The 71,545-nt window shown below is 42.7% G+C and overlaps 2 protein-coding genes across 4 annotated transcripts in view; both read left to right on the forward strand.

Annotated features, from left to right (window-relative positions):
* MYCL (MYCL proto-oncogene, bHLH transcription factor) overlaps window positions 1-1,888 on the forward strand; it is a 5,694-nt gene extending 3,806 nt beyond the window's left edge. For both annotated transcript variants that reach the window (XM_059044314.2, XM_059044323.2), the window contains exon 3: window positions 504-1,888. In XM_059044314.2, the coding sequence (XP_058900297.1) occupies window positions 504-1,102 (599 nt within the window). In that variant the 3' untranslated portion in view covers window positions 1,103-1,888. The remainder of the gene's footprint in view (window positions 1-503) is intronic.
* Window positions 1,889-13,952: 12,064 nt separating this feature from the next.
* TRIT1 (tRNA isopentenyltransferase 1) lies at window positions 13,953-56,826 on the forward strand. Of its 2 annotated transcripts, XM_059044085.2 has the most exons (11): window positions 13,960-14,198; window positions 39,343-39,483; window positions 43,189-43,287; window positions 44,003-44,148; window positions 46,806-46,948; window positions 48,773-48,884; window positions 49,244-49,356; window positions 49,611-49,688; window positions 52,630-52,739; window positions 53,058-53,175; window positions 55,985-56,826. In XM_059044085.2, the coding sequence occupies exons 1-11, from the start codon at window positions 14,025-14,027 to the stop codon at window positions 56,152-56,154; spliced, it is 1,404 nt and encodes a 467-aa protein (XP_058900068.1). In that variant the 5' UTR covers window positions 13,960-14,024; the 3' UTR covers window positions 56,155-56,826. The 2 variants fall into 2 exon arrangements, 1 of the variants encoding a protein (XP_058900068.1); XR_010836022.1 differs by lacking the exon at window positions 52,630-52,739 and having other exon boundaries at window positions 13,953-14,198.
* The last annotated feature ends 14,719 nt before the right edge of the window (window positions 56,827-71,545 follow it).

Consider the following 71,545-nt stretch of genomic DNA (forward strand, 5'->3'; position numbering starts at 1 on the left):
AGAGGTGGGGGAATAATAGGATTTATAACTTGTGAAAAGTAACAATTCCCAAGTGCAGGCTGTGCTGGGCTGAACAAAGGGCAGCTCTGCCCACAGACCCCTCATTTACAATTCTGATGGGGCATGAAAGAGCCCGACTGGGGAAGATCTTTAGAGCTAAACTTTGTCCCAGGCTGATAGCTCTTTTTCTCCATCCCCTCAGTGGGGGAGGGGAGAGCCTGTGCAGACTGGGGGCTGTTGGCTTGGGTCTGCCTTTTGTTCTTATCTAAGCCTTGCTGTGCAAAAAGAAATTGGAGAATATTTTCCTTCTTGCTTATTTCACCTCCTTTCCTTCACACTGCCCTTAACCTCATTACAGATGAATCAGCTGTCTTTCTCCTCCCTTGAATTTGTTTATATCTAAATTGGGAAAATGTCACCTCCTTTCCCAAACTCCAATATAGGGTCTGAGTATGTTTTTCTCATGGGGTGTGTTTCTTCTGTTGATCTCTCTTCTTGGACAGAGGGTGAAGAAATCGACGTTGTGACCGTGGAGAAGAGACAGTCCCTGGGTGTCCGGAAGCCGGTCACCATCACAGTGCGAGCAGACCCTTTGGACCCCTGCATGAAACACTTCCACATCTCCATCCATCAACAACAGCACAACTATGCCGCCCGTTTTCCTCCAGAAAGCTGCTCCCAAGGAGAGGCTCCAGGGCGAGGGCCCCAAGAAGAGGGTCTGGAGAGAGATGTACCAGAGGAAAAGGAAGATGAGGCAGATGAAGAAATTGTGAGCCCCCCACCTGTAGAAAGAGAGCCTCCCCAGTCCTGCCACCCCAAACCTGTCAGTTCTGACACTGAGGACGTGACCAAGAGGAAGAACCACAACTTCCTGGAGCGCAAAAGACGGAATGACCTCCGTTCCAGGTTCTTGGCCCTGAGGGACCAGGTGCCCACCCTGGCCAGCTGCTCCAAGGCCCCCAAAGTAGTGATCCTGAGCAAGGCCTTGGAATACTTGCAAGCCCTAGTGGGGGCTGAGAAGAGGATGGCTACAGAGAAAAGGCAGCTCCGGTGTCGGCAGCAGCAACTGCAGAAAAGAATTGCGTACCTCAGTGGCTACTAACTGACCAAAAAGCCTGACTGCTCTGTCTTAACAAAGACCCGAATTTATTTTTTAACCTCCCCTATCCCCCATAGGAATTTGCACATTTTGGTTCCAGTGGGACAGCCTGGACAGTAGATCCCAGAATGCATTGCAGCCAGAGCACACACAAGAGGGCCTTGCATTCTTGGAAACCTTGCAGCCCAGCTCTCCCTCTGCCCTGACTCATGGGAGCGCTGTGGCTTCTCTGACGCCTTTGGCTTCTCAGGCGGACAGCTGACTGAGGAGCCTTGGGGTCTGCCTAGCTCACTAGCTCCGAAGAAAAGCCCGACAGATGCTATGCAACAGGTGGTGGACGTTGTCGGGGGGCTCCAGCCTGCATGAAATCTCACACTCCGGATGAGCTTTAGGCTGGGAAAGGATGCTCCCACTGGTGTCTCTGGGGTGATGCTGGGACAGCTGGGCCTGGACACTCTCTCTGAGGCTCCTTTTTCCAGGAGACATACAAGCTGTCTTGGGTGAAGACGAGCTCGCAGACTTGATCAGCAGGGACCATTACCTCACTGTCAGACACTTTACTGTAGCTGAGCAGTTGGACACCTTTAATATATATATTCTGATGTTAAATGACACCCCTCCACCCACCACTCTCCAGGCTGCGACCTTGAGAACATTTAAAGAGCTTGGCCTCTAGATTCTTTGTCTAAAAGACCCCTGGGCCCTTTCCTCTGAGGGCAGAGACCATTCAGTTCTCACCAGGGACTTTTTTTTGGTTTCCTTCTGCCTTTGTTATGCAATGGGCTCTAAGGCACCCCCTTTCCCACAGGTCAGAAATATTTCCCCGGGACACAGGGCAAAGTGTCCCAGACTGTGGCCTGGGGAAGGCTTGGAGTCCTGGCTGTAAACCTGTTCCCTGCCCAGGTGTTTTCCATCTTAGAATTTTCTCAAAGCAGATGTCAGGCACCTGAGGAGGGAGAACTGTACCACTTCCTCTTTCCCACCTCCCTCTCGTCTCAATCCCTGACTGATAAGTTTGAAGTTCTACTAGGACCATGCAAACCTGTCCTTCTCATGCAACTCCAAGGAGCTTGCTGGCTCTGTAGCCACCCTTGGCCTTCTGCCAGCTTGACATGAGTCAGATCCTTTTCCCAGAATCTGGGCCTTACTGCAGTTCTTACTGGGAGAGCTGCTGGGACGCATCCAGTACTCTGGAAGGCAGACTAGCTTCCTGGTGGGTTTTTAAGGAGCTTCCAGGAGCTCTGCTTAGTGGACCATGATGGATTTTACCCCAGCTGGACAGAGCCTCTCCAAGTGGATTCCAGGCGCAGCCTCCATTCTGAGAAAGGCACCCAACCCAACAGGTGTCATGTGGGCAACCTCAGCAGCCCCTAAGCCTAGCCTGGAAGAAAGACCAGCCCCTCCAGAACTCTGCCCAGGGCAGCAGGTGCCTACTGGATAGGGGTTTGAAAGTAGGGGAAGGGAGGATGGTAGAGCGCTATATGTGGCTCTGGGAAGCCAGCTGCTACTTCCAAAGCTATTATGCATGAGGGTCTGTTCCTGAGGTTGCTTCCTGGCCTCAGAGAACCCCAGTGGAAGCTTGGAAAAAGCCTCCCCAGCTTCTGGAGCATGGTTTTTGGGAGCCAACTGACTTCTGGAACTGTCTTTGGAGAACAGTTGAGATGTAGGTTACTGATGTCTCACCTGAATAGCTTGTGTTTTATGAGCTGCTGTTGGGTATTATGCCGGGAGCAGTCTTCTTCTTTTTTTTTTAATACTGTATTTTTGTATGCCTTTTGCAAAGTGGTGTTGTTTTTGTACAAGAAAAAAGCTTTGGGGCAATTCTCCTGTTGCAAGAGTCTGATTTATTTTAAAAGGCAGGTTTACCTGAAATTTTGTATTTAGTTGTGATTACTGATTGCCTGATTTTAAAATGTTGCCTTCTGGAACATCTTCTAATAAAAGATTTCTCAAACATGTCAGAGTGGGGGCAGAGCTTATGCCCACCGCATCCCCCGCAACCAAGGAAAATTGTTTCAGGGTAGCCACAAGAGATCTCTAACCATGTTGCTAACCTGGTCACTCCACTTTGGGTTCCTGAAATGCCATTTCAGACATGTCTAAACAATTTAGGTTCAGTACTCGGTAAGCACTCTTGTGAATTGCAGAATGCTGAATTTGTATTTTAGAAGGATTGAAATCCCAGGGTTCCACCATGTACTCGTCCTGTGCTTTTAGCTTTACCTAAAAGCTAAAAGCCCTAGTTTCCTTACTTGTAAAATGGGGATAAATGCTACTTCACAAGGGGTTGGCAGGCATTAAATGAAGGATAAACTTTTTTTTTCTTTCTTCTTGTTTTTGGCCACGCAGCTTGTGGGATCTTAGTTCCCCGACCAGGGATAGAACCCAGGCCCTTAGCAGTGAGTTTGCAGAGTCTTAACCACTGGACCATCAGGGAATTCTCTGTTTTTTTTTTTGTTTTTTTTTGTTTTTTTTTTTTTTTGTGGTATGCGGGCCTCTCACTGTTGTGGCCTCTCCCGTTGGGGAGCACAGGCTCTGGACGCACAGGCTCAGCGGCCATGGCTCACGGGCCCAGCCGCTCCACGGCATGTGGGATCTTCCCAGGCCGAGGCACGAACCTGTGTCCCCTGCATTGGCAGGCGGACTCCCAACCACTGTGCCACCAGGGAAGCCCAGGGAATTCTCAAAGTATAGACTTTAAACCACTTTCTAAACTATAAACCTTAAATCCTTTAGGGTGGTACTGTACCTTAGTGGTATTTGCAGGACGTCTTTTTAATGCCTTTTTTTTCTTTGTTTTCTGGCCATGCCCCACAGCTTGCAGGATCTTAGTTCCCTGACCAGGGATCGAACCTGTGGTCCCTGCAATGGAAGCGCAAAGTCCTAACCACTGGACCGCCAGGGAAGTCGCTTGCAGGATGTCTTTTTAAAAATTCTATGAGAACTGGTGGTGTGATGTGATTTTTTTTCTTTCTCCCTTGATTAATAAAAGAAAACGAAGGCTCCCTTTACCTCCCATAGTTCTCAGAAACTTGCTGTAAATGCAAGAGGGGAGAAGTTATTAATAGCCATTCCTGATGGAACACTGCCTATGTCTAAGCATCCTGCTCCTTCCTACACATTATACCACACCAACCACGTGCTAAGGCCCACAGAAGAGGGAACTGAGGTTCTAAGAGTGAAACATAACTGCCCAGTATTACACAGCTAGTAAGTAAATGAGTTCAAGGGATTTGAAACCAGCTCTGCCTATCTGCAGAGCCAGAGGTGTGAACCACTGCATGATAATGATCAGCTTGTTTTGTTAGCATAGGGTGTGTGAAGGAAGTAGACAGGGAATTTCATCATTTAACTGCTTGCTGGAATTGTCTCTCCTTGGGGCCACTGTGCCTGCTACTTATTGGGATGAAGTGGATCAAATGTTCCATGACCAGCCACTCTGCTGCATTTGTGGGCTGGGTAGATTCGTCTTGCCCCAGAGAGGTGCCTTCTGGGACTGTGAAAGGAAAACAGTTGCTGTTCAGAAAGGCATGAGCATCATGGTGGGAGAAGGCCACTTTGTCTCATGTAATCCTGCTTTACAGCTGAGACCTGGGTCGGTACTGCCCACCTGCACTCCTGCGAAGCCTGAGTTGAGTCCAAAAGCTACTATTGATGTAAATTCCTCACATTTACAAAGTGACCCTCATCACAACCTGGTAAATAAGCAATATCTGCCACTTGATACTGGAGCCCAGACAGGTTTTTTTTTTTTTTTTTTTTTTTTTGGCTGTACTGTGCGGGCTTTCGGGATCTTAGTTGCCCGAGCAAGGATTGAACCCACATCCCCTGCAGTGGAAGCGCAGAGTCCTAACCACTGGACCACCAGGGAATTCCCCCAGACAAGTTTCTTGCTCAAGGTCACAGAACAGTCTCCTGTCAGGTAAACTTCCCACTCCACCCCCACTGCCCCTATGTCCCCAAATCCAGGGCATAAATAGCTGTTTGATAAAAACAGACTTGGATTAATGGGATTCTTTTCTTAAAACTCCATTTCCAGGACTTCCCTGGTAGCGCAGTGGTTAAGAATCTGCCTGCCAATGCAGGAGACATGGGTTCGAGCCCTAGTCCGGGAAGATCCCACATGCTGCGGAGCAACTAAGCCCGTGTGCCACAACTACTGAGCCTGCGCTCTAGAGCCCACGAGCCACAACTACTGAGCCTGAGTGCCACAACTACTGAAGCCCATGCACCTAGAGCCCGTGCTCCGCAACAAGAGAAGCCACCGCAATGAGAAGCCCGCGCACCGCAACGAAGAGTAGCCCCTGCTCTCCACAACTAGAGAAAGCCCGCGTGCAGCAATGAAGACACAGCGCAGCCAAAAATAAATAATAAATAAATTTTAAAAAACAACAACTCCATTTCCCTTTTTTAGTTATAGTCACTCTGTTCCCAGTGCGTTCATCCTTCCACTTGTCAAGAAACTAGTTTGTAGGGCTTCTCTCGCTTTACTAGAACTTGAAAGAATTCATGAGTCCTCGATAAAATCTTAGGGACTCCTAGGTACAGGCCCTAACGCTGATGCTGATGTTGTTTTACATACCTTAATTCCCACAATAACCTGGAGATCAGGGTGGTGTCAGCCCCATTTCACAGGTGAGCAAACTGAAGCTCAGAGACATTTAAGTCATTTGTCTGAGCCTAGGCAGCTAGGCACCAACTGTCTGCCTCTAAGCCTCAGCTCCTTTGAGTCTGACTATTGAGACAGGAGTGGGAATAAAGCCATCTCCTGGGGGGAAGGGAGGGTGTTTCTGGTATGTGAAGTATTTTAAGCTCCTTCCTAGCTCACTTCTGCAGACTCCTACCTCTATCTTTGTCTGAAAATAGCCAGGAGATTATTCCTCGATTTCGGAGAACAATTTCTACAAATTAGGTTTTCCTCTGAATAGTACACCTGAGGGACTAAGTACACAACTCAGGGTTGTGGACGTAGACAATAAAGGACAGCTGAGAAGCCACACGTGGAGTGGAAAAGAAAGGCCATCCTCTCTGTTAGACAATCAAAGGCTAAACCAAGTGCTTAACTCCTGCCCCTATTGGCAGCTATTTTGGGGAACTGAGACAGGTTGAACTATCTCAAAAGTGCTGAATTTGTCTTAAGTGCCCCCTAGGGTCAGGATATTTCAGAATATGCACATTAGAAGGAGAAGGGGTTGATGGGGATGGCTTTGTTGATCTGGAAGGTGATAGGGAGTGTGAAAGAGGATTCTAAGGATAAGATAACCAGTTGGGAGGTGACTGATGACTGGGTGACTGGAGAGGGTAAAGGGGAGGTCTGTAAATGTGTCAGCTAAGGTTCCTTTGGGGTGTGGGCATTTCTACTTTAAGCCCAGTGGACAGCTCTTCTTAATGTCTTTATTTAGAACTGCTGCCAAAGGGATCAACTGTATTAAGATTACCATTCTCTTGGTGAGCAAATCTAAATATGTTCTTAAAGTCTCTAATCAGGTGAGTTATTAAACAATTAGACTCAGTGCCAGGGGCCCAGTCAGTGCCCAGGAAGTAAGTGTTGGATTGCCTCTAAACTTGTGGGAAGCAGTATGGTTAAGTAGCCTCCCACACCCAACAGAGCTCCATTCCAAATCAGGCTCTGTATTTTCCAGCTTTGTGAGCTCGGACAAATTATTAACATCTCCCAGTCCCAGTTTTCACATCTGTAAAACAGGTATAAATCATAGTACCTGCTTCTTTGGGTTGTTGTGAACAATATTAAGTGCTCAGTAAATGATTAGTATTATTTAAACCATCTAGCAAGCCACACAGATCAGTCATATTTGGAAGGTGATAGAAGGGATTGATAAAATAAGAAATCTTCCCAGAAGGAGTACTTAAAGTAATCTGAAACGGACATATTAATGTCTCAAGAGGCAATAAATCACCAGGGAAGGAGTAGACAGGATTTTGGGAGACTGAGATGAGCAGAGGAGTAAAGGAGGGCAAAGACCTGAGCCTCTGACTTGTCCACAGCATCTCATGACCCATGGCAGGCAGGAGCTGTGAGTCTGTGATGCTGTTACACATAAGGGCCCGCCATTTGTCCTCACTGGGCACTGCAGTGTCTTCAAACTGAGCTGGAGTCAATGACTCCATTCAGTCATTAAATCCTCTAATGCCTATTTTTGTTCAGGCAATGATCCTCAAACCTGAGTGGACCTTAAGAATCTATGCATCCCCGAGACCCTGATGTAGTAGGTCAGGACCAGGAATCTACATTGCTGACAAGCAAGCAGGGAGGTGGATTTCCTGAGGTCACACTTAGGAAAACATTGGAACAAGGGGATGGAGCTATGTCCTGTGGAGATACAAAAATATTCACAGAAGGTGGTATAGATGGCATAGTAAAATGGTTAGGAACAGGGACTTGGGGTTACCACCTATGTGATGTTTGGGCATATCACTCAACCCCCTTGAGTCCTAGAAGTTTCATTCTTCTCTAAAATGGCTATAATATTGGGCTTCCCCGGTGGTGCAGTGGTTGAGAGTCTGCCTGCCGATGCAGCGGCCATGGGCTCGTGCCCCAGTCCGGGAAGATCCCACATGCTGCGGAGCAGCTAGGCCCGTGAGCCATGGCCGCTGAGCCTGCGCATCCAGAGCCTGTGCTCCGCAATGGGAGAGGCCACGACAGTGAGAGGCCCACGTACTGCAAAAAATAAAAAATAAAATAAAATGGATATAATATTAACATCTACCTCATAGGACTGTTGCAAAGATTAAATATGTTACTATATTTAAAGTGCTTAGGACTTCCCTGGTGGCGCAGTAGTTAAGAATCCACCTGCCAATACAGGGGACATAGGTTTGATCCCTGGTCTGGGAAGATCCCACATGCTGTGGAGCAACAAAGCCCATGCACCACAACTACTGAGCCTGCGCTCTAGAGCTCTCAAGCCACAATTACTGAAGCCTGTGCGCCTAGAGCCCGTGCTCCACAACAAGAGAAGCCACCACAATGAGAAGCCTGCGCACTGTAACGAAGAGTAGCCCCTGCTCGCTGCAACTAGAGAAAGCCTGCGCGCAGCAACAAAGACCCAACGCAGCCAAATATAGATAAATTAATTAATTAAAATAAAATAAAGTGCTTAGAATAGTGCCCACATAGTAAGAGCAATGATATATGAAGTGATGGTTCCTTATGGAAGTTTATGAGTGTGCAAACGTGATCACAAAGTAAAGCAATATGTGTCTCAGACAAGGGCTGCAAGCCTCAGAAGGGGAAGAGAACACTTGGGAGTCGTCAAGAAAGTTTTTGTTGGAGATACTGTGACTTTAACTGGAAATATGAGTTCCAGGTGTATTTGGCTAGGTGAAGAGGAAGAAGGTGTTCTAAGCTAAGGGAATAGCTATGCTGTGCGGAAGAGAGGATTGGGAAGGTTGTGTGGAATCTGGGGAAGGGGGAGGAATCTGGTCTGATTTGCAGGCCAGGTGGTCTCATTTTTACAAAACAAGAGGGGTTGCACTGGATTTCTAAGAGGATCTTTTTGCCACAAACATCCTCTGTGATTCTTTGAAATAGGGAAGTCAGGAAAAGAAACTGATTGTGGTTTGGGACACAATGAGATTGAGGTAATGGGGTCATTCAAAATAGAGCACCCAACAGGAAGTTGGAAATGTGACATTACAGCTTTAGAAAGGGGGTTGAAATGAAGATACAGATTTGAGACTCATCAATATGTGAAGATGATGAAGGCCTACAGTGCCAAGCCACAAGAAAGAGAAAGGGCCAGAGAAGTAGAGGAGAGGGATTGAAGGAGCCATGAGATTAGAACCGGAAAGGACCTCTGATTGCTCTGCATCTTTTCCCCTTTTGCACCTCCCCACTCTGATTTTGCAGCCTTCGGGGATCCCTGTGTGTGTGTAGGCTCTCTTGGAGATCTGAGAAGGCAGGAAGTGAGCTCTCTTTGAGAACATTCTGGTGTGCTCTGGAGCAAACTCTATAACTCAACTTTAGGAGTTACAGAAACCATGGTAACTCCATGGTTTACGGTGAGCTCTACTCTCTTCTTCCCCTCACTTGTTTTGAGCCATTCCGATGCTCCTAGATTTGAACTGGCCAATCACCAATGGCAACAGTAATGGAAAACCAATTGGTTTTCTATTGGTTCACCAAACCAATAGAAGGTGTTGTGATTACTCACAGGCACTGTACTGGGTTGTATATTGTCCCCCACTAAATTCATGACTATCCAGAACCTGTGAATGTGACTTCATTTGGAAGTATGGTCTTTGCAGATATAATCAAGTTAAGATGAGGTCATACTGGATTAGGGTGGGCTCTAATCCAGTGACTGGTGTTCTCAAGAGTGGGAAATTCTCAGGCTTCCCTGGTGGTGCAGTAGTTAAGAATCTGCCTGCCAATGCAAGGAACACGGGTTTGAGCCCTGGCTTGGGAAGATCCCACATGCCGCAGAGCAACTAAGCCTGTGCACCACAACTACTGAGCCCACGTGCCACAACTACTGAAGCCTGCGCGCCTAGAGCCCATGCTTCACAAGAGAAGCCACCGCAATGAGAAGCCTGCACACTGCAACGAAGAGTAGCCCCCGCTCGCCGCAACTAAAGAAAGCCCACATGCAGCAACGAAGACCCAACACAGCCAAAACTTAAAGAAACAAACAAATAAGTAAATTTTTTTTTTTTTTTTTTTTTTTTTTTGCGTTATGCAGGCCTCTCACTGTTGTGGCCTCTCCCGTTGCGGAGCACAGGCTCCGGACGCACAGGCTCAGTGGCCATGGCTCACGGGCCTAGCCGCTCTGCGGCATGTGGGATCTTCCCGGACCAGGGCATGAACCTGTGTCCCCTGCATCGGCAGGCGGACCCTCAACCACTGCGCCACCAGGGAAGCCCCAGTAAATAAATTTATTTTTTTTAAAAAAAGAGAGAGGGAAATTCTTGGACAGAGACACACGTATAACAGAGAAGATGGCCATGCGAGATAGGCAGGATTGGAGTCATCCTGCCACAAACCAAGGAATGTCAAGGATTCCCAGCAACCCCCAGAAACAAGAAGAGGCAGGAAAGGATTCTTCCCTAGAGGGGGAGCATGGGAGTGTGGCCCTACCAATGTACTGATTTTGGGCTTCTAGACTCCAGAACTGTGAGAGAATACATTTCTGTTTTTTTAAGCCACTCAGTTTGTGGTAATTTGTTATGGTAGTGCTAGGAAACAACTACAGGCACCATGTTCACCATGAAATATTCCTGCATGAAACATTTTTTATTTGGGGTGCCTAATTAGGATGGGGGTCAGGCTGCAATGACACTTTGCTTTTTTGTTTTAATTTTTGATTTGAAAAATTTATTTTTGGCTGTGCGGCTTGCAGGATCTTAGTTCCCTGACCAGGGATTGAACCCGGGCCCCCAGCGGTGGAAGCACAGAGTCCCAACCACTGGACTGCCAGGGAATTCCCGGCACTTTGGATTGTACCAAAAAGCTAGTGTTTATCTTTGACCCAACTTTCTTCTCTTACCTTGGGAACAGATGCTTCAGGCCTTCCACGGCATATACCTCCTCCTTTCCATGTCACAGCATCCTGTAGATTTCCAAAAAGTTCAAACTTCCTGGATGCTCCATTTTGAATGACCCTTCCACTCTTAATGGTTTCACCTTTACCTCCTTCTCCCTATGTTTCTTTCTTTTTGTAAAAAAAAGTTTTAATTGGGTCATCACCTAGATTTCCCCTCTACCTTTCTGCACTTCTCCCTTTCTCCTTTCCTGCCATGTTCCCATGCCCATTCCACCTCATGTACTACTCTCAATTTCCTAAAGAATGTGAGGCAACCTAGAGGTTGCCCGTCCTGACTACCCATCTGCCCTAGGGTACAGCACACCCACACTGGCAGTAACAATTAGGTGGCTGACTGTGGACTTTCAGAAGGGCAGGCAAGAATTGTTACCCTCCAAGTAATTTGAGTCTCCCTAGTACCTCATTCCTGCATTTTAGACATGCTCTTCCAGACTGAATGTATCCCAGCATTTTTGTCTTGTAAACTAATTTTTTTTTAACCCCAAACAAGCTGTAAGCAGTGAAGTGTGTTGAGCTTCTGCTTCCTCACCTCTAGATACACACATACACTTTGAGTGAGAGACTCCCTTTCCTGTTGAGCTATCTTTCAGAATAAGCTATTTCCCATCTGGCCTCATACAAGGCAGAGAGGGGTCAGGGCTAATACCTGGGCATGACCACAAATAGCTTTTCTGACTCCCCTTTGCTGCCTTTTGTCTCCTTATTACCCTGCAAAGCTGCCCATTAGAGGGTTTTATGTTGTTTTTTATAAATACTTATTAACTCTTGATCATAGACTTCAATTTCCCAATTTTCCCTTGAACTTAATCTCTCTAATTAGGATTTCAAGTTACAGATTATCTTTCAGGAACTCTTCTTAGTATAATTTAGAGTTCAGATGATCATTAGGGAGACAGAGGTACAAATAAAATAGCTTAAAGGTATTAAAAAAATATGTTCCCATTCTCTTTTGGTGGGGCTGGCAGAAGTAAAATGAATGGAAATGATATGATGTTTTTTTCTCACTTCTCCTCATTTGTTTTGGACTACAGGTTCCATTCTGATTTAGGAGTCTTTCCTGCTCAGTATTTCAGTGATAATTCTCCCCATGGTCTACAGGATCCCTGTTCTCTTTGTTTCTATAGCAACAGTCCTGTGTTGCTTGGCTAGAAGCAATTTTCTGCTGCTGTGGTGAAGCCCCATTTTTTCATTCCTTGCTCCCCAGTTGCCTTGGTAACCAGCCTCTCCCTCTTCTGGTCTCTCAGTGGTAAATTCCACCACCACCACCCCCCTTCTCTCTCTCTTTCTCTCTCATAACAGTCACCTGGTCATGACTTGGACAGTACTTTCCCATCTGTGAGTGAGCCTCCTCTTTCATGGTCAGATTATCATCATGAAATTAGCCTCCCTTTTGCTTTATTTGCATCATTTCTCCGGCCTGCCTTCTTTCTGCTTGTTGTCAAGGTAACCGTACCCTCGGAAAATCTGCAGGCAAAGGCCCTACAGTTAACAACCATCATGTGAGAGTGTCTGCCAATATGTGGCCACACATCTTGATTTTAAAACCAGCCCCAGGCGGGTACCACAAATTGGAGAGAACAAGGCTTTTGATCAAAGCAGGCTGGATTGAGAAAAGGAGGTACAAGGACCCTGGGATATATGTGACTACAAGGTTTAGGCTGGCTCTGCAAGAATGGCCATTATGCCAGGGGTGATCCGAGTGATTGAGAAATGTATTTATTGGCAGTCATTCAGGGCAGGCCTATCATATTCTCTAACCGTCCAGGGATGATTCCTCTGACCCAAGGGTGATATGACCTGTGAGCTAGGCAGAGCCAGGTAGTAATCTCAGGCAGAAAGCAATTAAGACTCTTAAACTGGCTAACAAAGGGTTAGTAGAATAGGTATTTAGGCACTTTCACACATTACTGAAAATTCCTCTGCCCTTAGGCTGCTGCTCTAACCTCTTTAGTAAGGCAGATGGGGTGTTACTATTATAATACAAAATGTTTAACAAATGGTGGTGATTATGTGCCAGTGTGTTGTAGCAGGCACTTTTCAGGCATTACTTCATTTTCTCCTTATGGCAGGCAGTCCTGAGAGGTACTTAAGGATGAGAAAACTGAGGCTAAGCGAATTGTGTGAAGTCACTCAGCTGATAAGTGGCAGAGTTGGGATTTGAACTCATGTTCATCGGGTTCCAAAGTTCTTTTTTTTCTTTTTTTTGGCCACATGCCACATGCAGGATCTTAGTTACCCAATCAGGGATCCAACCCGTGCCCCCTGCAGTAGAAGTGCGGAGGGCAGTCTTAACCACTGGACGGCCAGGGAAATCCCCCATAGCCCTTTCTTTTTTTTTTTTTTTTTTTTTTTGCGGTACGCGGGCCTCTCACTGCCGTGGCCTCTCCCGTTGCGGAGCACAGGCTCCGGACGCGCAGGCTCAGCGGCCATGGCCCACGGGCCCAGCCGCTCCGCGGCACGTGGGATCCTCCCGGACCGGGGCACGAACCCGCGTCTCCTGCATCGGCAGGCGGACTCTCAACCACTGCGCCACCAGGGAAGCCCCCCCATAGCCCTTTCTTAAAGGTTGTGTAGTCCCCATAATTTTGGTCCTCTCTGGATCTAGTTTTTCCCACACCCACTTTAATCTGAGGGTTGCTACTATTTTATCCTTTCTGCCTTCCTTATTTTTTCCCTTTGTATGTTGTGGGTTGTTTACTTGCTTGTTTTTTTATCTGTTCTCACCCCATCTCTTGCATCCTTTAGCCAAATAGATGAAAAATCTTGCTCTGCCTTATGATTGTGTCTCAGTTTGAGTTGTTGGATGAAAACATTAGAGCAGCCGCTCTTGCCTGAGAACTGGGTAGATCTGATCCTGGAGAACGCCACACCTCTGAGCTCACTGGCTGTAGCACTAGATATGCAAGTCATTCTCCCCTCTATTAACCATTATTGGGTGTCTGTTCCGTAGCAAGTACTGTACTGGAGATACAGTAGTGATCTAGGCAGAATCTGTTCCTTGCCTTTATAGAACTAACAGTCTGGAGAGAAAGTCAGACAATGGACAAGAGGTCAATATATAATTTCATATTGTAATTAGTGCTATGAAGAAAAAGAACTGGGTGCCGTGAAAGAATAAGACGGATAGATCTATTTTAGATACGACTGCCATGCCCCACTTAAGAGAGGAGGTAGTTGAGGTCCTTACATCAGCAGCTAGGTGATGGCAGTCACAGCGGAAGCTTCTGTTCTGAGCGTGGGGACCTGGGTCCCTCACCTCCTTCCTCCCTCCGCACCCTCCCTTCAGAGCCCGAGGTCCGCGCAGGCGCACTGACGGTTGCCATGGGGACAGCTGCTCCTGCGCAAGCGTAGACTTCTTTAAGATGGCGGCGGTGGCGGCAGCACGAGCTGTGTCTGCGGGCCCTGGGCTCCGGAGTCTAAAACGGACACTGCCTCTTGTAGTAATTCTCGGGGCCACGGGTACCGGCAAATCCACGCTGGCGTTACAGCTAGGCCAGCGGCTCGGTGGCGAGATCGTCAGCGCTGACTCCATGCAGGTATGACAGTGCGGCTGTCCCCAGCCTGGTAAACCGGAGGCCGTGCGTGGGCCTCTGGCTGAGTGGATACCCTGTCGCTTGGTGGTAGTGGGTGAACCCCGATGCTTGTGGGGCGGAGGGGGCCGGGGAAGGGCACCGATAATTCCTAGGAGCCCACCATATGCCGGACATCGTGCCAGGTGTTTCACTGCCATCATCTCATTTACTTCTCAGGATATTACTGTTTGGTGTAGGTACTGTTATTATCTCCATTTACCGATGAGGGAATTCACTTAGGGAGGTGAAACGACTGTCTCTGTGTCACTAAGCGAATACTTGGAGATGGTATTTGAACCTTTAAGGTTGACCTATAGGTGTCCATTATATACCTTCTGAAAGAAAATTATTCCAGAGCTTTTGCTATTTAGAGTTCCCAGCAACATCAGGATAAATCATTTACCATCTACGAGTGTCTGCTGAGGGAATGAAGCAGGGTGGATAGTGAGGAGACCTGGATTCTTCTCCCTCATCTGCCATCGGCCACGTGACCTAAACAGTGTCGGTTTGGGGGGACGTTATTTGTGAAGTGGAGAAAATGCCACTTACTTCACAGGGCTCTGGTGCTTAATAAGTGAGAACATGAGTGTTAGAAAGAAGAGCAGGGTGGCCTGTCTTGAAAAAGCCCAGGCACTTGGCAAATGCTTTATGATGCTGAGATTTTTAACGTACCGGCTGATGGGAATCAGGAGGCTTTGCCCTCTTCCTTGAGCCACAGGGAGGCCCAGAAGGAGTTGTGTATACATCACACCTGGGAGCATTTGTGCTCCGATTGAGGATGGGTGACATTTGGGGTAAATCTCCGATGGAGGAATTACAAGTTAAGAGTTTTCACAGTGTAAATTAGATGCTCGGTGAAATGCCCTGTGCTGAACCTAGCACCTGATGGGTATTCAGCAAGGAGGGGCAGTCCTTCTCCCCACTGTACCCCGTAAACTCTGGGCATGGTTTCCACCCTCATTAATTCATGTGGGATGACACGACCATCAACACACATCAGATGATTAGGATAATTCAACAAATCTTTGTCCACAACCTCTACTTTGTGCTGGCTTTGAGAGGCAGACTTTAGCTCAAATCCCAGCCTTGCCTTTTCTAAGGTATGCATCCTCAACCTGACCTCTTCATGTCTTTGTATCTTCTGTAAAATAGGAAGAATAATATCAATAACACGATATTATTGTGATGGTTAAGCGAGATTAAATATGTAAAGCACTTAATACAATATCAGGCACATAGTAAGTGCTAAAAATATGATTAGGTGCTATTTTCTGCAAGGCCGTTTTGGAGAGACAAAACTGCAATCCCTGTCTTCAAGGAGTTTTAGTCCAGATAAACATGAAACAAAGCAAGTTAATACGTGTTTGAAGTGAGTTATTAATGGTGTTTTGCAAGGGGTGGGGATGGGAGGTGGGGAGGAGAGAGACTACTGTGTTAGATCTTACGATAAACCATAGAATTTCTGAAAAGAGAGAAATCAGTGAAAGCTGATATAGTCATGGAGAGCTCTGTGAAAAGGGACTTGAAGGATAGGTGAGTTTTAGACAGATAAAGAAGAAAAGGCATCGAAGGAATGTGAATGAAGATTTAGAAGGTGAAATGAGCTTCGTGTGCATGTAGGACAGTGAAAGGAGACTATTTAACAGGTATTGTAGATATTGTGGAACGGGGGATGAGTAACATGATGAAGACAGTGTGTAAGAAGCATTCATTTGTGAGCAGTATGCTGATGAATTGAATTTGGGGGTGGGTGGGAGGGGCACACCAAAAAAAAAAATCCAAGAATGTAATAATAATAGATCTTTGGCTTGATACTTCCGAGACTTGGGTAATATGGGCTTCAGTAAGATGGCGTTTCACTGACAATATCTAAGGTCCATTGCAGTCTTGATGTTCTGTAATTTGGGGCTGGTATGTTAGTGGGAATGAATGGAAGAGAAAGATGTAACATTTTGAAGGTAGTATCATGTTACAGTATAAGTTGGTCACTGATTGTGGAAAGAAGAGAGCAGTGCACACAGTGTGTTTCAGGTTGGTGTGCCTGGGAGAGTGTGGTGAGCCTGGAAGTCAGGAAGATCTGGCGGGGCACAATGGAGGTGGCAGCAGGACATCCACGGGGAAAGTCTAGTGGGTGTGTGAAGAATGCAGCAGGTATGATCCCATGTTAGGACTCTTACACTCAGAGGTTCCCTCTGCTTGGTGGAATGTCTTCCCCTACATAAGCATGTGGCTTGCTTCCTCTGTTTGTTCAGGTCTTTACTTAGGTGTCATCTTATTGAGGCCTCTGACAACATTTATTTAAAATGTTGGGCTTCCCTGGTGGCGCAGTGGTCAAGAAGCCCGCCTGCCGATGCAGGGGACGCGGGTTCGTGCCCCGGTCCGGGAAGATCCCACATGCCGCAGAGCGGCTGGGCCCGTGAGCCGTGGCCGCTGAGCCTGCGCGTCCGGAGCCTGTGCTCCGCAACGGGAGAGGCCACGGCAGTGAGAGGCCCGCGTACCGCAAAAAAAAAAAAAAAAAATGTTAACATTTATTTATTTAAAACAACACAACACTGTTGCTCCCTGTTTCCACCTCTTCCTCATGTACCACACATAGTCCCTGTCAGGAAAGCGTTCTCAATAAAACATCTTAATTTTACAAATGTTTTTAAGTAAATTAGCGGGTTCTGGCAATAAGGATTGGTTATAGCTCTGGAATTGCTGTTACACATCATTCAGAAATGTTTCTTTACTCATAGCTGTGTACCATAAGGTTGAGCTTGCTAGAAGTCTTGCTCGATGTGAAATAGGCCTCATCAGTTAGACACTTTGTGCCTTATATAGTGCTGATGGTATGGTAGATCCTTAACAATTGATGAAACATTTGTTGACCTGTCTTATCAAAATGGCACATCACGATCCATTTAGGTTCTTCCTGTTGTTATAAATACCTAGAATATGAAAATTAAATTTCTTTCATCCTTGGGATGCCGTGAGGATTAATTAATGTGTGAAAAACACTTTGAAGATAATTGAGCTTTCTGGACTGGCAATAAGTTGTGTTTAATATTCATAACATGGATATATTCCTCTCAGACCCGTTGGAAAACTTTGACCTTTAATTTTTACTTTTCAGTTCTAATAATGAAATAAAGTATCTCTGCCCCGTTCACTGTGGGTATACGCAGCTCTTCATTTCTTCCTTTGCTCACCATGCCCCTGGTAGGGTAGTGCTACTCTGCTTGTTTTTTAGCCAACGAAAGGAGATAATGCTTTTCAGTGACTTGAGGTTGACTCAGAAAATTTTTGTAAGCGTGTGAACAAATGACGTGGGGTTTTTTTGTTATTTTTTTGCGGTACGTGGGCCTCTCACTGTTGTGGCCTCCCACGTTGCGGACACAGGCTCCAGATGCGCAGGCTCAGTGGCCATGGCTCACGGGCCTAGCCACTCCGCGGCATCTGGGATCTTCCCGGACCGGGACACGAACCCGTGTCCCCTGCATCAGCAGGCGGACTCCCAACCACTGCGCCACCAGGGAAGCCCACAAATGACATTCTTAATGTTGGAGTTAACCAGCTTCTTTTTTTAAAAAAAAATAAATTTATTTATTTATTTATTTTTGGCTGTGTTGGGTCTTTGTTGTTGCACACAGGCTTTCTCTAGTTGCAGAGAGCAGGGGCTACTCTTTGTTGCGGAGCACAGGCTCTAGGCATACGGGCTTCAGTAGTTGTGGCGCTTGGGCTTAGTTGCTCCACGGCTTGTGGGATCTTCCCGGACCAGGGTTCAAACCATGTCCCATGCATTGGCAGACAGATTCTTAACCACTGCACCACCAGGGAAGTCCCTAACCAGCTTCTTCTTCTTTTTTTTTTTTTTTAAGCAGATCTTTTTTAAAAAAAAAAAAAAATTATTTATTTATTTTTGGCTATGTTGGGTCTTCGTTTCTGTGCGAGGGCTTTCTCTAGTTGTGGCGAGCGGTGGCCACTCTTTTTTTTTTTTTTTTTTTGCGTTACACGGGCCTCTCACTGCTGTGGCCTCTCTCGTTGCGGAGCACAGGCGCCGGACGCACAGGCTCAGTGGCCATGGCTCACGGGCCCAGCCGCTCCGCGGCATGTGGGATCTTCCCAGAACGGGGCACGAACCCGTGTCCCCTGCATCGGCAGGCGGACTCTCAACCACTGCGCCACCAGGGAAGCCCGCGGTGGCCACTCTTCATCGCAGTGCTCAGGCCTTCTCACTGTCGCGGCCTCTCTTGTTGCGGAACACAGGCTCCAGACGTGCAGGCTCAGTAGTTGTGGCTTACGGGCCTAGTTGCTCCATGGCATGTGGGATCTTCCCAGATCAGGGCTCAAACCCGTGTCCCCTGCATTGGCAGGCAGATTCTCAACCACTGTGCCACCAGGGAAGCCCTAACCAGCTTCTTAAAAGAACTTTTTCAGCTTTAGTTAAATCCACAGGCAGAATAATAACTTAAATTTGAATAGCACTGTTTATAAAATGCTTACATTTGCTTTTTTATGCTCACAATAACCTTGTAAGGTAGACATTAGTATCACTTCACAGTTAAGGAAACAGGTACAAGGTCTTACAGTAAGTAGCAGACCTGGAGTTGGACATAGATCTCTACTTTCTATGCTCAGTGCCTGCCTTATCTATACACAAAGTTATCCCTTTAGATGAGGCAGGAGCTGTGGGATTCAATTATTAGAGTATTTCTTGTATGACACTCATCCTTCACAGGAGTGTGCTACATTTTGATCAGGGTATAAAATGTATTTTAGGATTCATATTGTAGATCTTAGTGTGAATTCATAATGATCTCTCTCAAATTGAGTGTTGAGCTGAGTGTTGGCCATGTGATGCATTGCTAGGGGGCTGAAATTTGCTGCAGCTGAGATATAATTTAATGTCAATAATTCGAAGATACCAAAGGCAGTGTTTAGTGGAACAAAGGGAAACTAGGTCTTGTGGAGAGCCTAGACCGAGGAGTAAACTTCCTTGTTGTGACAGCCACACAGACTAAAGGGGGACCAAATGGAAAGTGGATAATTAGAAAGATTTTTCAAGTTTCCAAATTGATCTTTCTAAAAAGCAGTATTTGAATTTTAATAATCTCTTGCTGCCCAGAATTTTGTATTTCAGAATTGTACCAGTAACTCAGAAAGGATTGTAAAACACTGCCTTAAATCTTAAGTTCTCTTGCACCTCATACTTCTTTTGTCATCCCTTTGTCCTACCTTAACTGTAGGGTCATCCCAAGGCAATCCCAGCAGGGCACTTCCCATCCAGGGAAGGTGCTTGTTTTTTGTAAACATTGAAGAAGTAAGTGCTCTAAGTATTGAGGTAGCCTCTTTGAGATAAAACCACAATGGGTGTTAAGGGTAGTGTGTCTAGGGTGATAATATTGTCAGGGAACATAATAGACAATGACTTGCTCTTTTAGCCATGTAGCACCTGAGGTCCTGCCTGGCCTCTCACTTCTCATTCTTGTGTCAGTGGTCTGTTGAGTGGGAAGTCAGAGCTAACTTTCTAAGGGATTACTTGCTTAGGGACTTCTGCTGGGCTCAACTGTGGATTTTTCATGGTAAGTCTGACAAAAGTGAGAAACATTTGTGCTTAATTTTCTGAGTTTTCCAAACCCCAGTTTCACAAGTTGTAGAAGCATAAATATTCTCAGCTAGCAGTAAGAGTCTAAATTCAAGGAGGCACAGGTAATACAATCCCTGTTTTCCAGGATGGAAAAACTGAGGTGCAGAAAGATTAAAGAGCAGACTAGAGATCACACTGCAAGACACTTGCACACCTGGGAATTGGATCTGGGTCTTCTAACTCATGTGTAGTGTCTGATATATTGCAGGAAGATGATACTGAAGGTCTTCTTTTCAGTCTGAGTCTTTTTCTTGGCATGTAAATTTAAGGTACAATGCATCGCCTTCAGTGACTGGATGAAACATTGTACTGAGAAATTTGAAGGCACTTGCCAAAAGATGTACAATCGCTGCCTGGAAATACAGACTACCAACTATATGCCAAGAGAAAATAAACAAAGTGTTCTATTTGGGTTTATAGAGAGGAAGTATCTCTAATGCCTTAGTTCTTCAAGTCCTGTGGAGAAGCAGTAGTCATACATAGGAGCACAGTTCCCTTGTGTTTGCCTAAACCTACAAGAGGGGAAGCAAATTATTTTTGGCAGTCTGACTAGTAAGCAGGCTGTGTGTCACCTAATAAATGTGGAGTTCTGCATTCTTTGTCTGCTTTGGAACATAATTCAGGAGCAGTGTTTTTTTACCAAAGGACTGTTTGTCTGATAGTGCTCAAGGGAGATCTGGGTTGCATGGGGGAGAGATATGAAAGGAGAGATGGGATAGTGGATCACAGTGGCTTACTAGGACATGAAAATGAAAGCTAGAAAAATCTGTTAACTAGGAGAAATGAGGGTTATCCAGAGGCTACTTGCCACAACTTACAGAGGCAGTATTTTAAAGGACTGAGCTTGAGAGTAGGCCAGAGGAAATATCGACATTTTTGACTCATCTAAAAAAATATTTATTAATTTCTAGGTCCCTGGGTTCAGATCCGTTGTGAGTGAATTTGGTTTTCCTTTGGCTACAGTATTAAGCTTGGGTGGGTTGTACATATATATTCATTTTTTTTTGCAGCTGTGGGGAGAACTTTAGAGTCAAACCTCCCATGTTATGTAAGGAAAGAGAAGTGACTACTGGCTAAATGGGAAACCATAGGAGAGCACAGATGGGACTTTCAGTTTCAGATCTGTGAGGATGAGGTGCTGCCCTGATGTTTCAGTGCCTGGGGCAGGGTGTTCAAACAGCTCCACTTCAAGAAGGAATATATGTTTGAGGGGTGTAAGTTATTTGGGTATATAGGAATTCACCTGTGTGCTCTGCATATACTCTAGTATGGCTTAACTGAACTGGTTTTGGTTTCCTGTATAGTTTGTTGGATTCTTTAGATAAGTTTGAATCAGACCAGGGTCCTGTTTGTCTCTTTGCTTACCTTTGGGGCCCTACTTCTGAGCTGGAACTTCACCGCTGCTCCTTCCTCATTGTGGCAGCCAGAGTTCAAGCTCTTACCACTGTACCATGAATAATAATAATACTGAAAATAATAACAATAATAAAATATATGTCAGGCAGTATTCTAGAAGTTTGACATATATTATCTCATTTAATATCCTCAGCACAACCTTTAGGTAGGCCCTATTATTATCTCACCCCTACCAAAAATTACTTTCTTGAACCCTCATCTCGGTCTCTATCTGGGGTAGTTTTGCCCCCCCGGGGGACACTTGGCAATCTCTAGAGACGTTTTTGGTTGTAACAAATGGAAAGGTGGGTTCCTGGCATCTAGTGGGTAGAGGCCAGGAATGCTGCAGAACATCCTACTATGCATAAAACAGCTCCTCCCAACAGAGAATTATGTGGCCCAAAATATCTATATATTGTACTGAGGTTGAGAAACCCTGTTTTACATTACTGTTAGTTTTTAAATTTTGAAGTAATTACAAGATTTACACAAGAGTTTCAAAGATAGTACAGAGAGTTCTTGTATATTCTTCACCCAGCTTCTTCTAAAATTAACATATCATCATGGCACATTTATCAAAACTAAGAGATTGACATAGGCACAATACTGTTAACTAAACTGTAGACTTTATTTGGATTTTACCAGTTTTTCTACTAATGTCCCTTTTCTGTTTCAGGATCCAATATAGGATACCATATTACATTTAGTTCTCATGTCTGCTTGTCTCCAGTCTGTGACAGATTTCTTGGTCTTTCCTTGTCTTTCATGACTTTGCTACTTTTTGAAGTGTACTGGTCAGCTGTTTTGTAGATAGTCTCTCAGTTTGGGTTTGTCTGATGGCTTCACATGATTATGAATTTTGAGAAGGCGTACCACATAGGTGAAGTACCTTTCTCATTGCATCATATCAGGGTATAATGCCAGCATTATTTAACATCAACTGGTGATGTTAACCTTGATCATTTGGTTTAGGTTGTGTCTGCCAGCTTTCTCTACTGTAAAGTTAAATCTTTTTCTTTTCATTTTTAAAAATTTATTTATTTATTTTTGGCTGTATCGTGTGACATGTGGGATCTTAGTTCCCTGACCGGGGATTGAACCTGCGCCCCCTGCAGTGGAAGCTCGGAGTCTTAACCACTGGACCGCTGGGGAAGTCCCTATTTTTCCTTTCTATACTCTCTTTGTTGGAAATGAGTTGCTAAGTCCATCCCACATTGAAGGGGAGGGGATTTAAGCTCCACATTCTGAAGGGAGGAGTATCAAAGAATTTGTGGGCATATGTTAAAAGCACCACAGTAATTAATATTTTAGGGGAGATGCTTGAAGCAATGCAGATATCATGTTTTTCCTTAAAGTTTCACCTCCTAATTTTAACATTTATCAATGAATCTTTCCTGCTATAATTATTGTGGTAATTTCCTTCATTCTTCCTACTTCTATTTTATTTTATTTTATTTTTAATTATGTGTATGTTTGGAGTCTTTATTTTATTTATTTATTTATTTGGCTGTATTGGGTCCTTTTTTAAAAATAAATTTATTATCTTTTTATTTTTGTCTGTGTTGGGTCTTCATTGCTGCACACGGGCTTTCTTTAGTTGTGATGAGCGGGAGCTACTCTTTGTTGTGGTGCATGGGCTTCTTATTGAGGTGGCTTCTTTTGTTGCGGAGCATGGGCCCGCTCTAGGCAAGCGGGCTTCAGTAGTTGTAGCACGCGGGCTCAGTAGTTGTGGCTTGCAGGCTCTAGAATGCAGGCTCAGTAGTTGTGGCACACACGCTTAGTTGCTCCACAGCATGTGGGATCTTCCCAGACCAGGGCTCGAACCTGTATCCCCTGCATTGGCAGGCAGATTCTTAACCACTGTGCCCTCCAGTGAGGTTATGTCATACATTTGTAATATAATTAGATTCATTTATTGCAGTCTGCGTTCTGTCCTGGTTCTTCAGGCATTCTGGTTATTATTTTTTTTAAATTTGCATACAGTAGAGTGCATTCATTGTTGTGCACGGTTCTGTGGGTTTTTACAAATGGAGAGAGTCAGGTATCCACCATCACAGTACCATACTGAGCACTTCCATCACTGTAAAAATTGCCTTACGTGGCCTCTTTGTAGTCAACTCCTCTACCTACACCAATTTTTGGCAACCACTGATCTGTTTTCTGTCCCTGTAGTTTTGCCTTTTCCAGAAGGTGACATACATGGAGTCATACAACATGCAGCTTTTGAGGTCTGACTTTTTTCACTTAGCAAAATACATTTAAATTCTTCAGTGTTGTTGCATGAGTCCATTTCTCTTTGTTGTCGAGTATTATTCCATTGTACGTAATATGTTCATTGACCTATGAAAGGCCATCTGAGTGTCAAGTTTTTAGTAGTTGTAAAGAAAGCTATTATAAACATAGCTAGTGGTTTAACTTTACAGGACTGGTTTAACTTTATAGGAAACTACTAAACTATTTTCCAAAATGACTGTACCATTTTGCATTCCTACCAGCCGTGAATGAGAATTTCTGTTTCTTTGTATTCTTTCCAGCATTTGGTATTGTTGTTTTTAATTTTAGCAATTCTAATAGGTGTGTACTGGTATCTATGGCTGTTAATTTGCATTCCCCTAAAGGTTAATGTTGTTGAGCATCTTTTCACATGCTTATTTACTATCTGTATATCTTTGGTGAAGTGTCTGTCACATCTTTTTTTGGGGGGGCTGTCTTATTGTGAATTTTAAGAGTTTTTTTCATATATTCTGTATACAAATCCTTTATATAGACATGTTATTTGCAAATATTTTCTTCTAATCTGTATCTTATTTTTTCATTCTCTTCACAGTGTCTTTCACAAAAGAAAATTTTACATTTTCATTAAGTCCAGTTTATCTATTTTTTTCTTTTATGAATTGTGGTTTTGGTGACATATCTTAAAAACTCATTGCCAGGGAATTCCCTAGCAGACCAGTGGTTAGGACTCAGTTCTTTCACTGCCGTGGCTCCGTGTTCAATCCCTGGTCTGGGGACTAAGATCCCGCAAGCAGTGTGCCGCGGCCAAAAAAAAGCAAAAAAACCCAACTCATTGCCAAACCCAAGGTCATGCTGATTTTTCTCCTATTTTTAAAAAAGAAGTTTTATATATATATATTTATATATATTATATATATTTTTATATATATTTAAATATATATATGAGTTTTATAGCTTTTCATTTTACATTTAGGCCTGTGATCTGTTTTGAGTGAACTTTTATATAAGGTGTAAGATATGTATGAATGTCCAGTTGTACCAGCTCTGATTTTGAAAGACTCCTTTCTGCATTGAATTGCCTTTGCACCTTTGTCAAAGACCAGTTGACTATATTTGTGTGGATCTACTTCTGGGGCCTCTAATCTGTTGCATTGATCTGTGTGTCTGTTCTTTTGCCAGTATTGCATTGTCTTTAGTTACTGTAGCTTTATAATAAGTCTTGAAATTTGATAGTGTAAGCTTTCCAACTTTCTACATTATTGTTTTTAATCTCTGTGTAATATTCCATTTTATAGGTGTATCATAATTTACTTAAACAGGTTTCTGCTGAAGGACATGTAGTAGGTTTAGTTTAGTTTTTTTTTTTTTTTTTTGCTTTAATAAATGAGATGAACATCTTTGCACAAACATCTCTGCATTTGTGTGATTCTCTCTTCAGGGTAAATTTCTGGAATCGGATTGCGGGATGAGAGTTACTTTATTCTTCCAGTTTTCTAAGAGCTTTATTAGAGTATATACTTTTTTTTTTAAAGATTTTTTTGTTTGTTTGATGTGGACTATTTTTAAAGTCTTTATTGAATTTGTTACAATCTAGCTTCTGTTTTATGTTTTGGTTTTCTGGCCTTGAGGCATGTGGGGGATCGAACCCGCTTAGCTCCTGACCAGGGATCGAACCCGCACCCCCTGCACTGGAAGGCAAAGTCTTAACTACTGGACTGCCAGGGAAGTCCCAAGAGTATATGCTTACTTTATATTATTTTTCTTATTGAGGTTAAATTCACATAACATTAACCATTTTAAAATGAAGAATTCAGGGACTTCCATGGACAGGGGGCACAGGTTCGATCCCTGGTCGGGGAACTAATATCCCAAATGCTGTGCGGTGTAGCCAAAAAAAAAAAAGAACGATTCATTGGCACTTAGTACATTCACAGTGTTGTATAACAACTACTACCTCTATCTAGTTCCAAAACATTTCCATCACCACAAAAGAAAACCCCGTACTCATTAAGCCACTATTTTGAGTTTCCCCTCCCCCCCAGCCCCTGACAGCCACAAGTCTGCTTTTAGTTTCTATAGATTTTACCTGTTCTAGATATTTCATAGAAATGGGATCATACAATATGTGACCTTTTATGTCTGTCTTCTTTCACTTACATTGGTTGTAGCTTGTATTGGTGCTTCATTCCATGCTTGAATAATATTCCATTGTATGTATTGGTCACAGTTTGTCCATCTGTTGATGGACATTAGCACCTTTAGGCTGTTGTGAATAGTGCTGCTATGAACATATGTGTAATGTATTTGAGTATGTGTTTTAAATTATTTGGGGTATATACCTAGGAGTAGAATTGCTGGGTCATATGGTAATTCTGTGTTTAACTTTTTGAGAAATTGCCAAACTGTTTTACACAGTGGCTACATAATTTTACATTCCCACCATCAATGTATGAGGACACCAGTTTCTCCACATCTTCTCCAACACTTATTTACCTTAAAAAAAAAAAGTTATAGCAATCCTAGTTGGTGTGAAAGTGGTATCTCATTGTGGTTTGGATTTACATTTCCCTAGTGACTAATTGGGCATCTTTTCATGTGTTTGTTGGCCATTTATGTATCTTCTTTGGAGAAATGTCTATTCAGGTCCTTTGCTTATTTTTAATTTGGGTCCCTTGTGTTTTTGTTTGAGCTGCACACATTACATTTTGATACATATTGCCAGACTGCTTTCAAAAAAGTTTGTACCGGTAGTATGTCTATTTCCCTGTACCCTTGCAATTCTGTGTGTTATCCATCTTTTCATTGTTGTCAGTCTGGTAGACAAGTAATGGATTTAATTTAAATTTCATTTCTGAGGTAGATTGTCTCTTTAAGGGTGCATTGGCCATTTCTGTTTTTCTTTTTTGAATTTCCTGTTCAATACCTATTATGCCTATTTCTGTATAATGTTTTTCATTTTTGTGTTTATCAATTTGTAAGAGCATTTTGTGTATTATGAGTTTTAACCCTTTGTCCAGTCTCATGAGTTGGAAGTATATTTTCAGTTGGTCATTTGTCATTTATGAATTTTTTTTGCCATATTAAGGTTTTTTTATTTTTTAACATCTTTATTGGAGTATAATTGCTTTACAGTGGTGTGTTACTTTCTGCTGTATAACAAAGTGAATCAGCTATACATATACATATAGGCCCATATCTCCTCCCTCTTGCATCTCCCACCCACCCTCCCTATCCCACCCCTCTAGGTGGACACAAAGCACCGAGCTGATCTCCCTGTGCTATGTGGCTGCTTCCCACTAGCTATCTGTTTTACATTTGGTAGTGTATATATGTCCATGCCACACTCTCACTTTGTCTCAGCTTACCCTTCCCCCTCCCCATGTCCTCAAGTCCTTTCTCTACATATGCATTTTTATTCCTGTCCTGCCCCTAGGTTCTTACAAAAAAAAAAAAAAAAAAAAAAGGTTTTAAATTTGTATATTCTTATACGCTTTTTAGGAGTACAAGTTAGTTTTAGTATTCTTTTAGAAAGAGTTGACATCTGTAGTTTATAATCCATTGAACTGTTGGAATTTACAGATGTGAATAAAAGGTGTTGGTGATTCTCTAGTGTGAATGAAGATATATCCAGGGCCTCCTTGCCTTCACTATGCATGTTGCTCTCCCCTTGGAGTCTCCTACACATTTGTGCAGGTAGATGCAGATTAAGCATGGGATCCTGCATTGTCCAGGCTTACTTAGGTCTGGATACCTTTCGTTAGCTACCCAGTTTCCTTGCTCTCTCTCTCTCTCTCTCTCTTTTTTTTTAACGTCTTGCTGCCTAGCACAATACTTGTAACAACGGTTTTTACCTTCAGCTGCACATTGGAATCACCTAGAGAGCATTAAAAAAATACTGATGCCTAGGCTTATAGTATTCAATAAATACCTGTTGATTCGGATTAGATGATTTGCCTAATAACTCTTCAGGTGCCAGTATTCTCTCCTAATTTATGGTTAGTCTTTAAGGTTTTCATTTAGCCCACTTATTTAGCCTGGTAGGCAGTTTTGTTTACTGGGAAAACTGGGTTTTAGTCCCAGCTTTGCTACTAATTCACTGTATATATAACTTAGGAAAGTTACTGCCCCTCTCTGGGCTTTAAAAAAAAAAATTATTTTATTTATTTATTTATTTATTTTTGGCTGTGTTGGGTGTTCGTTGCTGTGTGTGGGCTTTCTCTAGTTGTGGAGAGTGGGGGCTACTCTTTGTTGCAGTGCGCGGGCTTCTCATTGCAGTGGCTTCTCTCGTTGTGGAGCATGGGCTGTAGGTGCGTGGGCTTCCATAGTTGCGGGACATGGGCTCAGTAGTTGTGGCTCACGGGCTCTAGAGCACAGGCTCAGTAGCTGTGGTGCACTGGCTTAGTTGCTCCATGGCATGTGGGATCTTCCCAGACCAGGGCTCGAACCCGTGTCCCCTGCATTGGCAAGTGGATTCTCAACCACTGCACCACCAGGGAAGCCCCCCCTCTCTGGGCTTTAATTTCCTCTTTGGATATGTTAGGGAGGGGAAACTGACTGGATTAGGTCAGGGATCAGCAGACTTATTAAAGTCCAGATAGTGAATATTTTAGGCTTTGTGGGCCATACAGTGTCTGTTTGTCTCAGTGTCTAAAGCTCCTTTCAGCTCTGGTATTTTTTGTTTCTCTCCTTTCGAACCCTAGTCAGGGAACTTATCTCAAAGAGCCAAGGAAAATTTTATTTAACCACCAGCAATTAAATATAGGTAATATCAAGCATTTGTGTACTGCTTACCATCTGCCTGGCACAGTTCCAAACATTTTACGTATATTAACTCTAATCCTCAGAATGACCCAGTGAGGAGTATAGATGCTGTTATTATCCCCATTTTACAGAGGCAAACTTGAGGCAAAGGAAAATTAGATTATTAAATAACCTGCCAGATGAAGGCTAACTGGGCTGTAGAGCCAGATTTGAACCTGGATTTTCTGGTTCTATTATGCTATACTCCTCTCCCTAACTTAAACATATACCTCCAAATAATGGAGCATCTCAGCTATTATACTCCATCATAACTATCCTAAGAGAAAATATCACTGAAACCAAACCATCAAAAGTGGGCCAATCTTGAGGCTGTAAAGATGGCCACAAAATAGAAACTGTATCATTAACTTTGTTTTTTTCTCTTAAAGTAGCCCTTTTGTTTCTGTCTCAGCATTATAGTCACATGGCACTGTCTGTGTGCATATTTCTAGCTTTCTGTCACAGTTACACTGAACCCCTTCAAGGTTCTCAGGAGTATGGTAGCTGTATTCTCCTCAGCTTCTTGAATTTAATTCCACCTCAGTAGGAATTCATTACTTCAAGCAAGCAAACAGACCAGAGTCAAATGAGGATAAAACTTCTACTGATAAGAGGCAGCAGAAACAGCTTGGGTTATAGGCAGAGCATCTAGGCTTTAGTCCTGCTTCTGCTACCATCAACTATATGGCCAGGGGAGCTCTCTGAGCCTCAGTATTCACAACATAAAATTTAGGTGATAAGACTGGTTACGTTATCTCTGAATTTCCTTATATCTATGCTTCATCAGTGTTTGCAGGTGGACTTTTTTTTTTTAACGTTTTGCTTTTTTAAAAAAAATTTATATTTATTTTATTTATTTCTTTTTGGCTGTGTCAGGTCTTAGTTGTGGCACGAGGGATCTTTTCGTTGCAGCACGCGGTCTCTTCGTTGGCAGCTCTTGGGCTTCTCTCTAGTAGTGGCTTGTGGGTTTTCTCTCTCTAGTTGTGGCACACAGGCTCCAGGGCGCATGGGCCCTGTAGATGTGGTGCGTGGGCTTAGTTTGCCCGCAGTATGTGGGATGTTAGTTCCCTAACCAAGGAGTGAACCTGTGTCCCCTGCATTGGAAGGCGGATTCTTTACCTCTGGACCACCAGAGAAGTCCCCTGCAGGTGGACTTCTAAGCAGCCACAGCATAGGCTCTGCATTGCAAAGTTTCTCATTTCAACTTACAAGTATGTGCTCATTTTGCATCCTCTGTTCTTATCTGTCTGTATTTATTCAGACGTACAAGTGTTTCAAATTCTTGTTGCCACCAAGTAATTGATGCTCCGGAAGAATACATCACATACATATTATGTATGCAGGTTTTTATTTGGCTGTGCTGCGAGGCTTGTGGGATCTGAGTTCCTTGAGCAGGAATTGAACCCTGGTCACAGCAGTGAAAGCCCAGAATCCTAACCACTAGGCGACCAGGGAACTCGCTGTGTGCACTTCTTTTTTCTTATTTATTTATTTATTTTATTTAAATTTATTTTATTTTTGGCTGCGTTGGCTCTTTGTTGCCATGCGTGGGCTTTCTCTAGTTGCGGCGAGCCGGGGCTACTCTTCATTGTGGTGGGCAGGCTTCTCATTGCGGTGGCTTCTCTTGTTGCGGAGCACAGGCTCTAGGCGCGCGGGCTTCAGTAGTTGTGGCATGTGGGCTCAGTAGTTGTGGCTCACAGGCTCTAGAGCACAGGCTCAGTAGTTGTGGCGCATGGGCTTAGTTGCTCTGCGGCATGTGGGATCTTCATGGACCAGGGATCGAACCTGTGTCCCCTGCATTGGCAGGCGGACCACTGTGCCACCAGGGAAGCCCTATGTGCATTTCTTAATTTGATAAGCATAGCTTTATGTGATTCTAATCCCTTTTCCTTTGAAGAGAGATAGTGTAAGAAAATAAAAGTCATGATTGGCACTATAAATTCCAAACCACTCCCTTTACCAGACTGACTGAACAGGTCAAGGTACTGGTTCTCCTGCTTTCTGGGCATCTTAATCTGGCTGTTTATTCAACGTGTCTGCAGTTGGATCTCTGCTAAACAAAGCTAAAAGGAGTAGTTGCCTGCTATGATGTCCCTGCAGCTAATTCATTATTTCCAATGTAGTGAAGTGTAAATTTTTTAAAAAGGTATTCTTTTATTAAAGAAAAGTTAGCCAAGAGACTGACTTTTTCTCTGCTCTTCAACAGCTCTTCAGGTGAATAACCAAATTCAAATTCCTTTAATCAAAAAGGAAAATCAACTTTCTGGCGAGTGTCAACATCTTTAAAAAAAAAAAAATTTTCCTTTTATCCTCCTATGCCAGAACTCTTCCTGAAGCTTGGACTATTAGAACTAGAAGCGATGTTAGATATGAGGAACTTGAGGTTCCAGAAATGAAAACTGACTTTCCAAAGTCACAAAGCTGATTTGTACAGAGCAGAGATTAGCAACATTGTGGGAAAAGAACACTGATTGTGAAGTCAGAAGACATGGATTCAAAGTTTGTCTCTGCCACTAACTAGCTGTGTGACTTCAGGCAGGTTACCTAATGTGTCTACATTACTATTTCCTCACTGGTGAAATGAGGCAACATAATTTCATAGGGTGTGAAACTCTTAGCATAAGATCCATCACTCTGTACCTCTGGCACAGAGTACTAATTGAGTATATTCTATGTATTAGACACTGTACCAGGTGCTGAGACTAGAGATAAAATACAGTCTTCCCTCAGAACTTGTAGTCTAGTGGGGGAGATCAAAATACTTCACATGTGCAAGAAGTTCTGTGATAGAGGTAAATACAGGGTAATGTGGAAGCATGGAGGACGAGCATGGATGGGGGAGGATGGGGAGAGATCTCAAGGCAGGCTTTCATTAGAGGTGGTGCTAAAGAGTTTGGGGCTGCATGAAGCCATTTTCATTTTAGAAAGATCACCGGCTGCAGTGTGGACTAAATTGGAACGGTTATACGCTAAAGGAAGGAAGATCAATGAGGAAGTTGATGGAACAGTTCAGCTGTGAAATCATGAAGCCTTCAATTGATGTAATGACAGTGGGAAATGTAATGGTGATAAGCTTTGAGTTAATTTTAAGAACTTGTGTGAATAGAAGTTGAGACAGATTGGAAATGTGAGGGGAGAGAGACAGAGATACTAGGATCACTTAAAGATTTTTGGTTTGATTATCGGTTCACTCAAGTATGGGTTAGAAGATAAGGAGGTCAGTTTGGACATAGCAGGTTTCAGGTGCCTGTTTGGGGTGATGATGATGATGATGATGATGATAGCTACCTAACATTTATTGCTGCTTCCTAAAGGGCAGGCCTATTCCATATGCTTTGCTGTATCATTTATTTAATTTTTATAATAATCCTTTGAGGTAAATTTAAGATTATCCTTATTTTATAAATAAGGATTATGAGGCACAGAGAGGTTACTGTCTTGCCCAAAGTTACATAGCTAGTAAGTTGTGAAGCCAGGATTTAAATCGTGGCAATCAGACTCTAGAGTCCTTACTGTTAACTGCTTCATCACTATATTCTATACCTCTCATAGATGATGGGAATGTCCACTAGGCAGTTAAATGTACAGTTCTAGCATCATGAGAGAGAACTAGATTGCAGATAGGATTTCGGGAGTTATCAGCACAAAAAATGGTTGTAGAAGCCATGGGGGTCACCCAGAGAAAGTTTATAGTACAGAAATGGCAGGTAGATGACATAAAGACTGCCATTTCTCCATATTGTTCCCGTGACAGACATTGCTAATAGATCAGTGGCTGGCCTCAGTAAAGTAAACTGAGGAAGGTCCAGTGAGATAGGAAGAAAACCTGGAGAAGATGGTGCATTTGAAGTCCCAAAGGAGAATGATTTATTTATTTATTTTAAATTTTATTTTATTTATTTATGTGGCTGCGTTGGGTCTTAGTTGCAGCACGCGGGATCTTCATTGCGGCATGCAGGATCTTTCATTGCGACTCATGGGCTTCTCTCTAGTTGTGGCTCTGGCTCAGTAGTTGCAGCGCATGGGCTTAGTTGCCTCGTGGCATGTGGGGATCTTAGTTCCCTGACCAGGAATCGAACCCACATCCCCTGCATTGGAATGCGGATTCTTAACCACTGGACTACCAGAGAAATCCCCAAAGGAGAATGATTTATGAAGGAGAGCTCAGGAGTATCAGATTGTTGTATTTCAATTACATGTTTTGAGAGCTTAGCAGAAAAATGTTATATTTGGCAGTCAGGGTTCGTTAGTGATCTCAGTGAGGGAGACATCCATGGAGCAGTGGTGGGCAGCCAGCAGAGAAGGTGGATGGATAGTTATATTGATGCATAATCCAAGACTGTGGTTTTCAAGGCAGGTGTAATCCCTAGAGGCAAGAAAGAGATTGAAGGGCTTCAGCATCTAATTTGGATTAGGAAGTAAATGAAGTCAAAAGGGGGAAGATAACTTGAGCGGATGGAACCAAACTAGTGGGGGGTAGCTTTTCCTTTTGCTTGTAGACAGCTGTGTTGGTGCATCATAGCCAGCCAGCACTTGGACAGAGCTCCAGGATCTGCCCAGTGTCTCTGCTGGTTAGCACACTCATTAGGGCCATCCTACAGCATGCCATCCCCAAAGGGTTGGAGCTGCAAGGAGTGGGACCTTTGACTGTACAGATTTTTGGGGAGTTTCTCCGAGGTGAAATTTCTTTGGATCAAGGTTTCTCAACTTTGTGACTCTCGACATTTGGGGCTGGATAATTCTTTGTTATGGGGGCAGGGGATTGTCTTGTGTATCGTAGGATGTTTAGCAGCATCCCTGGCCTCTACCTACTAGATGCCAGTACCATCCCCACCCCCAAACTGTGACAACAAAAATGTTTCTAGACGTTGCCAAGCATCCCCTGATGGACTAATTCACTTCCGGCTTACAAACAACCACAGCTCTAGATTCTGGTTTTCCTCTAGGTCTCTGTTGTAGATTTCCCTCACCTTCATTAGCTCCTCTGGGCACTTGAGCTCTGTTGGTTTGGAGAGTTTGGGTTATTTCGGCCTTCTAGCCTTTTTTCACAATTTTTTCACTCTGAAAATAAACTCTCAATAGAGGTGAGACAAAGAGATGTTATTTCCCTATAGTACTCAGTTAAATACCTAGAACATTAAATGTTTAATGATCATGATATTTAGAGAAGATTGTAAGTCAATCTTTAATCTCTCTCTTATAAACTTTATATCACTTATCTCCTTATAGTATATTTGTGTCTCTAGCTAGCTGGACTCCTTGAGGACAAGGACCCTTTCTAAGTCTTTGCACTCCTAATGTCTTGCAGAGTACCTGGCACACAGTAGACTCTCAGTAAATGTTTGCTGAGATAAGCCAGTTTTGTTGATAATTGGCTAAGTAGGTTAAACCTGCAATTTCTCAGAGTATTTCAGTTATCAAGTCTTACAAAGAGGCCAGAGTTCCCTTCATATTGTCGAAATCTGATTTGTGCAGAGAAGCATTTTATCTAGTCATTTCTATGTATACAGATCACAGGTGTCCTCTGGGAGAATGGGAAGTGGAACAGAGTGATGTGCTGCCTTTAAAAGATAATACAGATCCTTTTAGTTCTTCTAGCACCTAGAGCTGACTACGCTATAGGTAGAGTCACACTGAAACTATAATTAAAGATGGAAAATAGGCAAAATGTCAGGCAGTCAGCTACTACAAACCTGTTCTCGTGGAATGTTTTCTAGACAGGTAATAAAATTATAAACCCAATTGTGGCATTTACAATAAGAATATGGACCAAATGTGACATTTATAAAGCTGATTGGTTTCTAGGTTTGTTTAGATATTTATCCTTAATGCAAATGTATAAAATGTTGCTCTGTTTTTGCTTTTTGGCCTAGCAGTATGATTTTTTTAGCAGTATGATTTTAATTGATAAATAATGTGCACCATAAAACACATAATTCATAACTGCACAGTTCAATAAATTATCAAAAAGTGAAAATACCTGTGTAACCACAACTCAGTTCAAGAAATAGAGCACTACCAGCCCTCTCAATAATTTTGAAAAATACTGTATGTATGATTCAGCAATTCTACTTCTGGGTATATATTCAAAAGAATTGAAAAATTCAACAAATTTTTGACATTTTAATTTTATTTTGCTAATTTTCACTAGTTTCTCATTGTATCTAAAATCTATCATCAAGTCTTTTTAAAGTTGTGGAAAAATATACATAATATATAAAACTTATCATTTTACCAACCATTTCAGTGGCATTAAGCACATTCAGATTGTTCTGCAACCATCATCATTCTCCATCTCCAGAACTTTTTTCCTCTTCCCAGACTGAAATTCTATACTCATTATACACTAAGTTACCATTCCTCTCTGCCCCAGCCCCTGGCAGCGACCACTCTACTTTCTGTTTCAAAATTTGACTATTCTCTGTATGTCATATAAGTGGAATCATAATATTTGTCCTTTTGTGACTGGCTTACTTTACTTAGCATAATGTCTTTGGGGTTCATCCATGTCATAGCAAGTTCATCCATGTCAGAATTTCCTTTCTTTTTAAGGCTGAATAATCTTCCATTGTAAGTATAGAACACATTTGTTTATCCGTTTATCTCTGATGGACACTTGGGTTGCTTCTACCTTTTGGCTGTTGTGAAAAATGCTGCTATAAACATGAGTGTATATATATATATATATATCTTTTCAACTCCCTGCTTTCAGTTCTCTTGAGTACATACCGAGAAGCAGAATTGCTGAATCATACGGTAATTCTACTTTTCATTTTTTGAGGACACTTGTCCAGTCTTGTTCCAATTATAATCTGTCCTTCCTCCCCCACTATTGGAACACAGACCCCAGTCATCATAAACTCAAAGCTAATTAATTTTTAAATTGAAGCATAGTTGATTTATAATATATAAACTTTCATTTTTTTCTGTTAAAGCAAAATAAAGCATAAAACAATGTTATTAATATAAGTAGTGTATTGTGAATTTTTACTTGCATCATAGCTGTGTATTTGATTGAGTGATCCATACCTCTTGTGTCGTTATTAACAAATATTTTCTCAGCATCACTCTTCCTCTTGTACAGGTTTAGATATACTTTCCATATGCCTTTCATCTACCCTTGCCTTCTTGCTTGTTAACAATTTATGAGTAAAATTTTAAAATACACAGTTACTATGATCACAAGCTGCCTCGTCATTTGTAAACACAACTATAACAGCATATCAGTACCTGTCAAAAGAAGTCATGTTAGATTGGAAAAGAGTGAAGCAACATCATTGAGACATAGCCTTGAATTACCTCTAATATTTCTTTAATTGAGGTATAAGTATTGATATACAACATTATATTAGTTTCAGGTGTACAACAAAATGATTTGACATCTGTATATATTGTGAAATGATCACCATGATAAGTATAGTTAACATCCATCACCATTCATAGTTACAGAATTATTTTTTCCTTGGGATGAAATTTTCAAATTTACTCTTAGCAACTTTGAAATATGCAATAGCGGTATTATTAACCATGCTGTACATTATAGCCTTGTGACTTATTTATTTTATAACTGGAAGTTTGTGCTTTCTGACTGCCTTCATCTGTTTTGCCCACCCCGTGCCCCCACCTCTGGCAACCACTAATCCTTTACCTATGCAGCTCCTATTTCTTTTTTAAAATTTATTATTATTATTATTTTTTTTGCAGTATGCGGGCCTCTCACTGTTGTGGCCTCTCCCGTTGCGGAGCACAGGCTCCGGACGCGCAGGCTCAGCGGCCATGGCTCATGGGCCCAGCCGCTCTGCGGCATGTTGGGATCTTCCCGGACCGGGGCACGAACCCGTGTCCCCTGCATCGGCAGGCGGACTCTCAACCACTGCACCACCAGGGAAGCCCTAAAATTTATTTTTTTAAAGATTTTTTTGACGTGGACCATTTTTAAAGTCTTTATTGAATTTGTTACAATATAGCTTCTGTTTTACGTTTTGGATTTGTGGCCTTGAGGCATGTGGGATCTTAGCTCCCCGACCAGGGATCAAACCTGCTCCCCCTGCATTGGAAGGCAAAGTCTTAACCACTGGACTAACAGGAAGTCCCCTGATTTCTTTTTTTTAAAAAGTCATCATATACTTTTATTTGTATGTACTTCAAAATACTGTACACCTCAAAGTTAAGGACTCTTTTTTTAACATAACCATAAAAGCATGTTATACCTAAAAGTTAACAATAATTCTTTTATCATCAGATACCTAGTTTGTATCACCTATATCTTTATGCTCAGTTTCCTTTAATCTGATGGTACAGGAAACAAAGGGTTAACAAGTCACTCAGAGATGACAGTTTACATTGTTAATCAAGCTTCAGTTACAATTTTTAGTTTGTTAACTCTACCAGCAAGAACTCTGTTTTGTTTTTAAACCATTAATGCTCTTCTTCCTGGTATTCATTGACATTTGTATATATACCATAAACAGTACATTAGGCTGCTTCCTTCAGCAAATAAGGTGAGCTTAGTTCTAGGGTTACCTTCTGTTTGATTTATTATTATTCTTTTAATAAATTTATTTATTTACTTACTTTTGGCTGTGTTGGGTCTTCGTTGCTGCTCGAGTTGCTGCGAGCAGGAGGCTACTCTTTGTTGTGGTGCTCGGGCTTCTCATTGTGGTGGCTTCTCTTCGTTGCAGAGCATGGGCTCTAGGTGTGCGGGCTTCAGTTGTTGTGGCATGTGGGCTCAGTAGTTGTGGCTCATGGGCTCTAGAGTGCAGGCTCCGTAGTTGTGGTGCACAGGCTTAGTTGCTCCACGGCGTGTGGGATCTTCCCGGACCAGGGCTCGAACCCACGTCCCCTGCATTGGCAGGCAGATTCTTAACCACTGTGCCACCAGGGAAGTCCCCTTCTGTTTGATTTATGTTTATGTGTTTATCTGTTAAAACTGGCCATTTTAAGGGGCTGTAGAAAATACACCTAAAGGCAGACACAGGATGAAAATATATCTTCACATTTATCTACATATCTGATAGGATGTGCTGGTAGAGATGTTTACATTTTGGCTTTTTGGAGGTGGGGGCTGGTAATTATACATTTGCAACTATACATTTTCTTAACGTTAATCTCAGTGTTAAAAATGAGAATCTATTTACAGAGATCAGAAGTCCTCTTTTGGCAAAATCAAGTTGTTGCTTGATTCTTTAACATTGGGTCATTTGGAATCTAAGCTTCAGTAGAGCCAACTGAAGCCTGTGGGAAAAGGAGAGGCACACACAATTATTAATTCCTTTTCCCTCCTTTAGTTTTCTTAATTTGCACAGAAGACCACAGTATACAGTATACCCTACTGTATACTGTGGTCTAATGTTTGAAGGAAGTCTTTTTCAAGATACAGGGAAAAGAACACCCTATGATTTAAGATTCCATCAGTATTCAGGTGTAAGAATGCAATTCTCTTGTCAGGCACAGATAAATGAGTTAGTTAAAGGCAAAGCTAGTTCTTTCTCTATGGCTCTATTTATATATTTTCTGTGTGTTGTTTTCTTTTGTGCTTTTTTTTAAGAGGGCCTGTTTTGTTGTTTTATTTATTTCAAAGAAAGTTGTACTATAAGGGTTTTTTTGTTTCGTTTTTAAAAATTTTTATTGCAGTATAGATTTACAATGTTGTGTTTCAGGTGTACAGCAAACTGAATCAGTTATACATATACATATATCCACTCTTTTTTTAGATTCTTGTGTGCTGTCTTACTAATTAACAATTTTCTTTTTGCTTGAAGATACCTTACATCCTTGTTGAGTAAATAACCTCAGTAGCTAGGAGCACAGAGGCTTCAGAGTGATAGTGACACTAAAATTATTTCCCATTCTTCTTGTGTTGTTGTGATAATATTGATGGTAGTAATATGGGTAATAATATAGTGACCCTTATATAGTATTTACCATGTGCCAGGCGAAAACTAAGTTCTTTACATGTATTAACTCACTTAATTTACACAACAACCATATGAGATAAATATTATTATCCTCAATTAACTGATGAGGTATTAAGGCACTCAGAGGTTAGTAACTGACTACTCCAAGTACAAATAACTAGTAAGTGGTAGAGCTAGGAATTGATCTGAGGCAGCCTGGCACCAGGGTCCTTCCTCCTAACCATTATACTGTACTGTACTTATTTGACACCCATATAAGTAAAGGGAAATGTGAGATTAAAAATGTGCTTAACATCTTTGTGGGCTCTATGGAACGTATTATTTGTTCATTCAGTGCTCCCTGTAGAATCAGTGATTACAGAGAGAACATTTAATCTCAAAGCATTCATCCCTATTTTCAAACTAGTATTTTCAGATCTGTTCTCCATCTGAGACCTTGCATTTAGAAAAAGTACACTTGAACTTTTTAGTTGAATGGCAGATCAGGAGCTTACAGACAGGATATTGCCTTTGAGTATTTAGACTGTATTTGCTGACCTCCTGAAGCAGTAATTTGGCATACTGTTTCTACTACAGTTCAGCAGTATTAGGGGTTCTGACTTCAAAGTGTATATGTGTGTGTTTTATATATATCTTTGTAGATAGGCCACTTCTCCACAAATGGAGCCAATCTTTTACAAATTCTAAAAACCTTTCAGAGCATTTAAATCCAAAAAATATCTAAGCATTTGAAGTAGAACTATGAGCAATGCAAAATGTTACCTTTCTGGAGACTTGTGATAAGTAGTAACAACCTGCCCACTTCTAAATGCTTGAAGTTCAGGCCAAAGAACCTCCAGTTAATCTTGCAGAGTTAGTTCTTATTTGGGCACCGATTTACATATACTTTTTATCTTTCAGTCTGAGTTAATAGCCACTATTTGATAAGAAAGCCAATGTTCTGTTTTCTTCTGTTTCCTTTGTCTTGGATCATGTGGATCTGGCTGTGCTCTGGTTAGAACACGTTTCCTCTGGTGCTTTGGGTCAGTCAAGTGTTTGACTGCAGGGAGGAATAGATCACCATTTCTGCCCCCATCAAGTGTGCATCTTATGGAGACAGATGACTTTCTCATGCTAATTTTCTTTCCCCTAGGTTTATGAAGGCCTAGACATCATCACCAACAAGGTTTCTGCCCAAGAGCAGAGAATGTGCCAGCACCACATGATCAGCTTTGTGGATCCTCTTGTGACAAATTACACAGTGGTGGACTTCAGGAACAAAGCAACTGCTCTGATATCCTTAGGAAAGACAGCAACTAGGCTTGGTGGCTACAAGGCAGCCCAAGCCAAGAAAGTTTTCTTTCTAGTGACAATTTCTCCTAAGCCGAGGTACCCAAGATCAATAGTAGCATCCCCATGAGAACTATTCGGATTGAAAAGATACAGTGTTCTTGCTACTCTGAGTCTTGTCCTCAGACTGCAGCATCAGCATCACTTGGGAGCTTGTGGAAGTGCTGACTTTGGGCCTCATTCTAGACCTACCGAATCAGAATCTGCACTTAACTAGAGTCACAGGTGGTTCACATGCATATTAAAATTTGAGAGGTGCTGTTTTAGTGGAGAGAACACTGATTTAGGAGCCAGAAAATCCATGTCCTAGTTTTAGAACTGCCTCATCTGACCACAAAAATTTAATTGGGTAAAGCATTTACCCCACTGAGCTTCACTTTCCCACCCTTTAAATGGGGATAAGAAATTAATTTATAAATATAATGGAATTATAGTTAGAATTCCAAAGGGATTAGGAAAAATAGTTCTGGGTAGCACCAGGACATTTTGGAAAAAGAATAACATAAGGGGGGGCTGCCCTTATATTTTAATGTCCAGACTGCCTTTAATATCTGGACTGCTACATATTAAAACATATTGAAATTCATAATAATTATAATAGCATGGAACTTACATAATACTAGACAAATTTATGGCACAGATTAGAAAAGTCAGATACAAATTCAAATGGATGTATATATTTAGCTTATGATCAAGGTGGCGTTTCAAAACAGTGGGGAAAGAATGTAGTAGTTAATAATTATTCCTGGGACAGTTAATTATTTTTGGGAAAAAAAAATCAGGTCCTTATTATATGGACATAAATTCCAGATGGATTTCAGAGTTAAGTAAACATGTATTGTTTTTAAACGAAACTTTGAAACAAATGGGATAACATATAATTGAGTAGTTATGTGATTTTAGAGTAGGGAAGGACTTTGTAGATATAGTTGTTTTTTTTTTAAGGATTTTTAAATTCAATTTTTCCTTTTTATTGTGTTAAAATTTATGCATAAAACTTACCATCTTAACCATTTATAAGTGTACAGTTCAGTAGTCTTAAATATATTCACATTGTTGTGCAGCCACTCATGTATCACTACCATCTATGCCCATAATAGTTTTTTTGTTTTTTGAGGAAAATAGCTAGATTTGGATATGTTAGAATTAAGTATTCATACTGGCAAGAAAGTATTTCAACCATTTCAATTCCTAGGTATCTACCCTAGAGAAGCCTTGCCACAAGTATACCAGAAGACGGGTGGTAGATCTAATTTTAACAACATTATTGCTCTTAACAGCAAAAACATATAGATACCCAAATTCTTACTTACAGAAGAATGTATAAAATGTGCTTTGTTCATATAAGTACTTTTTCAGCAGTGAAAATGAATAAGTTGCAGTTACATGCGTCAGTCAATGTGGAAGAATCTCAGAAACAACATAAAATGCGGGAGATTATAGAAGGATACATAGATGGTCATACCATTTATTATAAAAGTTAAAAAGCAAGCAGAGTTAACCAATATGTTGTTTAGGGTTTTATATACATCAGTAATAATGTAAAGAAAAGCAAGGGAATGATGAAAAACAAACAATACAGAAAACAGTTCAAGACAGTGGTTCCCTCAGAGAGGGGCAGTAAGGGGTTGTGATGGGAATTACTACATAGGAAGCTTCAAAAGCATTGATAATATTCACTTTCTTACATTGGGTTCATGAGTATTAGTTTTATTTTTAGGCTTTATTATTTACATATGCTGCATATGTTCTTTTGTATGTACTGAATATTTTATAATTAAAAATAAAAACCCAGCTCACTAGAAACAAAATAAAAAAACAGACTAGATAAGGCCAAAAAATAAAAAAAATTTGAAAACAACAACAAAAAGAGACTATAAACCAGGGGAAAAATGTCTAACATTAGTATACTTACTATATGAAGAACTCAAAAAATACTTATAGACCATGAGTCGTAATTCACAAAGGAAGAAATATAAATGGTGATACACATGAAAAAGAGTTTACCATTGCCGTTAACTGAGGCCATGCAAATCAAAATAATGAGATAATATTTTTTTGCCTATCAAGTGGGCAGAGATTAAAATGCAGATAATCATTCTTGCTCTACCTGTTTTATAAGGCACTTATATCAGATGAAGTAATGTATATGAAAGCCCTTTGCACATTAAAACATATCACCAAATGAACATTGTTGCTGTAAGACAGTTCAGTTGTTCAGAAAGAACTGATGGAAAGTGGAGAGCTAATTAAAAGAGTTAAAGGGCAACAACAACAGGAGATGACTTAATCAGATCACTTAGAGGATTGGAGATTTGTGAATTTAAGTAAGAACCTAGAATCAGAGTGTCAGAACTGAAAGTACCTTAAGTATTCGATCAACCTTCTTAATTTGACAGGTGAGGGTAGTAGATACTGAGGCCCAGAGAGAAAGGTTTTTGCTTAGGATCACAGTTGTTTCATGGCTTGGGCAAACATGTTAAACCTTTTACCACCGAATAACTCCTATCCCATCTCCCTCCCTCTTTTCCATCTCTCCCTTCTGGTATCTCACCATTTCCCCTTCCCCTTTTATTTTCCTTGCTTCCTTTCCCTTTGTTAGTCAGATTATATATTTGAAGTTTTATTACAATTACTGTGTAATTGTATGTTTCTTATACTTAATTTATGGGGGGGATATAGAATTTGTTTCTCTTTTTAAAAAACGAATAGACACGTTTCTTCCTTATGCTCCTTGATTAGTAACATCTTTCTCCCCACCCTACCCCAACCTCTTATAGAGGGGTTCTGGTAGAAAAGAAGTCATTTATCTCTATGCCCACAGACTGGCTGGCAAGGGGAAGAAGTGTGTAAATGAGTCTTTATCTGGGTTGAAAGTCTCTTTATCAGTTATTCTCAGAAGGAAAGCTCTTCTTAAAGCAGATAATTATCTGTTCAACAGAGATTCTAAAGAGAAAAATTCCAAGTAGCAGTGGTGTAAAAACAATAATGACTAAAGTAAATTGAGTGCTTACTCAGTTGAAAAAAAAATTTCAGGCATTGTCTTAGGGATTTTATTTGCACTGTCACGTGTAATGCTCATAAGAACTCATGAGGATTTTACAGGTGAGAAAACTGAAGCTCAGACAGGTTGAATGACTTGCTGAGTGTTGGAGCTGGTAATTGAAATCTGTTTGTCTTCACAGCCTGTGCTTCCCTGTTCATCTGGTAGAGTTTCAAGTGGCTGAAATGTGCGCTACTACCACAAAATTGTGAAGACTGAGTCTAAGAACTACGGCTTAGAGAAACCAGCTTGTAATTTGCCTTAGAAGGCAAAGTCACACAGTAGACATCATCTTGGTGGCTTTCTGAGCAGTTGACACTTAATTCTGTGAGAGTCCTTAGGCTTGTGCTTGTTAAGCTAATTTTGAATACTAAGCAAGCTTTGAGTTTTAGCAGCAAGGCCTAGAAAGTTCTCGAATTGGAAGGAATTACCATCATGCATCTGCCTCTGGTTTATGCAAGTCCCTCCAGAACTGATAGGAAATGATTCTGAGAACTCATGAGAAACAGTGAAGACTAGTATCAAAAATATGACGAATGTGGTTTCTTACTATGAGTCAGATTTTCTTCTTGATATTAATATTGTGATGTCTTTCTTAACATTCACATTGAAGATATATTTGCCCGAGATAAAATTCCTATTGTCGTGGGAGGAACCAATTATTATATTGAGTCTCTGCTCTGGAAAGTTCTTGTCAATGCTAAGGTATGTTTAGTTCACTCGTAATTCAATGAGGAAATGGGTTCTTCTTTCTTGCCAGCTAATTTTAATGGGAGGAAAGTTGACTTTAGTGTATTTCTTATACTCAGCAACTGTACTAACTTTCCTACTTAATATTCTGAAGCAAATGCCACCTCCATATGTGAAGTGTGCTTCTCCAGGCTGGCCTAAGGACAGGGGCTGTGTGTGGGAAAAATGCTCCTCTGTGGATTAATTAGCATCTCCATGTAAGTTAACAGTACATTAGTCTGATTCAGCATTTCCTGGCTGAAACAGTCTATATGTCAGGGAGATATCCTTCACTAACCATTCTTACAGAGATGCTATTGCTTAGGGTGGGACTTTGCAAACTATAATGGGCTGGAAATTCTGGTCCACTCTTTGGTTACACTTGTTGAGAAGACTAGACTCCTCCTGGATGTGTTAATATAGATGTGTTAGCCTGGGTAGCTTGTACTCCCTGAATACTTTCCTAGACAGCTAGTGCTCTTTCCTCTTTGTTTGCTGTGGCCTCACAGCACTACCATGGTGTATTGGAATTTTCTGTTTATGATCTGTCTTTCTCTCACTATATGGCAAGATCTTCTGATGCATCTCTATTCTGTGTTCCTAAACACTTAGTAAAGTGCCTGGAACATACAATGTTTCAGTGTTTGTTGAATTTTTGAATTAAATTTACTACTAAACCTTCATTTAATAGCCCTGGGAGATGGGCACTGAGAAAGTGATTGACCAGAAAGTTGAGCTTGAAAAGGAGGATGGCCATGCACTCCACAAACGCCTAAGCCAGGTGGATCCAGAAATGGCTGCCAAGCTGCACCCACATGACAAGCGCAAAGTGGCCAGGTAAGAAAGCTGGGAGCCAACTGACGCCAAGCCCCTTTAGAGTTAGGGGGCAGTCAGTTGTTAAGTGTGCCTGGGTGAGACAGGTTTGGTAATAGCAGTTAGTGGAGATTGATGTGTTTTAGCTCAGCAGGTTAGGAGGTTAAGGAGGGCCAGAGTTATTGCCTCAGTCCAACTCCCTCAATAAATAGTTGCACCCTACTTTGTTGTTGTTACATTTAAAGTGCATAATACAATACAGTTTTTCCCTAGGGCCTATGTGATCTTGCTTCATTTTCTATTTGATCTTTGCTTTTATAACAGTTTTCATATACATTTTTTCTGGCATGAGGTCAGCTGACGTTGTGATTCAGGTTTCATAATTGATTGTGCAATGCTGAGTTCTGCCCCAGCAGCTTGCCCAGTGGGAGGCAGGTTTTATAAACTGTCTTATAGATCAGTTCACCTTTACACATGGAGACTTTCTTGAAGGGAAGAGAGAGATGACCTTATTAGTTCATTAACCGTGTTTTGTTAGGTTGCTTTGAAATTGCAGCCTTGTGTGTGAGGTATACTTTTCTTTCTTCCATCCTTCCTTCCTCCCTCCTTCCCTCCCTCCCTCCCTTCCCTCCCTCCCTTCCTTCCCTCCCTCCCTCTCTTCCTTCCTAAGATTAGATGGTTTATTTTTTCCTCCATAAATATGCATCTTCATTGGCCCCGTATTCTGTTCACTTCTGACAGCATCTTCATTTTATCAGTCATTTTATCTATTTGTTTCCTTCCAGTTTTATTGAGATATAATTGACATACAGCACTGTGTAAGTTTAAGGTGTACAGCATAATGATTTTCCTTATGTATATCATTAAATTATTACCACAATAAGTTTAGTGTACTTACATAGACACAAAATAAAAGAAAAAGATTTTTTCTTGTTAAGAGAACTCTCAGGCCTCACTCTTAACTTTCATGTATAGTATACAGCAGTGTTACATACCTAGTACTTATTTATCTTGTAACTGGAAGTTTGTGCCTTTTGACTGCCTTCATCCAGTTCCCCCTTCCCCCACCCCCAGCCTCTAGTAACCACACATCTGATTTCTTTTCCTGTGAGTTTGTTTGTTTTGCAGTATAATTGATCTAGAACACTATGTTGATTCCTAGTGCACAAAATAGTGATTTGATATTTCTGTACATTACAAAGTGATCACCACTTAGGTGTACTTTTCTGTAGTGCCAAAAGTGATACCTTATCTGGCAGAGTAGAGGACCTACTATATGGATGGTTATACACATTAGATATTTATAGCAACATTTGGTATTGACAGGGGTTATGAAGTATTCTACTCAAGTGAGTGTTCTAGATCAGTTTCTTAATCCTTTTCTATTATCCCCCCTGCCCCTGAAGCCTTTTTAGAAATTTTTTTCCTAATTGTGCTTCCCTCCCTCCCCTCCATGAAATTTTAGTACTGAAGAATAAGATTTTGGGAGAGGGCCACACATCATTGTAATATCTAAGGTTTTTTTGCTCCCTTGAGGGCAATATCACCCTGTTGATATTGCATATTGTAGACAAATGAAGTTTATGCTTTCCAGTATCCAAACATTTTATTTTTAAACATTTAAATAGAAATCTTCCCAAAACTTTTTGGAAAACTCAGAGACACTCTGATGAACATTCATTTTTGTATCATTTTATGGTATGAGTCTAGAGCTTGGTTGTTACTATCTGCTCCTTTTATTAATCAGTTCTTATCATTTCTCCTTATTTTGCGACTTCTAAACTAGTAATGAGTTGAGAATGTGTTTTCGTAAGAACAGTAGGTTCTAAGCAAGAGCTCTAGAGTCTCTAAAAGAAGATTGGAGGACTTCTTTCATCTTTCTTTTAGTTTGAGGCTGTATTCTAGCCTCCAGATAAGTAAGATATCTATTACATTTTTCCCTCTTAGGTCCTCTCTGAGTGACCAGTGATAGGGAAAGATGAAGGGTCTCTACTCTTGTGTTAGGGTTTCAGGAAGTAGAATTGGATCAGGAAGGGAAAGATCACTTTCAAGCTGATAAGTTGCAATCACCCAGAGTGGTAGAGTATAGATTTGAGAGTTAAATTACTAGTGCTGCATAACATAATAGATGCTGACAGAGTGGATAGTGGCTTAAGAATAAGTGTGTAGTTCTTTCTTCAGTCATCTTTGTGCTAGTAGAGTACTGAATTAGTCAGAAGCATTTTTCTTAATTTTAGACATATTTAAAAAGAAAGTTGATGAGCTGGATATACAGCATACTTTTGTACTGTGGGAAAGGCATTCTAGCGAGACTAGACTTGTTGGCTTATAGCAAAGTGTCCCAGACAAGCTTATACTGCTTACCTGAAAGTGAATACGTCCTGTTCTCTTTGTGTAGTAGAAACCTGTTGTTTCTGAACCTGTTTAACTGATTTCAGAAAATTTTATGTATGTTTAGAATAGTTTTATTTCTTTCTTTACCTAAAGTTTTCTTTAGAACCCTTTTCTGAGTAGCTATAGGATTGCAGTAACCCCAGACCTTCATGTGTTCAGGGGCTTATGCAGTGAAAATGACAGTGAGGTATTCTATAATAAATAGCCTCTCCCCTGTTTCACTTGAGAATTGATATTTCCTAATGGTTGTTATGGGTGTGCCCACCCTCCCCTTTCAAATGACTTAGGAGCTTGCAAGTGTTTGAAGAAACAGGAATCTCTCATAGTGAATTTCTTCATCGTCAACATGCAGAGGAAGGTGGTGGTCCCCTTGGAGGCCCTCTGAAGTTCCCTAACCCATGCATCCTCTGGCTTCATGCTGAACAGACAGGTAAAAGTCCTTTGGTGTCCTAGAGTTGATCCGAGACAGAGCTTATAGTAATACGTTACTGTATATAAAATCTTTAGAGTAAATCAACTATACTTCAATAAAAAGTTGTTTCGAAAAAAATGCTTTAGAACTATGAGTGGCTCATAATAAGCACTAAACAAGTGTTAGCTATTCATTTTATTATCATGATCATTATTCATTGACTTAGTAAGACACAGTGCCATTTCCCTAGGTATCTTTCTGGAAAGCACGTAAAGGTAGCCCTGGCATTAGTATAACATGAGATGAGTATAAGATTAGTATAAGATGAGGATGAGATAAGATGGGATGGGAAAGAGACTGCCATCCAGAGAAAATCCAAAGGAGAAAGAGAAGGAAGGCTCCTGTGGAAGGAGGTCCGACTCTGGATTGGCTAAAGCCTGGATCACTGATTATTTTGGAATCAGTAGGCCTGAGAAGTGGGAATGATGGTGAGCTAGCTAACTGATAGTATTTCTTTTTGGGTTTTTGCTAATGCCCTGTGATAATAGTAACTTCTTTATCCAACAAACGTAACAGCAAGCATTCAATGAAGTGCCAAGTGTTCTACATAGTACTTGGATTTCAGAGATGAATGTGAGACTACCTGCCCTTAAGGAGCTTCCGGTCTAGTGGGGCAACAAATAATGAGGTAGATACTATGTTGTGATAAACGCTGGGCTAGAAGGTGCTGTGGGGCCACAGAGAAGGGATGATGAGCATTTTCTGGGGGGAGTCGGGGACCAATTTGTAAAGGTAACTTACGAGCTAGGTCTAGAAAAATGAGATTGATATGGGAACAGGTGGTATAGTTTAGTGATTAAGAACATGTCTCTGAGCCAGGCTGTCTGGATTCAAATTCCTGCTCCATTGTCTCTGGCTATGTGAGTTTTAAGGCAAGTTGGTTTACCTTTCTGTGTCCCAATTTTCTCTTCTATAAAATGGGGATGATAATAATAATACATATCTCATAGCTTCGTTGAGGATTAGATGAATTAATAATACATGCAAAGTGCTCAGAATGTGCCTGGCACATGGTGAGTCCTCAATTAATGCAAACTTTTTAGGAAGATAGAAAAAAAGGTTATTATCATTGTAAACCAAGAAGTAGCAATAGCAGAGATGTAGAAGAACATAATTGAAATGGTGGAAATTTGTTAAATTAATCTCAAATTATATTATCTCAAACTTACAGGTTATAGAAAAAGGTAATGTTTTAATAATGAACATTTTGTAAATAAAAACATGTGTTACAGTGCAGCATCAAACAGTGGTATCTGATTCATAATAAAGCTGTGTTTGACCACCACATTGGAATGATTATCACCTCTCACTCTTTGCTCCTTTGTCTGGCTCAGTAGTTCAAGATATACTTAGGATGGCTTTGGTTTAAAGTTTCTCATTCCTATTTAAGGTGTCATCTGAGAGTTCTTAAATATGAAATAGTGTAAAGTTAGAGTAACAAATATAATGGAAAAAAGTAAGAGTAAAACGGGGCTCTCAGCTGCCTCTAAAATAAACAATGGATATACACTCCAGACAAGAATAAAATATTTGTTCTTCCTAGTAGCTGTAATTGTGTGCTCTTTACATAAGGAGAAGACATGCCTCATTCTGGCTGTTTTTATTGAAATTGCAGACTTTTAAGTGTGACTAAATATAATTATGAATTATTGTATACTCTTTGGACTCTGAACCTTTTCTTCCATTTGAACAAATTCTCTTCTTTGTGGCAGCCTATGCATTCATCATGTATAGTACACATCTTCGGCAGGCTTGCTGGTTGATGGGTTAATTTGATTCAAGTTCTAGATGAGCGCTTGGATAAGAGGGTGGATAACATGCTCGCCGCTGGGCTCTTGGATGAACTAAGAGATTTTCACAAACGCTATAATGAGAAGAAAGTTGTGGAAAACAGGTGAGAATTTGGCTATTACTTTCACCTACTCTCCATCCCTTGCTTACGGTCAAAAGACCGTAAACATATAATACTGGCTTTGGATCTACTTGTTTGCTACCCTTCATCATTGGAAGGAGGTTTGGTGTACTTGCTACAGTTGCAATTTTCTAATCTCAGACATTGCCAGAAGTTAATTTTCAAGGGAAGTAACCTGGGAGCTGGTGGGGGAAGGTGGAGGAAGGATTTCAGAGAGGTAGTAACTGCTAAGGATCTCAATTTCCTCATCTATGAGATGAAATGGCTCAGCTAGATCATCTCCAAGGCCCTGCTAGCTTTCAGATTCAATGGCTCATCTGCTGATGCTCTCCTGTTCCCAGCCAGGACTATCAACATGGTATCTTCCAATCAATTGGCTTCAAGGAATTTCACGAGTACCTGATCACTGAGGGAAAATGCACACCAGAGACTAGAAACCAGCTCCTAAAGAAAGGTGTGAATTCTCCATCTAACCTAGCCTTGGACATCCTTGGGTGACAGACTGTCCTGCTGCTATGGCCTGAGAAGGAGCTGAGGCTAAAAGAGACCCAAATGGCCTTCAGCTCAGAATTGAGATTTTCACCTACCAAGCATCCACCAGTGTGCTGACGTGGCTAGTTTTGTCTAATGCTGGGCTGGATGGGCCTTCCTTCCAGCAGAGTGAGAAGTGGTAAGATAGAGGTTCTTATGTCTACCTTTTTTTTTCAGGTATTGAGGCTCTGAAACAAGTGACTAAGAGATATTCCCGGAAGCAAAACCGATGGATTAAAAACCGTTTTTTGAGCAGTAAGTGTCCTTGTTTTTCCTTATGCCTTGGGTCTGCTTTCAGTGGAACATATGTGTTCTCAGCTCACCCAGAAAGTGAACTTTAGTTTCTGGATCTGTTCTAAGATTTGGGACCTGACCTGGGGGGTTTTGCATCAGTGATTGTCCAGGGGTATTTTCCTGGGATGCCTCAGAAAACAGTTCTTCCCAAAGAAGAATCTGCCTTATGCCTTGAACACATGAGTGCTGGCTGCAGACAGGGAAGAACAAAATAGCAATACCTTCTGAGCGGAGTTGGTGCTCAGGGTTGATTTTAGCTTCAGATTTTGTACCTGAAGAACAGTCAGATTTCCGTAGGGAGGCTTCCCTAATTAAAATGGTTTGGGGGCCAGATAAGTAGTATAAAAAGACAAAACTTTTACCAATTCTCCCAGCATCGCTTCTGGGTTCAGATATGTAGTGCTTCAGGCTGCTGCAACTCTTAACTTCAGTTGAACAGCACTTTTAGGGAAAAGGGGACGAAATTCTCATTCATTGGACCCTGTACTGCATCCTTAGCACTAAATTTGGTGCCATACATATGTTACTGAGCCTTCAAGGTGGGTGGTATTCTTTTCTTTTTGCAGATAAGTAAATAGAGGCTTAGAGAAGTTAAATAACTTGCCAAAAATCCCCTAGCTAATACACAGTAGAGTACTGAATGCAGGCCAGACTCTGAAGTCCACACTCAGCTTTACACCATGCTTCTTATTTCCTTTAGTTATAACTTTAGCTGGACAGCATTAGTATTGGGCCTCGGGTAAGAAATTGTGTGGTTACGAGCTAAAAGGAGATTAATTTAAAGGAGATTAAGCATTAAGTGAAACCCTAGTTTTATCTTTTGGGCCCTTTTTTAATATGCTTTGAATCATCCCTGTTTACCTTTTGCCATTGGATTTCTGCTTTCAGTTACAGATACGTACAGCTGAGGTCTCCCCCTCCTCCTCAGTGCCTCTGAATAGAAACACCTTGGGCCATGTTGCTGACCCTTGGATCTCTCTCTCAGTTCTCACTCTCTGCTAGAGTTCTCCAGTGTAGTTCTCGCACCAAGGGGCTTTTTACACTTTCTTCTACTTACCTTGCTTTCTCTGCATGTCCTTTTAGATAGAAGTCTTTGTGTCAGCTGAAACAAAGTTCCCTACTACAAATTTCTAATGCAGCTTCTCCTCTCCGCAGGGCTAACAGTTAGTCTGTAACAAAAGATGGGTTTTTTGGGGTAATGATTTGGAGCTTCTTCCTGTGGTAAAGTCACAATAACTCCCCCATCTCTGAGTCATGAGGGCTTGATGGCACAGTGCATCATATGCCCGTTCCTCATTCATGTGTATGCCGGCGCAGTCCTGATGCTAGAGTGAAAGGCACAGCTGCCCTGTAAATCAGGAGCCGTGTGTGATTGGCCAAGGGCTGGTCTGCTGGGATAAGGTTCTGGCAAGAAGCCAGAGGGACTTCCCCACCCCAGCTTGGCCTTGGACCCAAGCCAGAAATAGCAGCTGGGAGCCGAGAACTTGTTGAAAGGTACTTAGACAGGGCACAGAAGCCCAACAAAGGACTTAGAGGGGAAAGGAAAATATAGAGTGGCCTGGAAACAGGTGCAGAGCTTAGCCAAGGCCAGGTGTGCTGTGGATGCTGCCTGCACCCTCCCAGTCTCACCTTTCCGTGTGGTGGCAGGTGCAGCCCAGTCCAGTTTATGAGGAATCTTATTTGTGGTTGGCACTATCAAAAGGCCAGCACCTGCCAGCCGTTGGCATTCTGAGGACTTTGATGTTTTTGTCCATGGGGCAGTGCTCTTTGCCTTTAGGCAACTGACTTAACCTAGATGTGGAAGGCAATTTAATGTATCCACAGACTGGGGAAACTACCAGCAGAGACTAAACATAGTTGGCTCAGATGGATGAAATGCTTATAGGTGTACTTTCGGCTACCTCCAGTCTTATCTCCCTTCAGAAGTATTTACCGGAGGGTCTTTCTTTTTTTTTCTTTTTCTTTTAAATAAATTTATTTATTTTTGGCTGCATTGGGTCCTCGTTGCTGCGCGTGGGCTCTCTCCAGTCGCGGTCTTCGATGCGGTATATGGGCTTCTCATTGCGGCGGCTTCTCCCGTCTCGAAGCACGGCCTCTAGGCGTGCTGGCCTCAGTAGTTGTGGCGCGCAGGCCCCAGAGAGCAGGCTCAGCAGTTGCGGCGCACGGGCCTAGCTGCCCCATGGCACGTGGGGTCCTCCCCAACCAGGGCTCAAACCCACGTCCCCTGCGTTGGCAGGCGGACTCCTAAGCACTGCGCCACCAAGGAAGCCCTACCAGAGGGTATTTCTTGAATACTCCTCTAGATCTGTTTCTCAGAAACAGGGCTCAACGAGTTCAATTCCAAGGCTTTTTTCTAATTTTCAGATTCAGCAGCTCACTGGTTGATACTCTGCTGTTGCCAGCCCATGATTGTCAGTATGGTATTAATGAGTTTCGTGAATGCTAGACTGCTGAAGGGATGTATACAAACCCGAGACTAAAGAAAGCTGTGAACTCTCTTGCCACAGAGTGACATCACTGTAAGATGATACAGACCTTAGAACAGGCACTCACTTCAAGCTGCTAATTGCCTCCTGTCACGTGCTACCTTTATATTGTAGCCCATACAGTGGTCACTAGAGCTGTTACTCTATATTGTTTTCCTGACTGATCTGGAAGATCCTACACCTGAGACTCTGGATTATACAGCTAGACTTATTGGCTGCAGACCAGTCAACCTTCTGGGTCTTTCTTGGATTGTGTGTAGCTGTTTGGTTCATGTTTCTGGTTAGATTGAATGGCATGGTCAGAATGTTTATTTCTTTGACCCCATATGTTTCCCTTGAGGATTTTGGAGTCCTAGGAGCAGAATAGATTGGGTCTTGGAGGCTGACCTCTCACAACTTTTCTTTGTCATCATTAGGACCTGGTCCCAGTGTTCCCCCAGTATATGGCTTAGAAGTATCTGATGTCTCGAAGTGGGAGGAATCTGTTCTTGAACCTGCTCTTGAAATTGTGCGAAGTTTCATCCAGGTGATTATTAATCATGGTACTGTCTATTGTCTGGTTTTCACAAAGCTTTCCTTTGCTGACACTTTTGTTGCTATTCTGGGAACTGAGCATTCTTTTCCATGGAGTAGAGCAGAAGGCTGCTTTTAGATCCCTGGAGGCTGCATTTCTACTTTCACTTTCAGAAAGGTTGTTGTTAAAATCTCTTCACAGCCCACCTGCTCTCTGGGGTGAGAAAAAGGAATCTTGGGAAAATCTCACTCCTCTTAATATCAGAGTATGATATCCAAATCTCTTTGAATCAAATGCTTCTCCCCCATCCCTGCCTTTTTTTTTTTTCAGGGCCACAAGCCTGCAGCCACTCCAGTAAAGATGCCAAGCAGTGAAACTGAGAACAAGAGAAGTTATCACATGTGTGACCTCTGTGATCGAATCATCATTGGGGACCGTGAATGGGCAGGTAGAGTCTAGGATAGAGAAATCTGTCAGGGTGGGTCACACTGACTTCATGAAAAATTTAAGGTCTTTGGTAGGTTGAATGCTGGAGTCTGCTTGTTTGTAAAAAAAAAAAAAAAAAAAAGGCCAGATTCCTCTAACAGCCTTTGTTCAAATTTCATGGAGAGGCCTTCTCAAACGGGAGAGTTATCTCTGTATTCTCAATTTCAAAGGAAGATCATATGCCCTCTAGCTTCAGCTAGAGTAGATATTTTACTGAGAGGTCTGCAGTTAACTTGCCAGAGCTCCTTTGACTTTCATGATCCTGCCTGAGTAGTTTCTTGGTCTCATGTTTAGACCTCAGTGGGGGTGAGGTAGGATTGTAAGGGAAGCCAGGCAACTCACCCAAGAGGCCAAATGAGCAGAAACAGCTGGGAGGAAACAGGAAGTGCAGTTACTCCTCTTGGGTACATTCTTCAGAAGTGGTGTCTCTCCAGTAACTTTTAAGGTAATACGTTGAAATGGTGTTGGTTGCAAAAACTGTGATTAAAAGTGTTACGGGGGGCTTCCCTGGTGGCGCAGTGGTTGAGAGTCCGCCTGCCGATGCAGGGGACACGGGTTCGTGCCCCGGTCCAGGAAGATCCCACATGCTGCGGAGCGGCTGGGCCCATGAGCCGTGGCCGTTGAGCCTGCGCGTCCGGAGCCTGTGCTCCGCAACGGGAGAGGCCACAACAGTGAGAGTCCCACGTAATGCAAAAAATGAAAAAAAAAAAAAGTGTTACGGGAAACTGTGTGAAAGCAAGATGGTTAGACACGCAGAAAGACGGTGGTCAAAGGGTACTGTCTTCTTCATAAGGCGCTCCTGACCAACCCAGGAACAGCCCTGTACTGAGGTTCTAGTTCCCGGTTTCCGAGCCTGGATCTGTCTTTGCCATAGAGTCACATTGCACTCCCCTGTCGGATTTCTACAGTAATCCAGCAAAGCTCAAAAGGGCCTTAGCCTCTATGCCTTGAATTTACATTGTATTTAGAAACTTGTTTAAGGCTCACTCCTTTTAGGCACAAGTAGGGCTTGTATTTTACCCAGCGGCTGGAATCCTGTTCAGAGTACTGCTTTGCATGGCATTCTCATAGAAGTGGATTTTTTTCCCCCATACCAACCAATAGAACGATTAGTTCTATTAACTGTTAACGCTGGCAAAATGAACTGCATTGTCAGAGACTGGGGATGGCTGTGATTGCCCAAGCAGCAGAAGAAGCCTCAATTATCGTTGGTTCATAATGATGAAAGGGGAAGAGAAAGAGAGTGTCTGCTTGTTTTTTCTAAAGGAAACTTAGTGGTTTGATTTGTCGAATGTCCTTCAGGGATTGCCACAGAGAAGCAACATTTGTGAGCCTTTGTGAGCATAGCTGTGTAAGCCCTTCTATAGTGCCATCTGTCAAGTCCTTGCTCTCCCATCTCCTGCTGCCATGGAGAGTCAGTCCAGAAGGCCACTTTTTGCCGTAGGCTCTAGCTGGAGACAAAGCTGACTTTTTCCCTCAAGTAAACTTTTCCTTGACTTCTAACCTCTTCCTTACCTACTTTTGCTTCCAAATCCCTAAAAATGATGTTTTAAGTAAGTATAAAAGAATTTAATCTCATTGTCTATCTTTATAGGTGTTTCCAGATAAGATTTCCTTGAAAAAGAACAGGATGGTAAAAAGGAGCTTGTGTGAGTTAGTCGGAAGCTGAGAACTGTCTTTGGGGTGAGAGGTCAGAAATTGATATCAGCCAATAGTAGCTTTTCAGCTTTACTTGCTTCTGTGGATCCCTGAAAGGGATCGTCAGAAAAGAATACTTGCTGTGATCTCTCTGGTGCATTGTGTGCTGGAGAATGTCAGTATCTGGGTTAGTCATTCAGATGGCTTATCTGACCCAGGCATAGGGATGTCACATCAGGAGGGGCAACCTGAGGGAGCTGGTTAAGAAGAGGGAAGGGCGGCTCTGGGTACTGTAGGCCTGAGCCATCTGTCCTGCAATACAGATAAGAATTTGGATTTGTAACTTATTTATTTATTTATGGCTGCATTGGGTCTTTGTTGCTGCGTGCAGGCTTTTCTCTGGTTGTGGTGAGCAGGGACTACTCTTCGTTGCGGTGTGCAGGCTTCTCATTGCTTCTCTTGTTGTGGAGTACAGGCTCTAGGCGCACGGGCTTCAGTAGTTGTGGCGTGGAGGCTCAGTAGTTGTGGCTCGCGGGCTCTAGAGCGCAAGCTCAGCAGTTGTGGCGCACGGGCTTAGTTGCTCCGCGGCATGTGGGATCTTCCTGGACCAGGGCTCGAACCCATGTCCCCTGCACTGGCAGGCGGATTCTTAACCACCGGGCCACCAGGGAAGCCCTGGATTTGTAACTTTTGAGCTGTGTCGGTTGAAATGTATCTGTAACAGGTAGCCCTATATGGGAAAATCGAGTCTGGAGCCCTATTCTGGAAGATTGGCTCTCTTTTTGAGCTATAGGTAATCCGAAGAGCTTACCTGCTGTGTGACCTTGGACACAATGGAAGATCTCTGAAATCAGTCTCCTCCTGTATAAAATGAGCTGAATAATACTGTCCCGCAAGATTGTTGTGTGGATTTAGTGATATAAAGCCGCCGGCAGGTATACCTGATATGTGGTAGCTAGTTTGCTAGCTAGCTGGCCATATGACTTATTCTTCTCTTAAAAATGCTAAGCAGCTGTACCAATGCATGTGTTGATCCTGTTATTGTTAAAGAAAAGGATTGTATAGTTAATTTTGTATGCTTCCAGGATTAGTTGTAGAAAATCCTAATTTTTTTTTTGTTTGTTTTGCCTTAGCACACATGAAATCCAAGTCCCACTTGCACCAACTGAAGAAAAGAAGAAGGTTGGACTCAGATGCCATCACTACCATAGAAAGTCAGAGTATTTCCCCAGACCATGATAAAGAGCTTAAAGAAAGGGGATCCCTAGGGCAGAATGATGAAGAGCTGAAATCCAGTGTTTAAGGGACTTGTCCAGTGGCCTTTGCAAAGGTGGGGGGGGTCCAGTTCTTTCATTCAGTGGTGTGGTTTTATTTATTTTTTAAAAAATTTCTTTTCTTTTTCTTTTTTTTTTTTTTTTTTAGTGGTGTGGTTTTAACGTCTCATGTTCTCTGTCATGGAAACAGCAGGCCTTGTTAGCTCCTTGTGTGGCTGATATGTCTGGTCTGGTAATGAGTTTGGGAAGGGCTTTTTTTTTTTTCTTTTAACCTTAAAGTTTCTGTTTCTGAAAGAGGCACAGACTGCACTTTTTTACATTTGATCTTTTTGGTAATGAATACTGGGATTTACTGTATCCCTTTAAAAAAAGTTTTATGTCCTTGACTCTGGCTGGAAATATCTAATTTCCAGACACTTGTATAGATGATTGAGTTATTGTGAGCCACAATTCAAGAGTTCTGGATTTGGGTGAATGGCAGTAAAGGATCAGCCCCAGTGAGATAATTAAGTGAACCAAACCAGTTTTTGGAATTCCATCGAGACGGAGAGAATCAGACTGAGGTGGTTGTGACATGGAACTTGAAAACCGAAGACTGACATTTGTGGAGCTCCTCCTATGTGATTATCACTGCTATCTTTCTATTGAGTTAGGAGACTATATTTTTATTGAAAGTTAAATAAAGAAAAAGTTTGCAAGAACCTCTCTAGTCCTTAAAAATATGTTTATGTTCATGTCTAACTTATATACAGTATGCTTTGTTTTCAACATGAGAGCTTTTTCTCAAAGTTGATGTTCTTAATATGCTATCTGTTTATTTAGCATGTTTATTGAGCACTTACTATATTCCTGGAAAACATCTGGAGAGGATTTTTTTTTTTATTGGAGATTTGTTATTTCCAGTTGAAGCTCTCTTATTGGAGTGACCTGAGCTACCAGCAACGTGAGTATACATATATATGAATATAACATAAAATTAAACATTTTTAAGTTTGCAATTCAGCAGCGTTTATGTTGTGCCACCAAAACTTTTTCATTACCCCAAACAGAAACTCTGCACCCCTTAAGCAGTAACTCCCCACTCAAGCAGTATTTTATCTGTTCTGAATCTACGTTATGAGAGGCCCTAGAGTAGGGTAGAGGCATACAGAGATACAATGAAATGTGGTTCTTGCTTTCAGGGAGCTTGTAAATATCTTATATATACATGGACAACAAATTTAGGTAAAAGACTACCAAAGACCGTAAGAGCTGTATAGAATTTCACTTTGGAGGGAAGAGGGGAGGGATCGTGGAAGAAGGCGCATTTCTGCGGGACCTGAAAAAGCAGTTCTTTGTGAATGTATGTGAGCTAGCTGTGCAAAAGTTTTATTTTTTCACTAGATGCTTTTACATAGTTCAATTTTCAAAAATCAAAATGATATAAAAAGACAAAGACATTCATTGAGAAATCTCGCTCCTACCTCCGTCCCCTTCTCCTCCCATAGATAACCACTTCTTAGTTTTTTTACATACTTCTCAAGCATTTTTTTTAAGTATCAGTAAATATGAACAAATACAAATATATATTCTTATTTCTTCCCCTTACCCAGAAGATAACAAATAGCACATACTGTCTTTATCCGTTACCTTACCTGTTGGCAGTACCTGGGTGTACATGGGTTTCCCCTGCCTCTGGTAGGTCTCCCGTTTCTGTTCTTTACCACCCTCCCGAGGGTCCCCCAGTTGAGCACAGGCCATAAGCATACTGAACTTCATTCAGATGCCAGAGTTAGGCCAAAACCAGCCTCTGAGGAAATCTTAAGCTATGGCCTGCCCTTTCATTCAGCCAGCAGATATTTTAGAACTTACTATGTGCCAGGTGCTGTGCTAGACTCTGGGAATTCAATGATCAAAAAAGTCCACATTGATCAAATAATTACGGCTGTAAAGAAAGGACACTCACAGTGAGTGCAGGTAATCCACAGTCCTGCCTCCGCTTGGTGTGTGGGAGTGTGTGTGTGTGTGTGTGTTGGGAGGTGTGTGTCGAGGTGCATCGTGTGACACAGCAGGATGCTGGAGCAGTAGTCTGAAGCCAAGACTGCACGTGGTAGGTACCCTGTGATCTGGAAAGCTGGGCTTCTCGACTTGACCAGTGGCTTCTCCTCCCCCAGTCTGTGGGATATCCTGGCCCCCTTGAGTTTTATTGAGACTTACCCACGTTAACTGATTTGAATCTCAAGAATAAATGTATTCTTTGGTCAAAGAAGAAATTGTCATTGAATCCACGTCATCTTATTCTTTAGATTAAATGTGTAATTTTCCCAATCAGTTTATTAACCACTTCAGGAGCTAATGGGGTGGGAAGCAGCATCTTCCCACTGGAAGTGGAGATGAATACTTATTGTGAGCCGAGGGGGACCAAGCAGTTTATATACATTAGCTTCTCATACAGCCCTGGGAAAGAGACGCTGTTTCTATACATGTTTACCAGTGGGGAAACAGGCTCAGCAAAGGCACTCAGCTAGTAAGTGGCAAAGCCGGCATTGAGGCGAGGCCACGGAATTAAGAGTTCAAGCTGTTGAGCCCTGTGTTAAGGTGGCTGGTTTTAAGGAGGAACATTAGTCTCTGAAATGCTCTTCACACAAGTTGCTAGATGTGTTTTAAAGCTTAAAAAAAAGTTTCAGTGGAGAAGCAGGAAAAACTAGTTTTAATAATCCTTCTTTAAAAACCTTTAATCCGTCCATCTGAAATACCTGGAGCAGTAACTGCTTGTTGAACTAACTCCCTGCTATCTCTCTGGCAGTTGGAAATCAGGGATTTCTTGAAAAAGAAGAATCAAAGGGCCCAATATTTAAGTAAGTTTAAGGCACTGTGGTGGTGTCTGCTACCCCTGTTCTTAGACTCAGCAGGATGGAATTCCTTTACCAGCAGCAGAGGGCCTGAGGAAGGCAGAACCGTCACCAGGAATCTACTTGGTGCCCTGGCCTGAGGCACTGCCTTGAGGTAGATGTCCCCTCTCTGCCTGCTGCCCTCTGAGTGACTTTGCTCTTGCGAGTAGGGAAGGGAGTAGCTCTCTCTAATGATTTTCCTATAGAGAGAGATGAAAGGCTCCTTAGCACCTTTTTGTACGGATGGGGAAACTGAGGCCCAAAACATGGATGTTCCACAGTCACAGAGCAAGCTGTGACAAAGCCAGCACAAGCCTGAGGTCTCCTCTCTCACTCAGCTGCCCAATCTCATAACCAAATCTCATTTGAGAGCAGGAAGGGGCCAGCTTCGGGCATTTTGTTCAGCCTGGAGTGAGGATAAGGAATGCCATTTTGTACCATCTTGCCTCAGATAATACCTAGACAAGCAGAGCCTTTCAGTGCAGGTACCCAGAGTCTCCAGTCCATGGCAGTGCTATCTAAATGGCTTTGGCAGTTAATTCCAGCACTCGGCAAGCTATTAGGTCCATGTACCTCTGTCAGTAAAAACCTTTTCCCCTCAGTTTTATTGAGAGATAATTGGCAGGTAAAGCAGAAATCTTGACTAGACTTTAGACACTTCTTGTAGTTCAGACAATGCTGTTTTAAGTAGGTAGGAAATACTTTGACTCTGGAAAGAGAGGTGGATTCTTAGTCTTTAAAATACTTTGCTTGTGTTTTAGGGCTCAGCAAAAGAACATTTCATCTATAGTCTAGGTACATGGTTTGAGCCTTTGTAATTCTCAGTAATTATTTATGTTCTTAGCCTCTATCCCACATTCTACAAAGAAGATCTTTCTGCTTAAAACACTCAGCACAACATTAAAACAACAATAAAAACAAACAGAAAAAAAACACTAGAAAGTAAGCTTTTATGAATGCAGTAACCTGTCTCTATATCCCCAGCATCTAGAAAGTCAAGTATTTGTTGAATTAGCTGCGTGAAAGCCTCACAGTTAAGTGGATTTCTACATAAATAATCTGCTTTAATTGTTAAATAGCTTTTAACTAAGATGAAGAAATCTTGGGATAGTAGCCACAGGAAGGAATTTCATTATTTGATTATCACCTACTTGGATGGTTAGGGCTGTTTTCTGAAAAGATGGCTAACGGGTCATTGGTAAAGCTATTTTGAATACGTACAAAGGACGCTGCCTGGTTGTATTAGTTAGGGTAAAAGGCTAAGCTGCTGTAACAAAGAGACTCAACAATACAGTGGCTTAAAGAACAAAGAAGTTTGTTTCCTCCTCACATAACAACTCTGAGGGGAGTTAACATTTCCGAAGTGAGCGGTCCAGGTCAGTGGGGCAGCTCCACTCTAAGCGGTCATTCAGGGACACAGATTCCCTGTATCGTGTTGCCTCTCCACCCCCTGGGGGGCATTGTCAACACCTGCCTGGTGAAAGTTGGCTCATCTCTGGTTCCAGCCAGGGGGAAGGAGACAAAGCGTGGCGGAGGCACGCCAGATGCCTTAGGGCCTGGACCCTGCAGTGGCACAGATACTTTTGCTCAGTTTCTTTTGGCAAGAACTTAGTTACGTGGCCACACCTAACCTGTAAAGGAGGCTGAGAAATGTAGTCAAGCCAAGAAAGAATGGGAGAACAGATTTTGGTGGGCAACTTGGAGTCTCCACTAAATTAGTCTCATGGAAAGAACACTGGTTTAACTAATTAGCTCTGCTACCTCGCTAGGGGCAAATCTCTCTATTTCCCCATCTGTGAAATTAGTGAGTTGTATGAGCTGACCTGAAATATTTCAAAAAGTAAAGCTTGACAAAATCTTGGCTGCTGAGATTTTAGGATGAGAATTAAAAATCGTTAACAGTGAACATGAGACTGAGTGAGCCTTGGGGCCAATGGCTAATGCTCTAAAGATGGTGGAAAGGAAAGATGGAAGGTATTTTGGTGGTATTGCAGAATACCTGAACTAAGGGCTGTAACCATCTACCTCCAGACTTCTTTTGATGTGGGGGAAAAAAAACCCTGCTATTTGTACCTGCAGCTGAAGGCTTTCCTGTCTAATATGCTGTCTGTGCGGCCCTGGGAAAGTTGCTCAAGCAGCCTGAATTTCCTCGTATATAAAATGGAGTTATTACCTCCATTCCAGGGGACGTTGTAAGGATTCAATGAGGTCCTTCTGAAAGCAGCGTAGTGTTTGGCACTGCAGTGCCTAGTAAGTGGTGGGTATAAATTGGATTTATTTGCTTCATTGGGGAAAAAATTGTTAAAGCTACTGAAGTGTTGGTTTATAGTATGGTATCAGTTCCCAGAAGTTATCAGGGCAAGCTCTGACTTAAAACTGACTGGTTTGGTGGTCCACTGGGCTACTGGCTAAAAATTGTGCCTCAGGCTTTATCTATCATCCAACCAGGTTTCAGCTGTTAGTTGGTACTGGTTTTGTTTTGGTTTTTTTTTTTTTTTTTTGCAGTATGCCGGCCTCTCACTGTCGTGGCCTCTCCCGTTGCGGAGCACAGGCTCCGGACGCGCAGGCTCAGCGGCCATGGCTCACGGGCCCAGCCGCTCCGCGGCACGTGGGATCTTCCCGGACCGGGGCACGAACCCGTGTCCCCTGCATCGGCAGGCGGACTCTCAACCACTGCGCCACCAGGGAAGCCCCTGTTGTTGTTTTTTAATGCATATGATTTCTTCATGAGTTAGCTCATTTGCTTGAACAGTCTCCTTCACCTGAAATGCCCTTTCCCCTACTCTTCACTTAGTGAACTCCTGCATATCCTTCAAGGCCCAGATCTGATGTCCTCTCCTTAGACAAAGCTTCCTTGGCTCCTTAGGGAAGTTTAGTTTTTCCTTCCTACGTGTTCCCATAGCAGTTGATTACATAATAGTAGCATATGGTACTACGTGCCAGGCGTGTTCTAAGTAGTTTACGTATAATTCATTTAGTCCTTATATCATCATTGTTGTTATTAGTTCTGTTTTTCGGTTGAAGAACCCGAGTAGAAGAGTAAAGTGATTTTCTGGAAGGCAAGCTGGGATTTGAAACCGGGTGGGTGGCTCCAAAGTCTGTGTTCTTAGCCACCATATTCTTTTCCCTCCTCATTACTCTGCTACAGCACATACCACCTGTAACTATCTCACGCTCTCATTGGAGAGTAAGTCCTGCCATGACGTGAGTCCTATCTTAAGGCAAAATGTGAGGCACACAGTGGGTACCCAATAGATATTAAGGCTGGTTTAGACAGGACATGACTCCATGTCTAAATGTAAAGATGGCTACTCTTCATTGGGTGTTTTGCTGTGTGTCAGGCATTTTGTGTTAAGTACATGCATACCTTAGAATGATTTCTTTAAACAAACAGACAAGGAAATTTATTATTCCCATTTTATAAACAGGCATATATATACAGAGAGCTTAATGATGGTTGGCACAGAGTAGACATGCAAATATTTGCTGAGGACTAGAGAGAAAGTCCTGTGAGGACAGGAATTTTTGCCCACTGTTAACTGCTTTATCCCTGGCACCTACAAGGGGCCTGCTGCTTGAAAGGCACTCGGTAAACATTTCTTTCTCTCTTTTTTTCAATATTTGTTTATTTATTTATGTGTTTATCTGTTTAGGCTATGCTGGGTCTCAGTTGCGGCACACGGGATCTTAGTTGTGGCATGCATTCAGGATCTAGTTCCCTGACCAGGGATCGAACCCGGGCCCCCTGCATTGGGAGCACGGAGTCTTACCCACTGGACCACCAGGGAAGTCCCTAAACATTTCTTAAGGGGGGATATGAAGCCAGTTTGGGCTGCCTTAAAACCTATGCTGTAACCATTAAGCTGTACTTCTCCAAAGGCATTCCTTTAGGGGTTTTCAAATGTATAAATTATTTATACCCCATCTATTTATAAGAAGGAATCAAGACAAGAAAAAGCAAAACAAGATTCCAGAAGAAGTAACCCTTCTAAGATGTTTGTGTTAGGTAAGACTTATGGTTACAAATGAAACAAGCGAGATTCAAATGACCTTAAGCAAAAAGGTGATCTTATGATAGGGTTATTGAGGTGTCTCATCAAATTCAAGCACAGGAAAGGATCAAGGCCCCAGGTACAACCAGTACCACCTACGCTGGTGCTGTGGAGTCTCACTGTCTTATTTCTGTCACTGCAAACAGGCTTTCTCTTTGGTGGGAGACAGGACTACCCATAGCACCTAAGTTTTACCTCTTCCAGCTTTTACATCTGAGAGAGATTGTGCTGATGCTTTCTCTGGTTCTAAGTTCAAAAGTGCCAGGATATCTCACACCCATTAGGATGGATTATATTTAAAAACAAAAAACCCCAAGAAAACCCAAGTGTTGATGAGGATATGGAGAGATTGGAACCCTTGTGTTGGTGGGAATGTAAAATGGTACAGCTGTTATGGATAACAGTTTGGTGGTTCCTAAAAAACTTAATAGAATTGCCATAGGATCCAGTAATTCCATTTCTGGATATATACCCAAAAGAACCGAAAGCAGGGTCTTGAAGAGATTTTTGTACACCCACGTTCATAGCATTATTCACAGTAGTCCAGAAGGTTGAAATAACCCCCAGGTGTCCGTCAACAGGTGAATGGATAAACAAAATGTGGTAGATACATAAAATGGAACATTATTCAGCCTTAAGAAGGAAATTGTAACACAAGCTGCAACATGGATAGACCTTGAGGATATTATGTTAGATGAAATAAACCAGTCAAAAAAAGAGCAAATACTGGGGCTTCCCTGGTGGCGCAGTGGTTAAGAATCCGCCTGCCAATGCAGGGGACACTGGTTTGAGCCCTGGTCCGGGAAGATCCCACATGCCACGGAGCAACTAAGCCCGCGTGCCACACTACTGAACCTGCAATCTAGAGCCCGTGAGCCACAACAAGAGAAGCCCACACACCGCAGCGAAGAGTTGCCCCCGCTCTCTGCAACTAGAGAAAGCCCGCGCGCAGCAATGAAGACCCAGTGCAGCCAAAAATAAATAAATGTTTAAAAAAATAAACAACAACAACAAATTACGTTTCCACTTATATGAAGTATCTGAAGTAGTCAAATTCATAGAGACAATGTGGAAAGGAGGTTCCCAGGGCCTGGAGCAAGGAAATGGGGAGTTGTTTACTGGGTATAGAGTTTCAGTTTTGCAAGATGGAAAAGCTCTGGAGATTAGTTGCACAGCAATATGAAATGCTTAACACTACTGAACTGTTCACTTAAAAATGGTTAAGATCATATATTTTATGTTACATGTATTTTACCACAATTTAAAAAAAAAAAAAAAAGGGCTTCCCTGGTGGCGCAGTGGTTGAGAGTCTGCCTGCCGATGCAGGGGACGCGGGTTCGTGCCCCGGTCCGGGAGGATCCCATATGCCGCGGAGCGCCTGGGCCCGTGAGCCATGGCCCTGGGCCTGCGCGTCCGGAGCCTGTGCTCCGCAACGGGAGAGGCCACAACAGTGAGAGGCCCGCGTAGCACAAAAAAAAAAAAAAAAAAAAAAAGAGTCCCAGGAAAGGGATTCATTAGCTTAGCTTGGGTCTGGCGCTTACCCTGAGGCCCGTCAACCAGACTAGGATGGAGTCTTGAAAGGATAGGGCAGTTCCCATGGAAACCAAGTAGATGGAATGGAAGTGGAGTGATTTCCAGAGGTAGGGTGTGTGGGTTGCTGGGAGGGAGGGTAACTAGACAGACAAGCAGTGGGTATCCAGTGTGGAGTAACTGCCTTCTGGTCAGCAAGACACTTGTTTTTCTAGCAGCAGGGGTGATCTTATGATGCCACGTCCAAACCACTGGGGTAGCACTTGCATTTATCTTCACCATCAGACGTCTGTCGTAGTCACTCCTTACATAGTTGTAGCTCGGTATGGTTTTAACAGAGTTACATATCTCATTAGTCTTTGCCAAAAATCTTTGAAGTAGTTTCTACAAATGAAGAAACAGACTCATACTATTTAAGTGACTTAATGTAGGATTGGTGGCAGTTGTAAGGGACTAAAATCCAATTTGAACTAATTTAGGTATAAAGAAGGATTTATTGGCTCATGGAACCTATGGACAAGTTGAACAACCAAGCCCCTCCTGAAGAGCAGGTCAGGTGCCTCTGGGCATCAGGAACAACAGCCACCAAGGACTCAGGCACCACCAGCACTATCTGCTCCTCCTTTCTCTTCTCTGTATGCTGAGTTCACTTTTTCCTCCACACCAACCAGTTGATCGCTGGAAGCTTCCACGCCTCACATCAGAAGTGGACCCGGTGGGCTTCCCTGGTGGCGCAGTGGTTGAGAGCCCGCCTGCCGGTGCAGGGGACACGGGTTCGTGCCCCGGTCCGGGAAGATCCCACATGCCGCGGAGCGGCTGGGCCCGTGAGCCATGGCCGCTGAGCCTGTGCGTCCGGAGCCTGTGCTCCGCAATGGGAGAGGCCACAACAGTGAGAGGCCCGCGTACCGCTAAAAAAAAAAAAAAAAAAAAAAAAAAAAAAAAATGGACCCAAGGGGCTTCCTTGGTGGCGCAGTGGTCGAGAATCTGCCTGCCAATGCAGGGGACATGGGTTTGAGCCCTGGTCCGGGAAGATCCCACATGCCACGGAGCAACTAAGCCCGTGCTCTGCAGCTACTGAGCCTGCGCTCTGGAGCCTGTGCTCCGCAACAAGAGGCCGCGACGGTGAGAGGCCCGCGCACCTCGATGAAGAGTGGTGGCCCCCGCTCGCCGCAACTAGAGAAAGCCCTCGCACAGAAACGAAGACCCAACACAGCCAAAAATAAATAAAATTAGAAAAAAAAAAAAAGTGGACCCAAGTCCCAAATTTAGAAATCCCAAGGAAGGACTCTGAGTAGAGCAGAATTCTGTTGTCCACCCCCCACCCCAGATTAATCAAGAGAACCAGTCACCCGAGAACTTGGCAACTCACTATAGAACCATAGAACTAGAATGGGGCTGGGGGAAGAAAACAGTTTTCAGAAAGAAGGAGGGGATGGGATTGATGCTGAGTAGAGCAAACTATACATGTCCACAGCAGTGACACAGAGCAAGTAAGTGGCAGATGAGGAGAGAAGCCCAAGTCTTCTGACCGCAGTCCTCAGGGGCACACACACACTAACTGCTTTTCATGCAAAAGGAAGGCCCTCTCTGTGCAAGGCCTCCAGGACAGTGCATCTCACCTGTGAGGCTGGGGTCAGCCTTTGAGCCACCAGATTTGTAGTGATGAGCCATCAGAAAGCAAGACTTGGACGAGAACCATTTAGGCCTGTATCTTTTCGGTCTGAGCTTCCTGGTTATTATCAAGGGGATTGAGGGATAAAGATGATTATGTAGATGTTATTTGTGGATTCAAAAATGTCTCTGCATCCTACAAGATCTGCATAATGAGGTAAAGTTGAATGACAACCAGTGAGTTCTTAATGGCAGACGGAAGTGCCAGCCCACCTCTTCAGATATTCAACAAAGTCCTCACGTGCTTTTTGGACACTACCTTCTTGATAAGGACACTCCTGCCTTTCATTTGTTTTAAATGTCAGCATGCAAAGAGAGCAGGGAATTCAGTGATCATATGGTTCAGTTTTCAAACTTGCTTTAGCTGTGTATCCTTTTTTTTCTTTCTCTAAGGAAAACCTCACCTGAATTCCAATATATAATATAGATAGGAGCAGAGTGGCTTGGGGTCATGGTGGGTCACGGGCCTCTGGACCCTCTGATTCAGTCTCCTCCCCTGTGGAACACACTTTGAAAATCACTGATCTAGAGTAGCCATTTTATTTTGCAGATGGAGAAATTGAAGCTCAGAGAGGCTAAGTGGTCACCCACACCAGCACAAAGAGCAGCAGAGCTCCGATTGGAACCCTGGTCTCCTGGCTTAGGAGTTGTGTTCTTTCTTCTGTGTGATGCTGCTTCTAGCTATTTTGAAGGAGCACTCCGAAAGAGTAGTTGTATTTTTCTTCAGGCTCACAGTAACTTGAACTGGACTAACACGAAGGCAAGTCGAGAACTTTGGGAGCCTAATCCAATAAACAGATAAGAGCTTTATGATCAGGAATGTCTGTTTAAATTGTCCGACAGACTTAATGCTTACTCTTCACCATTTTAGGGGCTAGAGATATATCAGTGAACAAGACAGTTCCTGTCTTCAAAGGAGTTCAAATCTCTCAGGCTATTTCAGTGGGTGTGATAAATGCTATAATAGAGATGTCCAGGGAATACTCATGACTGTACCTGACCCAGTTCAGAGGAGTCTGGGAAGACTTTCTGAGGAAATGACATCTAAGAAAACACCAGAAAAAATGACAGGAGTGAGTCAGGTAGGGAAGTGTTAGGAGAAAGTCTGGAGAGGTCTGTAGCAACCAGGTCATAGAGGGCCCTGTAAACCATTAACCCCAAGAGAGCAACCTCAGACGTGTTTACTGGAGAAATCACTCTAATAGGCTGGAGACAGCCTGGAGAAAATAGAGGCTGGGGGAATGGTTCTAGTATTTACCAGGTAGAATTGACAGGACTTGATGATTGTGAGGAAGTAGAAGCGGTCAAGAATTGAGCAGGTGATTGATGGTGGGTCCTTTGGCCAAGATGGAGAGCACTGGAGGAAGAGAATGCCTGAGGATTGGCCTGAGGCATCAGATGAGTTCAGTTGAGGACTTGTTGAGATTGAAGTGTCTGTGGAGAATCCTAATGGGGGGTACAGTAAGGAACTGGATATTCAGGTTGAGCCCGGAGAGAATTCTGGGATATAGGGGTCTCTAAGTCATCAGCACTTACAGTATTTGAAGCTGTGCGAGATGAGGTCACTGGAGCAAGGGGTGTAGTGAGAAGAGAAAAAGTCCAGAACAGAACTTGAGGAACATCGACAATTGCGTAAGAGGAGCTTGCATCGGAAACTGAGGAGTAGAGAGAGGGGAGAAAGCAGGAGGCTGGGATCACTGAAAGAGTTTGAGAAGGGAGTGGGCAGCAGGGGAGAACGTGTAGAGAGGCCACATATGATAAGGAATGAGAAACATTTCAGTGGATTTTAGTGACAACATCAGTGATAACCTTGGCAAGGGAAGTTTCAGTGGATGGTTAGAAAGTGGAAGCCGTATCTCAGAAATGTGAGGAATAAACAGGAGGGGAGAGAGTGGCCATAGTGAGCGTGGTCTGATCTTTAAGTTACCAAAGGACGGAGAGAGCCAGCGGGAGGCTTGGGGTTGATGGTGTTTTCCTTTATTTCCGAGACACTATCACATGTTTAAATGCTGCTTGGAAGGGCTAGTAGTTGTAAGTACTAGAAAATGGTTTCCTCCTTTGGTGAAAGATTAGGAGGAACGTCGGTACCAATATGATAGAGCACCTCCTTGACACCGTCTACAGCTGGAGGTAGAGTGGCTAGCTCGTCCTGTTTAGTCTGGGACTTTCCTGGTGTTGGCACGAAAAAGTGACATGTCCTGGGAAACCCCTCGGTCCAGGCAGACCAGGATGGTTGGTTACCCTGGATACAGACTTCCCTCCATAAGTCTAAGTAAGAAATATTCTGCAGCTGCAAAGAGGGTGGTTTATCACTTCTCTGAAGATTCAGAGCAGCTGCCTACCTCAGAAAAAGACCTCTTGCAAGGAACAGAAGAAAATGTAGGCAATGCCTCATGGATGTTTCAATAGACTTCAAAAAGATGTACATAAGTAATGCAGAGCTAGCAATCCAACAAATGAATCATTTGTTGGAAGGATAAGGAAGGATTAGGGGGGAGATTAAAAATGTGGCTGTTGAATTTAAAACTGCATAGAAGCAGTGATGGCCAGGTTGAACACCATCGGTTGATTTAGTACGGAAAACCAACTTCAGATGGTCTCCCAGAAGCCAGAGGACGCCGATAAAGCTATGAAAAGAAGATAAAATTGGAGATATGGAGGGCGGAACAATGAAAGGTGAATTTTAGGAATTCAAAAATGAATGGGGACTTGCCTGGTGGAGCAGTGGTTGAGAGTCCGCCTGCCGATTCAGGGGACATGGGTTCGTGCCCCGATCCGGGAGGATCCCGCGTGCCGTGGAGCGGCTGGGCCCGTGAGCCATGGCCGCTGAGCCTGTGCTCTGCAACGGGAGAGGCCACAGCAGTGAGAGGCCCGCGTATCGCAAAAAAAAAAAAAAAAAAAAAAAGAATGGACTGGTGATTAATAATGAATAATAAGTGAAAACACGTTGAGGCCTTACTCTGTGGCAAGCACTTTGTAAAACCTTTTTTACATGTGTGAACTCATTCAGTCCTCAAACAATACCGTGGGAGCGGTGGTACTGTTATCCTCCCCATTTTGCATATGATAAGTCCAGCAACTTGTGCAAGTTTACACAGGAAGCACGGGGGCTGCGGCGGGGGTGGGGGGGGGGTGGGGGTGTGGTGGTGGCTGGTGAGCCAGGCAGCCAGCTCCAAAGCCTTGGCTGCGAAGTGCTGTGCCTGGTGGTCCCACACTGAAACCAAGTTACTCAGGCCTTCGTTCCATGTTATGTGGTGTCTCCTATGTACCAGACTTAGTTCTGCTGCTGGGAAAATATCTAGGTCCCTGCTCAAATAGAGCTTACATTCTAATACGGAGAGAAAGAAAATATACTAGTAAACAAACAAGGGAAGTTCAACAGGTATTAAGTCCTATGAAGAAAAAACTAAAAAACAGGTTAGAGGGTAACTAGAATTATGTGTGTTGAGGTAGGTCTTACTAGTTTAGATGGGACAGTCGGGGAAGACCCTCTGAGGCAGTGGTGTCACCTAAGTCTGGAATGATATGGAGTCACCTGTGCAAAAATGAGGCGGGGAGGAAAGAGCAAATGCAAAGGCCCTAAGATGGGAATGAATTTGGCTTATTCAAGGACAAGCAAGGTCAGAGTGGCTATAGCAGAGTGAAGGAGGGGGAGATTTATAAAAGATAAAGTCAGGAAGCTAACGGGGTGGAGGGGGGTGCTAAATTAGAGTGATGCTAAGTAAGGATGTTATCCTAATTGCCACTGGAAGGAGTTGGAGAGGTTTTTATTTTGGTTTGTTTTTTCTGTTTGATTTTAGCAGTGGAAGAATATAGTCTGATCTCCATGTTAAAAGATAAGTCTAGGGCTTCCCTGGTGGCGCAGTGGTTGAGAATCTGCCTGCCAATGCAGGGGACAAGGGTTCGAGCCCTGGTCTGGGAAGATCCGACATGCTGCGGAGCAACTTGGCCCGTGAGCCACAACTACCGAGTCTGCGCGTCTGGAGCCTGTGCTCCACAGCAGGAGAGGCGGCGCTAGTGAGAGGCCCGTGCACCGCGATGAAGAGTGGCCCCCGCTCGCCGCAACTAGAGAAAGCCCTCGCACAGAAACGAAGGCCCAACACAGCAAAAATAAATAAATCTTTTTATAAAAAGATAAATCTAGCTGCTATGTGGAGAATGGACTGTAAGGATTTGGAAAGTGGAAGCAGGAAAAAGATGTTCTGGCTGGAAGCAGGGCCTGGAGTTCAGAAGTTCTGGGTGGGTTAATGGTTAATGTTAGCTGTCTCTCTGCTCTGGGACATCTCCACCCCAGTTTATCTAATCACATCTACTAATTTACATGGAGGTCTTCCTGTGGAAAAAGGAATCAGAGATTTCCAACCCACTTCGAGATAAGAAATACCCCGCCCCCGCTGGGTTCTAGCTGATTAGATCAGTGCAGGACCCGAGGCCGAGCCAATCAGACTCCTCCTCCCGAGAATTTCAAGTTGCGACTCAGTCTTTGCTGGGTACACTTGAACGCAGAAATGTAATGTTTGGGCATATACGTAAAATAAATATTCGTTGTATGAATGGGCGCATGGCAAAAAGATCTGCAGAGAAGGAGAAAAGAAGCAGATCTGCAAGGGAGGCCCAGACGAGTAGGAGAGAGAGGTTCCTTCTGGCTTCCCAATTCCTGGTTTCTGACCCTGCCCAGGCCTCAGGTGCTTCCTTGGGTTTCTGGACACCTCCGCTTCCTTATTAAAACCCCAGTTTTGCTTCAATGGATTTCTTTTATGTGCAACTTAAGGACCCCTGTTCCAGGGTATGCATGCTATCATAGCTGCTGTCCAAATGGCCACGCTGCTCTCACCTGTGGCTGGTGGTGCCCTTGTTTCCCACAGCCTCACCAACTTGGGGCTTCGTTACCTATCCTTGTTTTTTCTAGTTTTATGGGCCTATAATGTTGTCTTAAGGCAACTGAATTTGCAGTTATTTTATTCACCAGTGAGACCATCATTTTCCTGAGATCACTTTATATTCATCTTGTTTATAGTTTAAGCCCTTTCGGAGTAGAATCCAGTTTCACACTTACATGCTTAATTCAATTATATGGAAAATAAATGTGCATTTGGTTTTTGTGTTGTTGTTTTTATTGGTACACATATCTCCCCACATACTCTTTCTTTCCTTTTTATATTCTACAGAAGATAAAATACAAATGAATCCAGTCATCAAGCATCCGTTGACTTCCCACTGGCTGTCAACCCTGGGGATATAAGATGAGGATGTCAGGGTTTCCCCCCACCGTCTTCTTTTGCCCACCCTCTGGAAGT

Source organism: Kogia breviceps, chromosome 1 (genome assembly GCF_026419965.1).
Source record: "Kogia breviceps isolate mKogBre1 chromosome 1, mKogBre1 haplotype 1, whole genome shotgun sequence".
Classification (NCBI taxonomy): domain Eukaryota; kingdom Metazoa; phylum Chordata; class Mammalia; order Artiodactyla; family Physeteridae; genus Kogia; species Kogia breviceps.

Excerpts from the sequence above, each read along its gene's own strand:
- TRIT1 (XM_059044085.2), top strand. The coding sequence starts at position 14,025 with ATGGCGGCGGTGGCGGCAGCACGAGCTGTGTCTGCGGGCCCTGGGCTC. Across the intron at positions 14,199-39,342 it reads TCAGCGCTGACTCCATGCAG|GTTTATGAAGGCCTAGACAT; the intron begins GTATGACAGTGC and ends TCTTTCCCCTAG. Across the intron at positions 39,484-43,188 it reads GGAACAAAGCAACTGCTCTG|ATTGAAGATATATTTGCCCG; the intron begins ATATCCTTAGGA and ends CTTAACATTCAC.